Below are 72,089 nucleotides of genomic sequence, written 5' to 3'. Positions count from 1 at the left end.
TTTGCTTAGCATTATAGTCTTCAGTTCAATCAATGTCATTGCAAACGGCAAGATTTCATTCTTTTTATGGCTGAATAATATTCCATTACACACACACACACACACATATATGTGTGTGTGTGCGTATCACTTCTTTATCCTTTCACCTTTATCAGTGGACACTTGGGCTACTTTCATATCTTGGGCATTGTAAATAATGCTGCCATAAACATAAATATGCATTTATCTCTTTGAATTAGTGTTTTTGTATTCGTTGGGTAAATACCCAGTAGTATGATCGTTGGATCATAAGATAGTTCTATTTTTCACTTTTTGAGCAACCTCAGTACAATTTTTCACAGTGGTTGCACCAGTTGGCATTCCCATCTACAGTGCAAGAGTGTTCCTTTTTCTCTGCATCCTCACCAACACCTGTTATTTCTTGTGTGTCGATTTTAAACATTCTAACAGGTGTGAGGGGGATATCTTATTTTAGTTTTGATTTGCATTTCCCTGATAAATGATGATGAGCATCTTTTCACATGTCCCTTAGCCATCTGTTTATCTTTTTTGGAGAAATACCTGCCTTTGTCTTCTGACCATTTTTAAAGTGGATTATTGAGTTTTGGGGTTTGAGTTTTATAAGTACTTTTTATATTTTGAATACTAACCTTTTATCAGATATCTCACAAATATCTTCTCCCATTTGGAAGGTTCCCTTTTAATTGTTTTAATTGTTTGCTGTACAGATACTTTTTATTTTGATGTTGACCACAATGGTTTATTTTTGCCTCTTTCTGCTTGCCTCAGGGAACCTGTTTAGAAAAAGGTTGCTATGGCCGATGTCACAGAGCTTACTGCCTGGCTCTCTTTTAGGATTTTTGTGGTTTCAGGTCTCACATTTAGATCTTTAATTTGTTTTTGTGTATGGTATATTCAAGTAGTCCAGTTTCATCTTTTTGCATGTTTCTGTCTAGTTTTCCCAGTGCCACTTGTTGAAGATATTGTCTTTTTTCCACTGAATATTCTTTCTTGCTTTGTCGAAGATTCATTGACCATAAGTTGTGGATCCATGTCTAGGTTTTCTATTCTGTTCTATTGATCTGTGTCTATTTTTACAACAGTAACATACTCTTTTATTTTTTTTTTATTTTTTTTTAAAGATTATTTATTTATTTATTTGACAGGCAGAGATTACAAGTAGGCAGAGAGGCAGGCAAAGAGAGAGGAGGAAGCAGGCTCTCTGCTGAGCAGAGAGCCCGATGCGGGGCTCGATCCCAGGACCCTGGGATCATAACCTGTGCCGAAGGCAGAGGCTTTAACCCACTGAGCCACCCAGGCGCCCTAACATACTCTTTTAATTACTAAAGCCTTGTAATATAACTTGAAGTCTGTAATTGTGATTTCCTCAGTTTTACTTATCTTTTCTCAGAACATTTTTTTTTTTTTTTTTTTTTTTTGCTATTTAGGGTCTTCTGTGGTATTTGGATAGGAATTGATATATAGGATGATTTGATTGTTATCTGGTTGCATGCATAGGATGACATGACCTAAACTTCTACTTGACCACCATCTTCCCTCTCTCCACAATTTGCAGGCATCCATGAGCTTTTGATTCATGACCATATTTAGATCATTTTTGCAATTAACCTTTTTTTTTGGATTTTATTTATTTATTTGACAGAGAGAGAGACAGAGAGAGAAAGAAAAGAAGCAGGGCGAGTGGGAGAGGGAGGGTTTTGGAAATGTTGACAACTAATACAATTTTCCAAAGATAGAACCTATGCAGCTTTTGACTAATTACAGAGAGAATAAGTCACACAGAAATGCTTTGGAAGCATGATTTCATAGTGTGAAAAAGGTAGAAGCATGACATAGACATCTATTTAAACCAGCTACTGCATATGATCTATAGAAACTGATTTTTCTTGTCACTGCATATGTATTTGAAAGTTTTTATTGGATAATGAAAAATACACTTTGAAACTTCTGGCTAAGAGGAAAAAATATAATTTTAAAAATTATAAAAAAAATTTAAAAAATTATAACTCTTCTTACAGTCACTTTTTTAAAAAAAGATTTTATTTATTTATTGGACAGAGAGACAGTGAGAGAGGGTGCACAAGCAGGGGGAGTGGGAAAGGGAGAAGCAGACTTCTCACTGAGCAGGGAACCCAATGTGGGACTCGATCCCAGGACTCTGGGATCATGACCTGAGCCAAAGGCAGACGCTTAACAACTGAGCTACCCTGGTGCTCCCTTACACTCACTTTTGACTACAGATTTTATATACACCAAAAATCTTCCACTTCTGGATCATTGAGTATATTTTAAAATGAATATAAGTAAATGAAACTTATGATGTGATAAGTAAATGAAAACACAATCACATTAAAGGTAATACTATCTATGATTATATTCATCACGTGTTAATGATGTATTAAGTTATATGCTAAAAGCTGGGTTACAAAAGTGTAGGTCTGAAGAGAAAAAAGAAATGTGTCTAATATTAATGTGTCCTATTAGCTGAAAATTCACAGAATGTTGTGAAGGAGACATTAAAAAATACCATGTAATTTTAAAAATGCATGTTAAGTATAAATATGTGAATCATTTTGTCATCCCCTAGAGTTTCTGTGGATCAGGAATTGAAAAACTCAGTAGGGCCATTCTAGCTCAGAGTCTCCTATGTGATTATAGACGGTGGCTAGAGCTGAAACATTTCAGGGTAGGCCATCACCTTTTTCTTCATGTAGACTTAGGGATCACTATATACTATTTTCTATTTGGGTTAGTTTAGGCTTCTTCACCACCTGGTGACTTCAGGGCAGTAGACTTACATGCCAGCTCAAGGTTCCAAATGAAAGTGTTTTGGTGAACAGGGTGAACCACACTTTCTAATCTAACCTTATATATATGTATGTATCTGTGTGCATATAAACATATACATATGTGTTTGTGTAAACATATATAAACAAACACAGAGAGAAAGAAAAAAATATTGAGCATTCATATGTACAAATTAATTTATTCATTTTGGGGAAAATCTTTGGAGGAAATAAAACCTAGTCAAGTTTTAGAGAATTACTGTACTCATTTTTAAAAATTGTTTTAAAACATTCTAGATAATTATAAATTTATATGCAGTTTTAAGTACATTATCACAACCAGAATATTAGCATCAATAGAGTCAAAGTATAGAGTATTTCTACAATGCATGCCTCTTATGGTCATACCAACATCTTTCCTGTCCTCACCCCATTGTTAACCCATGGAGACAACAAATCTGTTCTCCACTTCTGTAACTGTTACTTCAAAAATGAGAGGGTAAATGGAATCATATGTTTTGTATTTGGTGATGACTTTTTTTTTTCTTTTAAGATTTTTTAAAATTTATTTATTTGACAGACAAGTAGGCAGAGAAGCAGGCTCCTCGATGAGCAGAGAGCCTGATGCGGGGCTCAGTCCCAGGACCCTGGGATCATGACCTGAGCCAAAGGCAGAGGTTTTAAACCCACTGAGCCACCCAGGCACCCCTGGTGATGACTTTTTTAAACAGTATAATTCCCTGGAGATTTATCTAAGTTGTTACATATATCAATAAATTTTTCATTTTAATTGCTGAGTAGTAGTCCTTGAAATAGATGTACTGCAGTTTGTTTAACCATTTATTCATTAAAACTCATCTGAGTGGTTCCCAGCTTTTGGCTATTATGAATAAAACTGCTATAAACATTCAATAGAAGTTTTGTGTGAAAAGAAGTCTTAATCTGTTTAGGATAGGTGCCCAGAACTACATTTACGGTACATGTTTTATTAGACTTACCCCTAACATTTTATCTTTTTTAAAGGATGGCAAATGATATTTTCCAAATATTTATTGATAGTAGATAGGAATAATATGAATTTTGCATGTTATCTTGCAATCTCTCACCTTACTAAACTCACTTAATTACTTAATTTACTTTTTCATTTTAGAGAGAGAACATGAGCATGGAGTGGGGAGGCAGAGGAAGAGGAATAAGAAGATTGACCGTTGAGTATGGAGCCCAACTGGGAGCTTGATCCCAGGACCCCAAAATCATGACCTGAGCTGAAGTCAGAGGCTTATCTGACTGAGCCAACCATATATCACCAAAATCACTTATTTTAGAAGTTGTTCTTGCAGATTCCTTGGTGTTTCCTATATAGATAGACATTTCATCTGTAAGCAGAGTCAGATATTTTCTTCTTTCCTGAGATCTACAGATTTTACTTTCTGACTTGTCTTATTGCACTGGCTAGAACTCTTAGAACTCTGTTAAATAAGAGTGAGATTAGATAACTTGCCTAGTTTCTGATCTTGGCAGGCATATATTCTGGTTTTAGCATTAAATATTCTATGAACTGAAGGTTTTTTTGAAGTTCTCTATCAGTATTTTTTTCTGAGAGTTTGTCTTTTTTAACATGAATTAATATTAAGTTTTGTCTATTGCTTTTCAGCATAGACTGATATGAAATTGTGAATTTTCTTCTTTAGCCTGTTGATATGGTGAATTACTTTGGGCTGATTGACTTTGGGTGATTGACTTTGGGCTACAGAACCTGCTCTGCACACAAAGGTATTTCGATGAAATTCAGAATTCATGAGAGAGAAAGGAGAATAAGCCTGAGAAAGAGACAAAGGACATCCAGAGAAAAAGAAAGAAAACATGAGGAATGAGGTTCACAGAAATCAGTCCGAGAAAGGTATTTTAAGTAGAGTTGGCAATCATTGATAGAAGCTGATGGAAGGTAATATAAAATAGGAAAGCATAAATTCCACTGAATTTAGTCACATGAATGCCGCTAGTGCCATTAAGAAAGCATGCATTTTGGAGGTTGAATTCAAGTTACTTTTTTCCTTTTAATTCACATGTAATTCAGCAAAAATTTTCTTTAGCTCTATTTTCAAAATTCATCTAGAATCTGACTATATCTCATTCCTCCAATGTCATTACCCTGGTTCAAGCCCCATCATTTCTTGCCTGGACAACTCCTTCTTCCCAGTCTTCTCTTAGAATATGTCTCCAACACAGTAGTATTAATAATCCTTAAAATTATAAATCAGATTATACTGCTGCTCTCTTCAAGATACTGAACTGACTTTCTACTGCAACCAAAGTGAAAACAAATTTACAATTTACAAAGATATGCATGAACTGGCTCTTGTTACCTCCCTGATACCCCTTCTCCTCTCACTTAATTCCCTCTACTCTAGACATGCTAACCTGCTATTCTTTGCTCATATAACATGGCTGTGGTAGGTAACTTTGGCTCTTAACTCATGAAACCACTCTGGATAGAAGTTTCTCTCTGGAACTTAGCTGCGGTTAAGGAATAGAGAAACAAATTAGGCCTAATCAAGATGTCATATGACCAATGATAGCATCAAAATAGGAGAAAGGAACATAATGTAAGAGAGGGATATCTAACATATTAAAAATAATAAAATCTATCCAAGTTTTAGTATCTCCCCAATTAACAATCTGCCAGTATTTCCCTAGATATCTGATATCCATTTAGTAATAAAATGCTTAAAGATCATTGTCATTTAAATGTTCAAGTTTTTCCATTGTTTTCCTTTTATTTTTATTTTAACTCTTGTTAGCTATTTTACTAAATATTTTTTTTTCTTCTACATTTCTAGGAAGAGATTTTCACAAAATATTTTGGCTCTCACATTCATTGGTGTTTAAGTTTAGTTCATATTTTCTACATTCTGACTCCAGAGCCAAAATTTAATTTTAAAAATCCCATAAATGTAGTCCTATGTCTGCATTGAATAGCAAAATACCACTGGATAAAATGATGCAAACTCATAAGCTTTGGTTTGCTAATAAAAACTCTAGTTTTACCCAGTCATACTGAGTTTTTCCTTCTTGAATGGCAGACAACTGGAATAAGATTAAGCTCCTCTTTTGTGCCAGTATGCCCATCTTAAGTAGACAGGAGAGAGGAGGGGACATGTTAAGTCTCCAAAAAAGCTTCTTCCTGTAAAAAGCATAAGAAACAGAAAAAAAAAAATGTTACTGAAACCATGATACAAATTAATTTGCCAAGTTAGTACAGTCATTTATGCTTGAAAATTTACTTATTTTTTAACTCCTAGAAATAAAGGATACATTTATGAAATATGAAAAACAAAGACATAGTTGGTACTAAATAAAAAAGGAATGTCTCTGTAAATCAGAAATGGAACAGAAATAACAATGAGCTGGGTTGACGACATGAATTTTCTGTTTTCCATTCCAGAACAACCAATGAGGGTTGGAGTGTGTTTCTTGAGGTATTTAAAAACAAAACAAAACAAAAGATTTGACCTCATCCCTGTTACAATGGCCATCATTAAAAGGCAAGAGAGCAAATACTGGCATGTGTGCAGAGAAAAGGGAACACTCTCGGCGGGACTGTAGATTGGTGTGGTCACTATTGAAAACAGTATGGAGGTGCCTGAATAAATTAAAAACAGAACTACCAAATGATCCAGCAATTCTAGTTCTGGGAGTATATCCAAAGGTAACAAAAACTTTAACTCAAAAAGACATCTGAATCTCCCTGTTCATAGCAGTATTATTTATAATAATCAAGACATGGTAACAACCTAAGTGTCCATTGATGGAGGAAAGAATAAAAAAGTTGTATGTGTGTGTGTGTGTACATACATACATATACTCACAATGGAATATTATTCAGCCATAAAAATTAGGAAATTCTGCCATTTCTGATAACAAAAGTTACTAGGCTAAATAAAATCACTTAGAAAAAGACAAATACTATATGATCTTGTGTATAGCATAAACAAAAAGTGAAACAAAAGAGTCTCACAGAAAGAGATCTGACTTGTGATTACCAGAGGTGGGGGTGTGAGAGAAGGGGGGATTAAAGGAAAGTGGTTAAAATGTGTTAACTTTCAGTTATAAGATAAATAAGCACTAGGGATGTAATGTACAACGTGATGACTCTAGCTAACACTGCTGTATGATATACAAGAAAATTGTTAAGGAGTGAATATTGAGAGTTCTCATCATAAGGTGAAAAAAAATTTCCCCTTCTTTTTCTTTTTTTTTTTTTAAACTGTATTTGTATGAGAAGGTGGATGACAAACCTATTGTAATGATTTTACTAACAATATAAATCAAACCATCATGCTGTATGCCTTAAACTTATACAGTGATATATGTCAACTACTACTCAATAAACCTGGAAAACTGTAAAATAATAAAAATAAAATAGAAATGGTAACTTTTTAAAATACATATATGATAACAGGCAGACTTAGTTGAGATAGACATCTGGAATAGCTCCTGAAAAATTAGGGAGGCAGGAACATATCTATCTGTGCATATGTAAATGGTATATGTCTTTATCCAGAGGATGGGAAAAAGGAGACAGGAATCAGTAATATAATAAATAGAGCTTTCAGGGACAGGTCACAAAACCACTGAATTTATCATGAGATCGGACATATCCTTAGTGTCACACCTGGGAAATAATACTGAAGGGTGCTTTAGTGTGGGCTCACAAACAGAAATCACTAGACAGTGAAGACTGAGCCTATAGGGGGAGAGGAAAAAAAAAAAAAAGGAAACTAACAATCTTTCACTTCTCAAAGAAAATACTTCCCATCAAAATGTACATGCAAACAGAAATATCAAAGCTCATGAAGAAATCCAGTCCTAAAAACAAAGCAATACAATACAGTCAATAATCAGATAGTAATTTTGATCTTGCTAACCAAGAACTTGAAATACATACATTAAGGGTGTTCAAAGATGGAAAGAAGGTATAGTTTTTATTTAAAAAGCTCCATGTATTTATAAAAAATCAGAAGGGAGGAGTTTAACCAAGTCACAAAGTCTTGTAAATAGCAAATAAACACTGAAATTGCTAAGATTTTCTAGTTAAAGAGATTTGGGAGCATGAGGTTTGATCATCCTGGATTACTGCCCTCCCCATTTTAGACCAGAGACTCAATTTCCCTACTTTATGAATGTCTACACCCTAATAATTCCTGTGGGTATTCAATTTCCCTGACCTAGTGCAAGGCCATATAAATAAGATAAATAGCAGAATGGATATGTTGAAAGGTTTGAGAGACTATTCTTTTTTTTTTCATTTTTTTAATGATTCCAGTTTTTTATTTAAATTCTAGGTAATTAACATATTGTATATTAGTTTCAGGAGTAGAATTTAGTGATTCATCCCTTACTTACAATACCCAGTACCCATCACAGCAAGTGCCCTCCTTAATACCCTTCATCCATTTAGCACATCTTCCCACTCACCTCTCTTCTATCAACACTCAGTTTGTTCTCTCTAGTTAGGAGTCTCTCCTATGGTTTGCCTCACTCTCTTTTCCTTTCCCCTGTGTTCACCTGTTTTGTTTCTTAAATTCCACTTATGACTGAAATCATATGGTATTTGTCTTTCTCTGAGTTATTTTGCTTAGCATAATACACTGTAGATCCATCCACCTCATTCTTTTTGCTGGCTGAGTCATATTCTGTTACACATACACACACACATACACACCACCTCTTTATCCATTCATCAGTCCATGGACATTTGGGCTTTTTCCATAATTTAGTTATTGTTGATAATGCTGCAATAAGCATTGGGGTACATGTGCCCCCTTTTAATCAATATTTATATTTGGGTAAATACCTAACAATGTAATTGCTGGGTTGTAGAGTAGTTCTGTTTTTAACTTTTAGAAGAACCCCCATATTGTTCTCTAGAATGGCTGTACCAGTTTTCATTCCCACGAACAGTATAAGAAGGTTCTCCCTTCTTAACATCCTCAAAAACACCTGTTGTTTCCTGTGTTGTTAATTTTAGCCATTCTGACAGGTGTGAGATAATATCTCATTGTAGATTTGTATTTCCCTGATGATGAGTAATATTGAGCACATTTTCATATGTCTGTTAGACATCTGTATGTCTTCTTTGGAAAAATTTCTATTCATGTCTTCTTCTCATTTCTTAACTGGATTTTTTTTTTTTTTAGGTGTTGAGTTAGTAAGTTCTTTATAGATTTTGAATACTAAACCTTTATCAGATATGTCATTTGCAAATATCTTCTCTGATTCCAAAAGCCACCTTTTCATTTTATTGATTGCTTCTTTAACTATGCAGCTAAATAAATAATATATTACAAAGTACTTCTTTTTTTTTTTTTTTTAGATTTTATTTATTTATTTGACAGACAGAGATCACAAGTAGGCAGAGAGGGAGGCAGAGAGAGAGGAAGAAGCAGGCTCCCTGCTGAGCAGAGAGCTCAATGCGGGGCTGGATCCCAGGACTCTGGGATCATGACCTGAGCCGAAGGCAGAGGCTTTAACCCACTGAGCCACCGAGGTGCCCCAAAGTATTTCATTATTGACTTTATCATATGGAATATATAGATAAAGAAACATGGATACATTTGTGTTCCTGAATACCATTTCCTGAGATTAACAATATTCACTAAGTATTTGTGAAATATATCACAAAATGCTTAAAACTCGGTTCTACCACTTAACTTTTAGTGGTTGTGTGAGTTTAGGTAAGTCCTCTACTCTAAGCCTGGGATTCCTCTTTTGGAGTGGGGTTAATAAAAATAACTGCTTCAGCCAATTGTTGCAAGGGTTAAATGGAACAGTAAATAGAAAAGTATTTTTTGTGAAATTCTCAATAAATCTACTGTTTTTCAGTGATTTTATTTATAATATCTATATGTTTATATATTTAATGATAACGATAGAACCTGAAACAATAATTTTTATATGAAGCCACATAATGATGAAAGCACATTTTTGATATGTAACTATAGAATAATTTTATTTTTTGATTCTTGTATGATACTAGAAAAGAAATTCCTTTTTAATTAAATGATAAAGTAACTTAAGCAAAAATAGATAATGAGTTTATTTCTTTTTGATCAGTCAGTGAAAGACTAATGATTCACTGTATGCTCATCAGAAAGTTTTTATTTATAAATTAACTGTGCTTTATAAAACTGCTAATAATGAAATACAATATCACATCCTGAGAATAAGTGTCATTACATTTTGAGATGGTTATGACTAGATAGAGAAACATGGAAATAAAAATAAACTAAGGCTTTTTTTTTTTAGGACTTAGAAAGCTTCTATTAATTGATAAATATCCTGCATTATATTATATCAAACATCATCCTCATTGGTGAATAATTTTTTTAAAAAAGTCCTTTGAATTTTTTTCCAGCACTCCTTTTTAAAATAAAAGACCACAAACTAAAATAAATTTAAAAGGATTATAAAGCAATGAACTATCATGATTCTGAAGTAGAATGTTTATGTAGAAAGTTCAGGTGACTATCACAGTGAATATTATTAGAATTTTCAAGGAGATTTAACAATATTGATATAAGATCATTATAAAAGATTATTATTTTCCTATAAATTAATACACTTTAGAAAATGAAATCAATTTAGAGGTAAAATTTGTATCAGCAACAGATGATAAGATACCTAAGAAAGTATCTTTTAAGCTTTTATAAATTTTAATTTTATTTTTTCAGTGCTCCAATATTCATTGTTTATGCACCACACCCAGTCCTCCAAGCAATAGAATGTATCTTTTTAAATGGTGTGCAAAATTTTAATATAAACTTAAAAGATTTTTGAGTTTTTTAAAGTAACTTAATAAGTAAATGACCCAGCAGCATAAAACTGTCCATGTGCTCCAAATTTAAAGCTTCAAAGCAATTCCAACCAAAATCTCAAAAGACTTTTTTTTTATTTTAATAAGTTTTACAAGAGATTTTTAGAATTTATGTAAAAGTATGAAAGGATAAGCATATTCAAGAGTCCTTTAAATATGATGAGGTTAGGAAGAAGGACCTGCCTACCACATGGTAAGTATTTTTTCAAATGTAAATTCAAACCAAATAAGATACTATTTCACCTTGTACAGATTGGTTAAAATAAAACCAAGCCAAAAACATATCAATCGATCAACAAATAATCCTACAACTGTCCAATGTTGCGATAGGTGGAGCCTATTATACTACTTGATTCCTCTCTCAACACTTTACCTCCCTCTTATTGACACTTATTACCACACTTTTATTGACAATCATCAACCGATAATTTTCTCCATCACTTCAGATTCATATGTTCAGTGTGCTACACAACATGTTCACTTGGATTTCTAATTCATCTTCATTTACCCAAACTGGACCTCATGATCTCACCAGCCTAATCTTTTTACCTGTGAAATCTTTGCATCTCAGTTAAAAGAAACTCCATTTTTCCAGTAACTCAGGCAAAAGCTTGACTTTCCATTTTCTGATATACTCCACCTATGAGTTTCTCAAAAAAAACAAAACAAAACAAAAAAACAAAAAAAACTTTGTGCTTAACCCTTAAAATACACATATAAAATCTGACTATATCTTATCACCTGCATCACTACCTTTTGGTTCTAAACCACTTTTAAATTTGGGTTACTGCAGCAGTCTCCTAACTGGATCTCCTAATTTCTGTTTTGCTGTCCACTAACTTCTATTCTCAGGAAAACAGATGAATCCTTAAAGAGAATTAGGGCACCTGGGTGGCTCAGTCGGTTAAGCAGCTGCCTTCAGCTCAGGTCATGATCCCAGGTTCTGGGTCCCTTTGCTATTTGTGAGGCATGGCATATACATGGAGTTATGGAGTACTCTGAATACCCTTCAAGATAGCCATTTGGCTGACTCCCTCACCATAACAAAATCTGTTAAAATATATTTGCATACTAGGGACTATCTTTTTAAAAATTTATTTATTTATTTTAATTAATTAATTAATTATTTTTTTTTGCTGGGTCTATCTTAACCACTCTACTTAACATCACAGCCCCTTAGCACACACACCTCTCTCCCAGTCCCCATTACCCTGCTGTATTTATTTTTCCATGTCATTTATCATGTTCCAGCATTCTAAAAAGAATAGTTCTAGTTTAGTATGCTCATTATTTCTCTTCACTCTAGAATATAGTAAGTTCCTGAAGATAATTTGCTTTTGTTCAAGTATGGCATTACAAATTTTAGAACTGTGTGTATTCTATAGAAAGAATACATATAAATATTAATAAATACTAATCAAGAACAACAAATTCATAATTATGCTAATAATGAATTATAATGTGTTAATAATATATAGCAAGAAATATTGGTTTATTGAATTGAATTTCACATGTGAAACCCTTGAAATTATGTGATTTATGCAATAATAGGCAGATGGTAGAGTCTGACCTTGAATTAGAACCTCTCCTATAATCAAGGTTAACTCTTCAACTTTAGGGTAAATATACATATCTAGGTATTTTTAATATAGAGATATCCAGACCAAATTCTCAGAGATTCTAATTATTTATGTATCATCTTTTACCCTAGTAACTTGCATTCTAAACAAATACTCCATGTGGCTTTTGGTACAAGTAGCCAAATTCTCCTTTGAAAAATACTACATTGGGGTGCCTGGGTGGCTCACTGGATTAAGCCTCTGCCTTCAGCTCAGGTCATGATCCCAGAATCCTGGGATCAAGTCCCACATAGAGCTCTCTGCTCAGCAGGGAGCCTGCTTTCTCCTCTCTCTCTGCCTGCCTCTCTGCCTACTTGTGATCTCTGTCTGTCAAATAAATGAATAAAATCTTAAAAAAAAGAAAAATACTACATTATTGAATTGTAGCAATGCCTAAGTTAATGTTCTCCCTTATTTATTCCACATTTGGCATAAATTTTGATGCCCTAGAAATATATTTGTCCATCTTGCTTTTGTTGAAGTGCAAAGAATACTGCTGAGTTGGGTTCCATCTAAGATGGTTCCATCTAAGATGGAGTAAGCACATTCTACCTTGGCTCCCCCATTTAATGTAGCAATTAAACATTGACATAGTGAATTTTAATTATTCAAGGTGTCATAAAAATAAACAGTAGTAAGCAGATCAGGAGAGAAGACCAGACTGTGAAAATAAGAGTGAGTTTACCATTTTTTTTTCTGTGCATGTGTTATGTCATTCATAGGACGGTACACATATGAAAGTTATTTTTACTGTATTAACAATTAAAATAACATAAATAAAACAATACTGATGTTCATTCTGTGCTTCAAATGATTAATAAATCTGATGTAGGGGACAGGTAATTTTTGAAAGTATCACATGCAATTTCTTCCAAAGCCAAGGATAGAAACCACTACACTAGACCCTGTTGTAATCAGTAGATGCATCTCCAATTTTTTTCTGTTAATTTTAAGTGGGTTAAATTTTTCTGGAAATCAATTACTTTGTTTAGTCATTATTTAATTTCCTAAAGTGCTACAATGTTCAAAGATTTCCTTATTTAAAAATCACTCAAGACTAAAGTTTTAGGCTTTTCCTGCCTTTCCCAATTTGTTCCCATATTCTTGTCATTCTTTTTGTCATGCTTATTACTAATGTGCAAGCGTTATAGGCATCAGTTCAGTCCTCAGGCTTTGCCATAAAATGCCTCCCTTCCTGCAGTAAGAACAGTGAGATCTTTAAATACTCAGCACACATCTATTTGGTTTTCTCTTCTTTGTTAAGCCTGACTAAGGGTAAACCTAAGTGTAAATGAAGAGCAAGTGTAAACCTTTTCTTAAGGAGAAGTGAAAGAATCCATTCTTTCATTTTCCAGAATAAAGAATGTGAGATCATAGAGAAAACTTAAGAGGAAGTTCAAATGAGGCCATTGTAAGAAAGAAATGTTCAGTGATCCTCCACTTCAAAAAACCCCAAAGATATTTACATGTCAATGTCAACAGGAGAGTTTTTAAAAATTGTAAATTTCAGGATTATGAATTTGGATTTTCTTGATGTGGGACATAACAACACAACCTCTAGTTTTTAAAACCCACAGTGATGCTGACTGATGCCAAACTGAAGAATTAATGGTCCATATACCTCCATTCAAAGCCCTGCTAGAGCTCGTAACTTCATCATTTTAATCCAATCTCCCACAAAATTAGATGTTTTTATAATCTGTTGTGTTTGAGGGTGGTTTGTACCTACCTATTATTAATTTCATTTTATATGACACACACTAAGCAAAAACAGCACATTTAAAAAAACTCTTAAATGATGAAACTGAAGTTGAGAGATTTTGTGTGATTTACTCAAGATCTCAGAGCTAGTAATTAGCCTGTCTTGACTCTAAAGCCTATGGCTTAACCCACAGTAATATACTTTTCTCTTGGGTCAATACCCTACACATCATCACAAAGTGAGTTTATTTAACAAATTGACATTATCTCCTACTGATATTTCATTAAATAGAAGTATCGCCTATGAATATAACAAGCCATTTTATAGTCATTAATAGTGTAAAACTCATTGCATCTTTCTTCACACAAACCCTGAAGTAGAAATATGTGATTTGACTAGAAACTTCTTTAGGAAATTGTTAAGAAGTATACATTTAGGAATAATGTATCACTGATTTTTTTTTAAAGATTTTATTTATTTATTTGACAGACAGATCACAAGTAGGTAGAAAGAGGAGGAAGCAGGCTCCCTGCTGAGCAGAGATCCCACAGGGCTAGATATCCTAGGACCCTTGGATCATGACCTGAGCTGAAGACAGAGGCTTTAACTCACTTGAGCCACCCAAGCCCCACCATATCACTGATATTTTTATCCCCATATGATAAATAACTCTAGTGTATTAATATCATGAACACATTGAATATATTTGAAAAATACAACTTGACAAATATTTAAATCTGATAAATTTATTGTTAATATAACTTATACTAAGTCTACTATTTATTTAAAATTAAGTATACTTAGTTTTATTTTCAGAAGAGAATAGTCAAATACATATTTTCAAATATTTGTCAGCATATTATTACCTTTAAATGATAATGATAGATGATAAATATAATCATACAAGATCAATGAGGCTGACAGCTTTTAAACTTTTGTATGCTGTTTTCAATATTGAGAATTGTATTGAGAAAATTTAACTATAAGAAGTAAATAAAGAAAAAATAAAAATAAAGGCAGGAATCTAACATCATATATGAAGATTGAAGAAATGTTATAAATTCTTTTTCTTGAGACATTTATAGCAAATTATAAGCAAACTGTTATAGATAGCATGAGAATTGTCTCAAATCAACCATAGCATTACACAAAGATTTATCACCTTTAAATGAATTGAACAAGTTATTATCATTTCAACTATGGATGGTCACATTCTTTAATAATGAATATGAAGCTAAAAATCCTAAAGAAAATGCTGACAAATTGTTTTATTTAAAAAAATGATCCATCAAACTAATTTGCCCTTATAATAGAAATATTGAACTCAAACAGCAAGATACTTTAAGTTAAATAATTCCCCAATATTTTAATACTACATTTTCTTATTCAACTTGATATATATAATGGTAAGGGACATAAAAATAGAAATCCTGTTCCAAAAAATCCCCATCTGTGTCAAAGGAATTTAAATCTCAGAACTTTTATCCCAACACAAATATTGCTTTTATTGTAATAATAACTAACACTGTTGCCGGGCCTTGGTGCATAGGCAGATATAGATATTCATAAATATAAACTTAATTAGACCGATATATGTTCAAGAACAGAAGAATTCTCTAAAGATCTTGAAACCATGCTAATCCAACAATAAAACCACCTGTACCTAAGTTTATTTCACTACCTTATCTTTAAATTCAATGGGGTGATAAATCTTTTGTTGCTATTGCAAATGCAAAACAATTTGCTGTCTTGGAATACATTTTTGCTTTCATTTATTTTTGTATTTTGGTTTTGTATTAACTTATAAAAGTGTAATCAGTGGCTTGCTATTATTGGGTTTATTAGCAAACAACACTACTTCCAATATATGTGAATGATTTATTTCTAAATATTTTAGGGTTTAGAAAAATCATTAGCCTTATTCTTTTTTTACTTTGATCATAGTAAGTCTTTAGAAAACAATGGGATGGATAAAAAGAAGTCTTTGATGTTATATGTAACTAATGAGTCATTGAAAACTACATCAAAAACTAATGATGTACTATACGGTGGTTAACTGAACATAATAAAAAAACAAAGAGGTTTGAGGTCAATTCTTCACTAATTTTTTATTCAGTTATAGATGACAAAAATATCCCAGCTGTCTTAGTGCCATTTTTTCATAAACTATACATAGTTAATCTATTGTTTAGGGCTTGAATAGGTGTTTTTATGCTCTCTTTATACATTTTTTAAACTATTCTCCTTCATTTTTGAAAGTATGGGATTTACTTTTTTAAAGGATGTATTTTATAACATGAAGAAAACAAACAATTATCTTTAAGCAATAGCAAGATAAATGGAAAATCATTTTGTCATAGATTTTAAAATGAAGTTAGACCTAACACTAAAGATAGCTTCCTATTCTGAAGATTCAAATCATTCTTCTAGTGTCAGGAAACACAATATTGTCTCTTCTCTAATGATTTCTCATCCATCCAAAATGAATTAAAAATGACCTTTTTTTCTTTTCCTCTGGATATGTACATAAATATGTGATATATATATATATGTGTGTGTGTATATATAATATATCATATATGTGTGTATATATATATCATATATGTATATATATATCACATATTTATGTACATATCCAGAGGAAAAGAAAAAAAATATACATATTATGTATATATCCAGAGGAAAAGAAAAAAAAGTCATTTTTAATATATATATAACACATATTTGTGTATATGTATATTTATGTATTTATATATATATAACACATATATATGTATATATATATCCTTCAAATGTGTTATTTTTATATATCCTTATATGTATATATCCTTATATATATATGTATGTGATATATATATGTGTGTGTGTGTATATATTTATCTCCTGTGTAAATTAAAAAGAACTACCTACCAGGGCACATGGGTGGCTCAGGGCACTGTGCAACTGACTCTTGATTTCAGTTCGGGTTATAATCTCAGAGTTTTGACAGGGAGCCTTATGTGTGGGCTCTGTGTTGGGAGTAGAACCTGCCTACAATTCTCTCTTTCCCTCTCCCTCTGTCCCTCCCCTCCTAATCTCTTTTACACAAAATTAATTAATTAACTAATTAATTAATTATTAGTTAAAAAGAACTAACCTACCATATGATCTGGCAACTCCAGTTCTGAGCATGTATCTTAAAACAAAAATGAAAACAGGATATAGACAATGCTGTGTTTATTGCAACATTATTTACAATAGCCAAGATAATGGATGTTGTCTGAATGAATGAATGGATAAAGAGGTAGTATTTATACCATGGAATATTACTCAGCCATAACAACAGCAACAACAACAAAATCCTGCCATTTGCAACAACTTGTGTAAAAGTTTAGGGCCTTTTACTAAATAGGTAAGTCAGACAGAGAAGGATAAATACTGTTTGATATCATTTAGATGTGAAATCTATAAAGGCAAAACTGGTAAAAACAGAGAATAGACTGGGGACTGAAGGTTGGGTGTGGTAATGGGGATATTTTGGTCAAAGGGTACAACGTTCCAATTATAAAATGAATAAATTCTGGACACCTATAGCATTTATAGCTAATTATATTAATTGTATTGTATACTTATAAGTTGCTAAGAGAGTACACCTTACATATTACTACTACAAAAAAAATAGTAATTATGTTATAAAATGGAGGTATTAGTTGACTAGGGTGGTAATCATTTTACAATATATAAGTGTATAAAATCACATTTTTAGTGGTTTTATTACTGACATGGGCTGGAGGGAGAAGGTGGGAGAGTTTTCCTGTTTGGGGTTTGTACCCCTTCTTAAGACTCTTGCCTTAGGGTACCTAGGTGGCTCAGTGGGTTAAAGCCTCTGCCTTTGGCTCAGTTCATGAGACCAGGATCCTGTGATTGATCCCTGCGTTGGGATCTCTGCTTGGTGGGGGACCTACTTCCCTTCCTCTCTCTCTGCCTGGCTTTCTGCCTATTTGTGATCTCTGTCTGTCAAATAAATGAAATAAATAAATGAAATAAATATCTTTTAAAAAATAATTTTAAAAAGGACTCTTGCATCATGACTTTCATAAAATATGTCAATTGTTAATCTTTATCTCTTCTACTACTTTCTCTAAGCTCTACACTTTTTCTCTTTTCCTCCTAGGACTCTGAAGAAAAAAAAAATCTTACGTATTTTATATTATCTGACAAACTTTTGGGACTTTCTTTTCCTTTCCATTCTTTTTTTTATTCAGATAGCATAATTTTTATTGATGTATTTGAGTACTGATTATTTCCTATGTTGTTTCCAATAAATTTTAAATTTTGCTTATTTTTTTTTTACTTACAAGTTTTACTTGTTTTTTCATAACTTTATTTTTTGCTGATTTTTTCAATGTTTTAATTACTTTCAAGTGTTAATAATTGCATGGCAAAGCATAAATAAAAGGGATTATTTGAGATAACCATTCTGAGTATGAGTTGTTTCAAATCTAAACATTCCACATATCTATTGATTAAAATATATACTTTATAGAAAGTCTATTTGTGAGGGAGTCAAGATGGCGGAGAAGTAGCAGGCTGAGACTACTTCAGCTACCAGGAGATCAGCTAGATAGCTTATCTAAAAATCCCAAACACCTGCAAATCCATCGGCAGATCGAAGAGAAGAAGAACAGCAATTCTAGAAACAGAAAAACAACCACTTTCTGAAAGGTAGGACTGGCAGAGACGTGAATCCAAAGCGTTGGGAAGATAGACCCCAGGGGAGGGGCCGGCTCCCGGCAAGCGGCGGAGCAACGGAGCACAAAATCAGGACTTTTAAAAGTCTGTTCTGCTGAGGGACATCGCTCCAGAGGCTAAATCGGGACGAAGCCCACGCAGGGTCAGCGTGGCCTCAGGTCCCGCAGGGTCACAGAAGGATCGGGGGTGTCTGAGTGTCGCAGACCTTGTGGGTATTGAAACAGGAAAGCCGGCTACAGAGACAGAGCCAACAGTAAGCTCACAGCTCGGTGTTACCTTGAACCAGTCACAGGCTCGGTGAGCTCGGAGCGCGGCCGGAGGTCAGGCAGACGGGAGTAACTGGGCGCTGTTCTCTGGGGGCGCACTGAAGAGTGGGGCCCCGGGCTCTCGACTCCTCCGGGCTGGAGACCAGGAGGCCGCCATTTGTATTCCCGTCCTCCGGAACTCTACGGAAAGCGCTCAGGGAACAAAAGCTCCTGAAAGCAAACCTGAGCGGATTACTCAGCCCGGCCCCTGGTAAGGGTGGTGCAATTCCACCTGGGGCAAAGACACTTGAGAATCACTACAACAGGCCCCTCCTGTAGAAGATCAACAAGAAATCCAGCCGAGACCAAGTTCACCTACCAAGGAGAGCGGTTTCAATACCAAGGAGAGCAGCAGAATTCCAGAGGAGGAGAAAGCAAAACACAGAACTCATGGCTTTCTCCCTGTGATTTTTTTTTGATCTTGCAGCTAATTTAATTCTTTTTCTTTTTCATTTTTTGTTTTTTTTTTCTCACCTTCTGGTAATTTTTTTTTTAACTTTTACCCTTTTCTTTTTTAACATTTTTTAACTAGTTTATCTAATATATATATTTTTTCTTTTTTATATTTTTCGTTATTCGTTTTCTTTTTTTTTAATTCTTTTCTTTTCTTTTTTTTTCTTTTTTTCCTTTTTTTCTTTCTCCCTTTTTCAACCTCTTTTTATTCCCTTTCTCCCCCCTCACAATTAGGGATCTCTTCTGATTTGGTTAAAGCATATTTTCCTGGGGTTGTTGCCACCCTTTTAGTATTTTACTTGCTCCTTCATATACTCTTATCTGGATAAAATGACAAGACGGAAAAATTCACCACAACAAAAAGAACAAGAGGCAGTACCGAAGGCTAGGGACCTAGTCAATACAGACATTGGCAATATGTCAGATCTAGAGTTCAGAATGACAATTCTCAAGGTTCTAGCCGGGCTCGAAAAAGGCATGGAAGATATTAGAGAAACCCTCTCGGGAGATATAAAAGCCCATTCTGGAGAAATAAAAGAACTAAAATCTAACCAAGTTGAAATCAAAAAAGCTATTAATGAGGTGCAATCAAAAATGGAGGCTCTCACTGCTAGGATAAATGAGGCAGAAGAAAGAAATAGTGATATAGAAGACCAAATGATAGAGAATAAAGAAGCTGAGCAAAAGAGGGACAAACAGCTACTGGACCACGAGGGGAGAATTCGAGAGATAAGTGACACCATAAGACGAAACAACATTAGAATAATAGGGATTCCAGAAGAAGAAGAAAGAGAGAGGGGAGCAGAAGGTATACTGGAGAGAATTATTGGGGAGAATTTCTCCAATATGGCAAAGGGAAAGAGCATCAAAATTCAGGAGGTTCAGAGAACGTCCCTCAAAATCAATAAGAATAGGCCCACACCCCGTCACCTAATAGTAAAATTTACAAGTCTCAGTGACAAAGAGAAAATCCTGAAAGCAGCCAGGGAAAAGAAGTCTGTAACATACAATGGTAAAAATATTAGATTGGCAGCTGACTTATCCACAGAGACCTGGCAGGCTAGAAAGAGCTCTAAGCAAAGAGAGAGCCTACAAGTGGTAGATCAGAAAGGAACAGAGACCATATACAGTAACAGTCACCTTACAGGCAATACAATGGCACTAAATTCATATCTCTCAATAGTTACCCTGAATGTTCATGGGCTAAATGCCCCTGTCAAAAGACACAGGGTATCAGAATGGATAAAAAAACAAAACCCATCTATATGTTGCCTCCAAGAAACTCATTTTAAGCCCGAAGACACCTCCAGATTTAAAGTGAGGGGGTGTAAAAGAATTTACCATGCTAATGGACATCAGAAGAAAGCAGGAGTGGCAATCCTTATATCAGATCAATTAGATTTTAAGCCAAAGACTATAATAAGAGATGAGGAAGGACACTATATCATACTCAAAGGGTCTGTCCAACAAGAAGATCTAACAATTTTAAATATCTATGCCCCCAACGTGGGAGCAGCCAACTATATAAACCAATTAATAACAAAATCAAAGAAACACATCAACAATAATACAATAATAGTAGGGGACTTTAACACTCCCCTCACTGAAATGGACAGATCATCCAAGCAAAAGAATAGCAAGGAAATAAAGGCCTTAAACGACACACTGGACCAGATGGTCATCACAGATATATTCAGAACATTTCATCCCAAAGCAACAGAATACACATTCTTCTCTAGTGCACATGGAACATTCTCCAGAATAGATCACATCCTCGGTCCTAAATCAGGACTCAACCGGTATCAAAAGATTGGGATCATTCCCTGCATATTTTCAGGCCACAATGCTCTAAAGCTAGAACTCAACCACAAAAGAAAGTTTGGAAAGAACCCAAATACATGGAGACTAAACAGCATCCTTCTAAAGAATGAATGGGTCAACCGGGAAATTAAAGAAGAATTGAAAAAAATCATGGAAACAAATGATAATGAAAATACAACGGTTCAAAATCTGTGGGACACAACAAAGGCAGTCCTGTGAGGAAAATATATAGCGGTACAAGCCTTTCTCAAGAAACAAGAAAGGTCTCAGGTACACAACCTAACGCTACACCTAAAGGAGCTGGAGAAAGAACAAGAAAGAAACCCTAAGCCCAGCAGGAGAAGAGAAATCATAAAGATCAGAGCAGAAATCAATGAAATAGAAACCAAAAAAACAATAGAACAAATCAACGAAACTAGGAGCTGGTTCTTTGAAAGAATTAATAAAATTGATAATCCCCTGGCCCGACTTATCAAAAAGAAAATAGAAAGGACCCAAATAAATAAAATCATGAATGAAAGAGGAGAGATCACAATTAACACCAAAGAAATACAAACTATTATAAGAACATACTATGAGCAACTCTACGCCAACAAATTTGACAATCTGGAAGAAATGGATGCATTCCTAGAAACATATAAACTACCACAACTGAACCAAGAAGAAATAGAAAGTCTGAACAGACCCATAACCAGTAAGGAGATTGAAACAGTCATTAAAAATCTCCAAACAAACAAAAGCCCAGGGCCAGACGGCTTCCCGGGGGAATTCTACCAAACATTTAAAGAAGAATTAATTCCTATTCTCCTGAAACTGTTCCAAAAAATAGAAATGGAAGGAAAACTTCCAAACTCATTTTATGAGGCCAGCATCACCTTGATCCCAAAACCAGAAAAGGATCCCATCAAAAAAGAGAGCTATAGACCAATATCCTTGATGAACACAGATGCAAAAATACTCAACAAAATACTAGCCAATAGGATTCAACAGTACATTAAAAGGATTATTCATCACGACCAAGTGGGATTTATTCCAGGGCTGTAAGGTTGGTTCAACATCCGCAAATCAGTCAATGTGATACAACACATCAATAAAAGAAAGAACAAGAACCATATGATCCTCTCAATAGATGCTGAAAAAGCATTTGACAAAGTACAGCATCCCTTCCTGATCAAAACTCTTCAAAGTGTAGGGATAGAGGGCACATACCTCAATATCATCAAAGCCATCTATGAAAAACCCACCGCAAATATCATTCTCAATGGAGAAAATCTGAAAGCTTTTCCGCTAAGTTCAGGAACGCGGCAGGGATGTCCATTATCACCACTGCTATTCAACATAGTACTAGAGGTCCTAGCCTCAGCAATCAGACAACAAAAGGAAATTAAAGGCATCCAAATCGGCAAAGAAGAAGTCAAATTATCACTCTTCGCAGATGATATGATACTATATGTGGAAAACCCAAAAGACTCCACTCCAAAACTGCTAGAACTTATACAGGAATTCAGTAAAGTGTCAGGATATAAAATCAATGCACAGAAATCAGTTGCATTTCTCTACAACAACAACAAGACAGAAGAAAGAGAAATTAAGGAGTCAATCCCATTTACAATTGCACCCCAAACCATAAGATACCTAGGAATAAACCTAACCAAAGAGACACAGAATCTATACTCAGAAAACTATAAAGTACTCATGAAAGAAATTGAGGAAGACACAAAGAAATGGAAAACTGTTCCATGCTCCTGGATTGGAAGAATAAATATTGTGAAAATGTCTATGCTACCTAAAGCAATCTACACATTTAATGCAATTCCTATCAAAGTACCATCCATCTTTTTCAAAGAAATGGAACAAATAATGCTAAAATTTATATGGAACCAGAAAAGACCTCAAATAGCCAAAGGGATATTGAAAAAGAAATCCAACGTTGGTGGCATCACAATTCCAGATTTCAAGCTCTATTACAAAGCTGTCATCATCAAGACAGCATGGTACTGGCACAAAAACAGACACATAGATCAATGGAACAGAATAGAGAGCCCAGAAATAGACCCTCAACTCTACAGTCAACTAATCTTCGACAAAGCAGGAAAGAATGTCCAATGGCAAAAAGACAGCCTCTTCAATAAATGGTGCTGGGAAAATTGGACAGCCACATGCAGAAAAGTGAAATTGGACCATTTCCTTACACCACACACGAAAATAGACTCAAAATGGATGAAGGACCTCAATGTGCGAAAGGAATCCATCAAAATCCTTGAGGAGAACACAGGCAGCAACCTCTTCGACCTCAGCCGCAGCAGTATCTTCCTAGGAACAATGCCAAAGGCAAGGGAAGCAAGGGCAAAAATGAACTATTGGGATTTCATCAAGATCAAAAGCTTTTGCACAGCAAAGGAAACAGTTAACAAAATCAAAAGACAACTGACAGAATGGGAGAAGATATTTGCAAACGACATATCAGATATAGGACTAGTGTCCAAAATCTATAAAGAACTTAGCAAACTCAACACCCAAAAAACAAATAATCCAATCAAGAAATGGGCAGAGGACATGAACAGACATTTCTGCAAAGAAGACATCCAGATGGCCAACAGACACATGAAAAAGTGCTCCATATCACTCGGCATCAGGGAAATACAAATCAAAACCACAATGAGATATCACCTCACACCAGTCAGATTGGCTAAAATTAACATGTCAGGAAATGACAGATGCTGGTGAGGATGTGGAAAAAGGGGAACCCTCCTACAGAACCCTCCTACACTGTTGGTGGGAATGCAAGCTGGTGCAACCACTCTGGAAAACAGCATGGAGGTTCCTCAAAATGTTGAAAATAGAACTGTCCTATGACCCAGCAATTGCACTACTGGGTATTTACCCTAAAGATACAAACGTAGTGATCCGAAGGGGCACGTGCACCCGAATGTTTATAGCAGCAATGTCCACAATAGCCAAACTATGGAAAGAACCTAGATGTCCATCAACAGATGAATGGATCAAGAAGATGTGGTATATATACACAATGGAATACTATGCAGCCATCAAAAGAAATGAAATCTTGCCATTTGCGACAACATGGATGGAACTAGAGCATATCATGCTTAGCGAAATAAGTCAAGCAGAGAAAGACAACTATCATATGATCTCCCTGATATGAGGAAGTGGTGATGCAACATGGGGGCTTAAGTGGGTAGAAGAAGAATCAATGAAACAAGATGGAATTGGGAGGGAGACAAACCATAAGTGACTCTTAATCTCACAAAACAAACTGAGGGTTGCTGGGGGGAGGGTGGTTGGGAGAAGGGGGTGGGATTATGGACATTGGGGAGGGTATGTGCTTTGGTGAGTGCTCTGAAGTGTGTAAACCTGGTGATTCACACACCTGTACCCCTGGGGATAAAAATATATGTTTATAAAAATAAAAAATTAAAAAAAAAAAAAGAAAGAAAGTCTATTTGTTTTCATTCCTTAACTTGAGACTTACGAGTCCCATATTGGAATAACAACTATACTTTTCTATAGTTATTTTATATATAATTATGTGTATAGTAAAATTCTAGTGTATAAGCTGTCTTTAAATAGAGCAATTTGTTTGCTTTTGGCTAAATTATATAATAGGATCTTTAATTTTTTCAGAATTCATTAATAATTATAATTAGATATTATAACTATAAAATAATAAAGGAAATACATTGTAAAAGTTTATGCAGTAAGTGAAATGTGTTGTAGGTACAGACCTCACAATGATATAAATAATTATATTAATTTAAAAACTCATGCTTGTAATAATCAATGTTCTTTTTATCAAGCCTTAGTTTGTAAATTCCTCACTTCTTTTTCTCCTACTCCCACTTCTTTGCTTTGTGATATGCAATTGGTGTAGAAGATCGTAATACACTTTGTTTCTTTGGAAATGTGCAGCGGGTTGCTGATTATCTCTAATAATGAAACTATTATCTCTAGCAGATAGGAACCAATATGTTGTTCTTTTTTCAAGTAATACTAATAAACATTCTCTCTGCCCCGGTAGCTGCGGAAATATTTGGTTTTTAAATACTTTTTACTCAGTAATATGCTGCAATATATGAACAACTTCATATAACTTCAACAAATTCATCTCCTAATACATTTTTTATATATTGCTTTCTCTTTAATAAACACTTATGTGGAAGTATTTTGCTTTTAAATTTTACATATATTTTATAGATAATAACTGTAATGAATTTGTGCATATAAAATGTTATCTTTGTTGACTATTTTTTTCCATTTTATTTTACTTTACTTCTTTTCAGTGTTCCAAAATTCATTGTTTATGCACCACACCCAGCAGTCCATGTAACACATGCTCTCCTTAATATCCACCACCAGGCTCACCCAATCCCCCACCCTTCTCCCCTCCAAAACCCTCCGTATGTCTCTCAGAGTCCTCCACAGTCTCTCATGGTTTGTCTACCCCTCCAATTTCCCCCACCTCACTTCTCTCCATCTCCCAAGGTCCTCTGTGGTATTCCTCATGCTCCACAAGCAAGTGAAACCATATGATAATTTCTCTTTGCTGGCTTATTTCATTCAGCATAATTTTTTCCAATCCTGTCCATGTTGATACAAATGTTGGGTATTCATCCTTTCTGATGGAGGCATAATACTCCATTATATAATTGGACAATATTATTTTTTTTCCGAGGAGCACTAACATTTACTAGGTTCTTTCCAAGTCCCAAGTACCGTTTCCACCCGTCAACTACGTAGCCCAACAGCCCTAGGAGCTATGAGGGGGTTCTGAGACATGTCTGCAAATTCTGTGACCCTCTTTCCATCTGGAGCTGGAATCTGTCCCTTCCCCTTGAACCTGGGTGGACTCTGGTGGTGGCTCCCAGAAGAGAAGGTAGCAGAAGCTACCATGTAGCTCTGAGGCTGCGTGAGCAAAGGCGGGGAATCCCAGCAGCTTCCCCGAGTCTGCAATCGCATGCCGCGCCCAGGTTCACGGCGAACTCCGTGCTGGTTGTTGCTTCAAGCAAGGGGTCGGGACGGTCTCTGGGGTACCCACGGCTACCGGTGACATGATGCTGTTTTACGATCTCTGAGGTTCTGAAGCAGGTTCGACCAGGTCTTCATGCTGAGCATGGTGTCGGGGGACTCTAAGAGGGGCTTCCCGACATAGCGGCCGGCGTGGGCGCGGGGAGGGCATCACCGAACTGCGGGGGCGTAGCCCGAGCAAGCCGTGCGCTCCTCCTGCCAGCTGAGCGCCGGGGGATCCAAAATCGGGAGGTGCCAAGGGGATCAGGGAGTCACAGGACAGCTGGGGATGACCCCAGAAGGGAGCAGGGAACTGGAGGGGGATGGGTGGAGCCCGTCTGTTCATCCATTGAAGGACATCTTGGTTCTTTCCACAGTTTGGTGACTGTGGCCATTGCTTCTATGAACATTGGGGTACAGATAGTTCTTCTTTTCACTACATCATTATCTTTGTGGTAAATACCCAGGAGTGCAATTTCAGGGTCATAGGGTAGCTCTATTTTTAATTTCATAAGGAATCTCCACACTGTTTTTCAAAATGGCGGCACCAACTTCCATTCCCACCAACAGTGTAAGAGGGTTCCCCTTTTTCCACATCCTCTCCAACACTTGTTGTTTACTGTCTTGTTAATTTTGGCCATTCTAACTGGTGTAAGGTGGTATCTCAATGTGGTTTTGCTTTCAATCTCCCTGATGGCTAATGATGATGAACTTTTTTTCATGTGTATGTCTTCTTTGGAGAAGTGTCTGCTCATGTCTTCTGCCCATTTTTTGCTGTGATTATCTTTGTGTATGTTGAGTTTGAGGAATTCTTTATAGATCTTGGTATCAGCCCAGTGTCTGTAGTGTCATTTGCGAATATCTTCTCTCTCTAGGGTCATTTGTGAATATCTTCTCCTATTTTGTGTGTTGCCTCTATGTTTTGTGGACTGTTCACTTTGCTGTGCAGAAGGTTTTGATCTTGATGACGTCCCAAAAGTTCATTTTTGCTTTTGTTTCCTTTGCCTTTGGAGACATGTCTTGAAAGAAGTTGCTGTGGCTGATGTCCAAGAGGTTAGTGCTTATGTTCTCCTCTAGGATTCTGATGGATTCCTGCCTCATGTTGAGGTCTTTTATCCATTTTTGAATTTATCTTTGTGTATGGTATAAGAGAATGGTCAAGTTTCATTCTTCTACACATAGTTGATTTGTTGACTACTTTAAATCATTTCTCCTTTTTTCCTGACTGAAATGGTATTTGTGGTGATATTTTATGTAGAAACAAGTTATGATTGTTATTGAAAATGGTGAAACTTCTCAGATGTTTAGAGACTAAATCTTCCTTTTAAGAACTATCTTTGAAAGATTATTATTTGATTCACAGCTACCAGGCAGTTGGTTAGATATGGAAGTAAAAACATAATAATAATAATGCAGGTTAAAAGGCTAGATATTAATTTTGTTGAATTTAATTAGTAGTGGCTTGCTTCCAAGTACAAGTAGCCATTAAACTTAAAGAGGATAAAGCTGCCAAGGATTTTGCCTAAAGCAGGTTAGGTTCAAAAATAAAATGACCATTAGTTCACTGCTATAGCTATTAGGCATGCTAAAGCTTTTACAAATTCTTGAATGCGTATCTTTGCTACTTTGGAAATACGGCAAAGAACTCATAACATCTTTTCTATTATTAATTCCAGCTTAATCAATGTAGAGGGTTTTATAATCAATAATTTTTTTCAAATGTACATGTTTTATCACAGGGCAAAATTTACATAGTTGTTTCGCTATGCAACTGCTTGTCAAAAATGTTCATATATGCAAAGGAACATATGTATAGTAAGAATAACTTCCCGGGGCACCTGGGTGGCTCAATGGGTTAAAGCCTCTGCCTTTGGCTCAGGTCATGATCCCAGGGTCTTGGGATCGAGCCCTGCATCAGGTTCTCTGCTCAGCAGGTAGCCTGCTTCCCCTTCTCTCTTTCTGCCTGCCTCTCTGCCTACTTGTGATCTCTGTCTGTCGAATAAATAAACAAAATCTAAAAAAAAACTTCCCAAATTTTAAAGCAGTAGTAACATGTAACTTTGTAGAGAGCCAGTCCTTTTTCTCTTCCTGAATTATCTTTCAAGGTACATTCTCCATTGGCCATATCAGAAAAACAAAACCATAATCATGTTGGTTATTCTATCTTTGTCTCAGTATATCTGCATCATTCAGTAATTACTTTTCTCTGAGTATCCCTGAGTCTTTTAAGTTCATCTTCAATGCTGTTCATTCTTTGTAGTAAGTCAAAACTTATTTCCAGGCCTTTGGGAGAAGTTTATCCTCATCTTGAAAATAAATAAGTTTACACTGATGCATCAAAACTTTCAGCAAGAACTTCTGTATGACTTTATATTCATAAAGTCGATGACACTTACAACTTAAATAGAATTAATCTGTGACATATTCATCTAAGTTTGAATGATAATTAATACTCAAGGGTACGTTTGTATTTGATGTGCTCTAAGTTTAAATAGACCAATGTTACTCTGAGAGATGTGCAGTTTGTCGAGCCCACAATATGTGGAATAAAACATATCATATTAAAAATGTTTAATTATATTCAGGTAAAACTCTATGGAATGAATGTATTTCAGCAGTTATATGCATTTCAAGATGGACAGGTACATATTCCTCGTCAGGTGAAAAGATAACACAGTAACAGTCAACAAAACAAGTTGTAAAAAATCTTATTTTTCAGGTTTAAAATACCTTTATAAATATGTAGCAGTTTTAAAACAAACTTTTTAACATGACCCTATAGAGTTGTAAATGTCTTTACTTTATAAAGTGCTCCTATTCTTAGGATAATAATTGACAAAATCCTTAAGTAAGTCTTCTGCATATGTCTCACTGGTGGCTATAACATTCCTGGTTATTGTAATAAATTAGTCAGAATCATTCAGTCCTGTTACAAACAGATGGTTTCTGTTTTTCCCTTATACTTTCCAATAGGCACTTATTATAAACTAAAAACCAGTTATGGAATCCTCTAAAAGAAAAATAAAGGCAGTTTGGGATCTCTCACATTCAGGGCTTCATGGAGGACTCTTAACTGTTGGCAGTTCTGAGTACAGGCTTTTGTCATCATAAACTTGCACCTGACGATTCCAAGGGAATTAATCAGTATCTGGAGCACAATTATGATCCAGATGCTGATTTCATGAAAGCAGACTGTTCATCTAAGATCCAGCAGAACAAAATCTCATCATGTCTGAATGAATACAGCCAATGAGGGAAATCTAATTGCTTTTATAATACCAGTTATTGCTTTTAGATTAATACTATTATAGCTTTTAATTTCTATGTTTCATGATTGGCAAATGAGAAAGCAATTGATCTTTTTCTTCTAACCTTCCATTGAGCAGACTATATTCATGTAATACGGAATAAAACAAGTTTTGAATGGTATACTCTTTCAACTCCCATTTCTTATAGATATAGGAAAATATCTTAAGAGGTCCTAATATTATAAGCAGATTCATTTTAAGAGGAATACAGGATGATCATTCTCTAGGTATATGTCACATATTCAATAGCTTGTTTTGAAAACATTCCTCAACATTGGTCAAGGTACCTTTTTCATGTCTCTTAACTCAATCTACATGAACCTATGATAGGAGGAAACTAAGGAACCATTTTTAAGAAGCCATGAATTAATATTATTCAACTAGTCTATTTGACACCAAAAATAAAATATTAATACAAGAGAGACTGAAAAAATACTGACTCATAGTGCTGGATGCCATCTTTTTTGGGAGGAGGACAGGGTGCCATCTTTCTTTCCTTGGTATATATAGTTCCAATTTGACTTTTCAGCTGAAAATATGTACCACACTTGTAGTCTTTAGGGAAATACCTGACAGATTTGACTGAGCAGCACAGTTTATATAAAATTCATAACTTATCCATCCAATGATCAGCCCAGGTCATCAAGTAGCACATACTGTACTACATTACACTGATTTAGTGAGTGACAAGAATATGATGACAAAAGAATTAGAAAACAACATAAAACAAGTAAACAAACCATGTAGCTTTATTTTTCATATAAAAATGTATGCATTCGGGGGGCGCCTGGGTGGCTCAGTGGGTTACGCTGCTGCCTTCAGCTCAGGTCATGATCTCGGGGTCCTGGGATCGAGTGCCGCGTCGGGCTCTCTGCTCAGCGGGGAGCCTGCTTCCCTCTCTCTCTCTCTGCCTGCCTCTCCATCTACTTGTGATTTCTCTCTGTCAAATAAATAAATAAAATCTTAAAAAAAAATGTATGCATTCGGTTGTTACATGTCCTAGCTATGCTTTCATTTGAATAGACATCTTCATAGACACAGTTCTCTCTCATGTACAAATACAAACTGTCTAACCCTATTTGACTGTGATCCTATAAGACCCATTGTATGCCTAATGTGTAAGATGCCATACTAGATATTTGATGAATATTATTTCAAGATGCATACAAGCTTTTCAAGGTAGGAATTATCATTAATTAAAAGAAAAAAAAGAGCTCGGAGAATAAGTAATTTGTCCATGTTTACATTATCTAGCCACTAACAATAGGAAGTATTGGGTTTCTCTTTGCTCACGTTCCTTACATTCATCTTTTCCCTCAGTTTTCCTTTCCCTCAGCATTTATTTCTGTTCTCTTTGGGAAAAGCTCTTTATATGAATGGCCACCAGTGCCATACAACATAAAACATATTGAAAGTGCTTTGTAGGACACATAATTAAAGGTACTATGAAGCCAAACAGGATTGGAATCCCACTTTCACCATCTTCATGGCATTTTTATGAGGATCAGTTGAAAACATGTGAAGCACTGAGGACTATGTCTTACAGGTAGTGAGAGCAGTCTGATTATTGTTCATTATCCTTGTTGTTGCTGTACTTGTTGATATCATTACAATCAATAGTGATACAGGTCTGTAAATTTGCCTAAGAATTCACTTGGATTTCCTTGGAGCATGAAAAGGAAACCCTGCTGGGCAATGTTTTGCTCTGAGATTTTCAATGCCAACATTTGTTCCAGCAACCAAATAATAGCTTGTTTAGCAACGTAGAAAAAAATCTTAAACACACTTTTTTTATAGTCTTTTTTTTTTTTCAATTAAGTAAGGTCTGTGCTCTACATGAGATTTTACCTCATGACCCCAAGATCAAGAGTTTTGTGCTTTACCAACTGAGCTAGCTGGACACCCCTAAGAAAAATTGTCATATAAAGCAGAGCTATTTAATTTATTATATAAATTTAATATATAATTTATTATATAAATTTATTTAATATAAATTAATATAAATATTAAATAAATTTAATTTATTATATAAATTAAATACTACTAATTTATTATCAAACTCACTAAGACACCTAAAAGTTACCTGAAAATACTCCCTTTTGAAGTAAATATATTCTATCATAAGCATGTTCTAGCAATTTTGGAATTTGAAAGAAGATTGGTTAAGGTAAGAATCTCAAAATAGTATTTTTAAAGTATTTTCAGGTACACAGAATATATATAAGCTTCCTTTTCAAGAAGGAACTCTGTGAGCTTCTCATTGTCTTTATGCCAGAATTTTTTTTTTTAAACTAATTCCAAACTCAACCTTCTACATAACTTCTTCATTCAATGCTCTGCCTCCTTGTTTTTGCTGATACTTCTAAACATTGTTTAGGGATGCCTGGGTGGTTCAGTCAGTTAAGCTTCTACCTTCAGTTCAGGTCATGATCTCAGGGTCCTGGGATTGAGTCTGTCATCCAGCTCTTTGCTCTGCGGTGATCCTGCTTCTTCCTCTGCCTCTTGCTCTCCCTTTTTGTGCTTTCTCTCTCTTCCCCCCCCCCTCAAATAAATAAAATCTTTTAAAAATTTATTTTAATTCTGAAAGCAGTATATTTATTTTAATTCCACAAACATAGCTTGTCATCTCTCAATTAAATCTATCTCAAGATGTTCTCTTTACCAGAAGCATGACTCCTCCTGACCCACTTAGCCCTCAGTGCTCCATCAATTTTCAATTTGACTCTCACTTTTGTTTATTTTCTTTTCCCACAGTGTGATATCAGAGTATACGCCTTATTAATCTTTAGATTTGGTTCCATTTTCTTCTGGACTGCATTATGCGTAATGAGAAAGGCTTATTCTCTCTTCCTTTGATTATCATGTAATTGGTCTTTAGAAATTGTTAAATGTCTGTATTATTTAAAAGAGAAGGAATCATTTTACATGGGAAACATAAAATGTTGAAAACTTCTATGTGGAAACAAATTTACAAATTTAGTATCTATATGTCCTATACGTACCTCCCAGTTTAAACCTCTCGACATAGTACTATCCCATGGTAATTCCATTTGACCAATGAGACAATTTGCTAATATAATCAATAGAGTGAAAGAATATGTATAGATAAATTGTTCTATAATAATTTTCTTTAAACCATGTGTTTAGTTACATACAATTGGAACTTTATTTCTATAACCAAATTTGAGTCTTAGATGATTCGATTTTCCATAATTCAGTTTTTTTCTATTCACACTAAGCCTTGAATTAATCCATAAGCATTGCTTTATCACTACCAAGACGGGGTAGTCAGGTCCTTAGCTATTTATTTCATATGTACAGACACCATTGTGGCATTTATATTTCCCAAAATCTTTGATAGGAAACTATTCACATAAATACTTGGTAATAAATGTTCATTTACACCAACTCATGGAGCCATAAGATGTTTTCAAGTATACAAAAGTTAAAAGAATGAATTACCAAAGACTCACACTACAAGATGTGTTAAGCCAAATCTTTTGGGAGAAGAAAGATGACTCTGTATGGAATATAGAGCTACACAAAGAATGGGGAGTGCTGGAAATGGAAACTACATAAATATATATACACTTTGCTTATATACCCCATTAAAAGATAATTGTTATTTAAATGAAAATAATATGCAGTTTGGTTTTTATATCATGCATAGAATTAAAAAGAATGACAGTATTAACAAAAATGTCAAAAAGATAAAAATGCAAATAAAAATTTTAAGTTCTTACAGTAAAAGCTATATGGTATCACATAAGTGTGATAAGTTAAATATATATAATATAAACTCTATCATTAAAATGAAAAAGGTATAACAAATTTATCAGAAAAGAAGGTAAAATAGAACTAAATATTATTATCAATCTAAAAGACAGCAAAAGAGAAAAGGAAACAAAAAGCAGATAATACAAATAGAAAACAGATAGCAATTTTATGGTTTAAACCAAGCCATATTATCAATAATATAAATAAAAGTGTTGTGAAAGCCTAAATTAAAATCAGAGATGGTTTGGTTAGACATTAAAGCAAGATCAATTATGTGCTCTCTGCAACAAATACACTTCAAATACAAAGTCACATATAAAATAAAATAAATGGATGCAAAGAAATATACCGTGTTCATATTAATCTTTTTTCTTTTTATATATTAATCTTTTTAAAAACAAAAACAAATGACATAAATATAAATAGATGATATATTGTAACCAAGTAAAATTTATCCTAGCGATGCATGCATGGTTATATTTTTTTAAACATTTTATTTATATATATGACAAATAAAGATCACAAGAATGGCAGGCGGGGCGGGGGGGGGGGGGGGAAGCAGACTTCCTGCTGAGCAGGGACCCTGATGTGGGGCTTGATCCCAGGAGCCTGAGATCATGACCTGAGCTACAGGCAGAGTCTTTAACCACAGCCAACCAGGTGCCTCCATGCATGCTTACTTTAATGTTTATAACCAATCAAGATCATTACACATTTTAAACTCTAAAAAGAAAAGTCATATTACCTCAATAAATGCAGAAAAAGCTTTTGACAAAATCCAATTTCCATCTAGAAAAGGAAAACCTAAGCAAAGTAGGAACAGAAGGAAACTCATTCAGTTTGATAAAGGGATCTAAGAAAAACCTTTCGTTTACACCATACTTAATAGTGAATGACACTTCCCTTAACATTATGCAAAAACAAGTGACCAATCTCATTACATCTGTTCAACATTATACTGTAGCCAAATGAAGAAAAAGATACATAAAGCATTCAGATGAAAAAGGAAGAAGTAAAATACCCTTTTTTCAAAGACAATATGTTTGTCTATATAAAACTGAGTGGAATCTACAAAATGTTCGTAGAACTAGGAAGCGTTCTAACATGCTTGCAAGATACAATATAAACATACTGAAGTCAGTCTATTTCCTCACACTAACATCAAACAGAAACTGAAATGTTGAAATATAAAATTATAAATGGCAATGTAGAGATAAACCTGGTAAGTGACATGCAGTATCTGTACAATGAAGACTATAAAGTATTTCTGAAAGAATATAAAAAGACCTGAACCAATAGAGATATAGACTATGCTTATGTACTGGAAATTATAAAATGGTTACATTTTTAATTATCTCTAAATTATCTGTAGATGTAATATAATACCTTTCAAAATCAACAGAACTTTTTTGTAGAGATAAATTTATTATAAAATCACTATGAAATTACATAGAAACTGTCATGGCCAAATGACTTTGTAAAAGAGGAACGATTTGGAGGACAGATTTGGTTAAAAGTTTAATCAAAAAACCATGTTAAGACACTGATATTGCACAAGATCGACAAGTCTATCAATGGAACAGAGGAAAGATTATAGACCTGTAAAAAGTTGATTTTGAAAACGATGTAATGGAAGTACAGTAGAGAAAGGAAATTAAGTAGATGGTGCTGGGAAAGTATATGTCTATACAGCAACTTTTAAAAATTCAAAATAGATTTCAGAACAAATATATTAAATCTTACTCTAGTGATCCATGGGAGTGGCTGCCATGACTAGTATGATTGTTGGCTCATAAAAGAAAACTGTCCAGATCAGGGAAATAACAAAGAAGGTGGCTAAGCAGGCAGACAGAGGGTGTTTTGAGGAAGGGAAGTAAGATTTATGTGAGACAGGAGATGTTAAAACTTCATCCAGTAAATGAAAACTAGGGTGTGTTTGAGTGAGGGGGTAATACTTGCAACATTACATAAAAAACCCTAATAGTGCAATGTATTGTGGCATTTCATTACACAAAGATTTCTTAGAAGCAACTCCATAAGGAACATCTATAAAAACAAATAAATGATAATAGAACATCATTAATTTTTTTAAAATTCTGTTCTTCAAAAGGTATAGATAAGTGAATGAAGAGATGATACTTTGAAAGAAAATATTTGCAAGTGATACATCTCATAAAAAACTTGCATCCTGATTAGATAAATAATCTCAAAGTAAGAAGAAAATGGATAAAGTCTTGAACTGACATTTCACCAAAGTTGTTTCATCAGAAAGATATAAAAGATTTGGACAGACATCTTACAATATTTACCTTCAGAAATAAGTACATGAAACTGTATAACATCTTTAGATGTTAGGAATATTCAAATTAAAACCAGAAGGAGATAACACTAATCACCTGTTAGAATACCTGGAATTAGAGTGATTGATCATTCTACACAAATATCCACAGCAAGTTTATAAGACTCCCAAACTGAAATATCTATCAATGAATGAATGGGTAATCAAATGATAATATGTTAACAAAGAAACTTTATTCAGCAATAAAGAAAAAGAAAACTGTCAATACATGAAACAATGTGAAAGATTCAAAATTGTTACTCTGAGAGCAAATGAAAGCCAATTAAAAGGGAGTGCAGATTGTATTACTCTACATTGATTCATAGGAAAAGCCAGTGAACACATTGTGACCAAAAATGTGAGTGTCTGAATGAGGAGATGGGAGGGGGCATAAAGGAAAAATTTAAAGAAGCACCAGGAAATTTTGGGATGATGTATATGTTTTTTATCTTGACTATGAGATAATTTCATGGAATGTATGTATGATGAAGGGAAGCAGAATATGCCACCCCCAAATATGCCAGTTTGGCATATTGATTTGAAGGTAAAGATCTTTAGAAACAATTGGTGAAAGAAAGATGCCCTGATCCTTGTCTGCCTGAAAGCTGGAGATAAATCTCCCACGTGGAAGGCACCAACCTGGACCAGAATGAAAAAAGGCATTCTTATCACCACAGATATGGAATTTAGGGCTTCAAAGGCTGTTGAAACAAACTTTGTTACATCTTCACCAATTTATTACCCCAAGCCCAAACCCCTTTGTTTTGTCAATTCCTCACAAATCTATTGTTTCGTTGTCTAAACAGTAGAAAAGCTTCTGGCTTCAAGTCTCATGTTTTTATGAATCTCTTGTATGTATGAAATCAAATTTGTTTTTCTCCTGTTAATCTGTTTTATGTCAATATAATTATTTAATCAGCTGAAGAACCTAGATGAGAGGAAGGGAAGAATTTTCTACCCCTACTTGTCAAAGCATATCAAAGTATACATTTTATATATGTACAACTTATAGTATATAAATGACATGATGGTAAATCTTTTTAAAAAAAAAAAAAGGTAGAAGGGAGAATTATTAAGAAGACATTAAAACTTTAACAAATCATAAGACCTGAGAGAAAAAAACAGAAATACTAAACATTCCAGGTATGGATTCTTTGGGGGGGGTAGGATCACATAAATATATATCAGGTACTATTAATAAAAGGAAAAGTTCAAAGTGACAAAATAATATAGAAGTGAAATTATAAGAATAAAATATAGAATTTTGCAAACAAATTTGAGAACATAGATGGAAAAAATGTCTTTCTTGAAGTATATACAATTAACAAATCTGAGCATATAAAGATATAAAATAGATTACACACCATAAGCAAAACAGATAAAGTTGATAATTACCTTAATTTCTAAAATTTAACATTATATCTTAATATTGAATAAGAAAAATCAATTTGTAATCCCTTCAGTTTTCATGTTTATGTACCACTATATAGCACATTATTTTTTGTTTTGTTTTATAATAGTAGGTACTAATATATGACTGGGATATTTCTTCAGTAATACACAAAGTCCTGCTAAAACAAGTTTGTCTGGAGTTATAAACCATATGAGTGTGGGGCAAGAAAAAAGAGAAATTTATTATTTTAAATAATTTTGAAATCATGAAGTATTTCAAACTTCTAGAAAAGAATATATATACTTAAAATTATAAAACAATCCCACGCTTATAAAATGATCCCCACTTAAAAAAAAGAACATTAAATAAATCTTTTATGATTATAGCCCCTCCAATCCTCCAGTTAATAACCTGAAATTTCTGTTTATCACAAATATCTTGCTGTATATTCTTATCATATATATAAGCATACCTAAGCATTATACTGTACAATATTACGTGTTTTCAAAATTCAATGAAAATGTACCACATGACTTATTAGCAACTTGGTTTGTACTGTCAATACTATTTTTTTTAACCTTAATTAATGTCACCATGCACAGCTAAATTTTGTCCCAAGATATTTGAGTTTTCTTTTAGGCTTTTTGCAATTGTAGTTTTTGTGATGACTGCTTTGGTTATTGTTGCTTTGGTCATCCTTGCATACAACTTCTAAGAAATATGTTTAGGAAGCATATTCAGAGTAGAATTGTTGGATCTTAATTTACAGGAAGACTGACATATACCAGTAAAGTAAATGCTTCTCCAATATAATTATATCAACTTGTGCTCTGCCTGCAATTTCAGATTGCCATTTGTGGCAATATTACAAAACTTGCAATTGATAAATTTTTAACATCTTGTCAACATAGTGATTCTAATGTACTTATGGAGTGATTTAAATTTCTGTATCGCTAATTATTTAGTGATCAAACAGATTTTTCATAGTATTACAGACACTTATGTTATCTCCTTTGTGAAATATCTGGTGACATATTTTTCCCATTTTATCCATTAAGTTGTTTTCCTACTTATTGATTTTTTTGAGCACTGCTTTGAAGATTAAATATTTTAAAAATGTCTTCCAAATTTTTTTATTTACCTTTTGGAATTATTGTATATTTTTATAAGCAAAAGTTATAAGTTTTAAATGAGTTCAGTTTGCACAATATCTATAACAGTTTGTGTGATATATATCAAAACTCAACTATAAAGAATAACAACACACCCAGAAAACATAGAGCCAAAAAACTTCCATTTTCAGATAAACCCTGAGATTATGTACCAGTGACAGAACTTCCTTAGAGAATTTTTTAAAGATGGACATCAGAAATAAGGAATTAGTTTCTGAAAGTGAAAAAAACAGTGAACAGAGAATAAATGACCTGCATAGATAAATCCAAATAATTCGTGATTTATGAAATTCTGAAAACAAGCTCTATATAGTAAGCTCTGGTAGAAAAGTTGTAGCTCTAGGTGTATAGATGTTTACATGTGATGTAAATTAGACAGAGATGATTTGAGTGAAAGCATTTTCAGTTTATGGTATTAGATAGGAGATTAAAGATTATAATGTAAATTATTTTTTATAAGGTATTTATTTATTTGACAGAGAGAGAGGGAGAGATGGATCACAAACAGGGGGAGTGAGAAACCCCATACCCAGCTCAGTACCAGGCTCAATGGGGGGCTCCATCACTCAATGACTGTGCCACCCAGGTGCCCCAACAATTAAACTGTTTTTAAATTTTAATTTAATTTAATTTTTTTCAGTGATCCATAATTCATTGTTTATGCACCACATCCAGTGCTCCATGCAATATGTGCCCTCCTTAATACCTGCCACAGGGCTCATCCAACCTCTCCCTCTCCAAAACCTCAGTTTGTTTCTCAGAGTCCATATCTCTCATGATTTGTCTCCCCCTCTGATTTCCCCCATCTCACTTCTCTCCATCTCCCAATGTTGTTATTCCTTATGCTCCACAAGTAAGTGAAACCATATGATAGTTGACTCTCTCTGCTGAGTGAAATAAGTCAAACAATTAAAATCTTAAGAAAGAAGTCACTGGAACCAATTCAATGGCAAGCCATCAAATAATTTTAAACATACTAACAATAAATCACCACATCACAGTGTTTAGCAACTACTTCTCATCCTCAGCAGAGCGATCAAGGACTGAATGCGCATTCAAACTGAATAACAGAGTTACTCCTAAAATTGGTCCCTCGGGTTTAGGGTTGAGTGAGCTTTGAATTGCCCGCATTCTATTGACTGTTCAATTCTCTCAGTCAATTGATAAATAAAATACTTCAGTCATCAGAATTAATCCACTTTCGTAACACTTTTCTTTAAACATTAGATTAGGTCTTTTTGTTTATTGAATTTCAGATTCTGGTCAAGTTAAATGAAGTTTATGTCATTACAAATTGTCAGGCATAACTCCTCCTGGGAAATTTGAGGAATTTTTTTGTGGAATTAAATGTTTCTAAAATCAGCAGAGAGCAACATGATTTATGCCAGGATGTTGAAATAGGTTTTTTATTTCTTGTAGAAAATAATTATATCAAAATAAAACACTTGAAAGATGTATTTCATTAGTATCAATAATTAGTTGAATTCAGCCTGGGTGGGCCATTTCTAGTAACTAAAATGTGAGAACCTATGATGCATTTGCATTTAATATAGGGTACTTGATTGTTTTTAAGATGTAGGTATGTGGGACGCCTGGGTGGCTCAGTTGGTTAAGCAGCTGCCTTCGGCTCAGGTCATGATCCCAGCATCCTGGGATCGAGTCCCACATCGGGCTCCTTGCTCTGCAGGGAGCCTGTTTCTCCCTCTGCCTCTGCCTTCCACTCTGTCTGCCTGTGCTTGCTCTCACTCTCTCTCTCTCTCTGACAAATAAGTAAATAAAATATTAAAAAAAAAAGATGTAGGTATGTATTTTTGTTTATATCATTCTCTTTCCCCTCAGTAATTTAATCTTGAAGAATATACAAGTAATTGTTTTGATAAGTTCCTTTAGCCATCATTTTAAAGTAGGTAAGTGATAAACTCTTAGTGTTCCTTCATCTGTGAATGTGTGGATTCCCTCTTCATTTTTGAAGAATATTTTCACTCAATATAGAATTCTGAGTTGGTAGGCTTTTTGTTTCTTTGTTTCTCCCAGCACTTGAAAAGTGTTCTGCCACTTCCTTCTGATCTCAAGAAGGATTTATTGTGAGAAATCAGTTGTCATTTCATTTTTTTCCCCGTACAGGTAAATGTCTTTTTCTCTCTCACTGATTTTCAGGTATTTTCTTTGTCTTTATTTTTCAGAAGCTTGTCTATGATGTGCCTTGGTTTGTATTTCTATAGGTTCATCTGTTTAGGGATTCAGTGAAGTTCTTGGACCATAGATTAATGTTCCCCCCCCTAAATTTGGGAGGTTTATTCTATTATTTTTCAGCGCTTTATTCTCCTTCTTCTTTTCAACTCTAGTGATGAATTTAGTTAGCATATTATAGTTTCACTGTTTCTTAGATGTTATTTATTTTTAACTCTATTTTCTTTTATTATTCAGGATAAATGACTTTTAAGTTTTAATTTTACTAATTCCTCTGTCTTCTTCTTCTGCGCCTATACATTGATAGTTATTTTAATTTTTTGGTCATTATACTTTTTAGTTATTAAGTTTCCATTGGCTTCTTCTTTGTATTTTCTGGTTCTTTGCTTGGAGTCTATATTTTTTTCATTTACTTCAAACATGACCATTGAAGGAAGTTTATGAAGACTACTTGAAAATATGTGTCAGATAATTCCAATATTTCTGTCGTCATTTTTTTGCCATCTCTTGATTGTGTTTTTTAATTCAGTTTGAAATCTTTTTGGTTCTTGGTTCAATAAGTATTATTTATTGAAATCTAGAGATTTTGTATATTATGTGGAAGTATACTGAAGGTTAAATTTTTCTCTTAGCTTCTTTTCTTTTGATTTGGTTTCAGTGGATAGGTTCAGGAGTCTCAGTATAGCCTTGGGAAAGTGGACTATTTAGACTCCCCACTCAGGATTTTCTGGCATAGATAAAGGTGGGGCTACAGTTCTAATCTGTGGGATTTGACTATTGTTTTCTGAAAGTTTTCTGTCTTGCTGAGATGTCTCTGACTTGTTTTTGTTTCTTTTTGGCTATAAAGATCAGGCTTTCTGAGGAGATTTTACTGCACATATTAGCATTTACAGGTTGCTGGATACCCCAGCATCCATTCTAGAGTACAGACATACCTTGTCTTATTGTGTTTCACTTTATTGTACTTCACAATTAGGGCTTTTTCTTTTTTAATAAACTGAAGGTTTGTTGTGACCCTGCCTCAAGCAAGTGTGTTGGCACCATGTTTCCAACAGTATTTGTTCCCCTTGTGTCTCTGGTTGTGCATTTTGGTAATTCTCACAATATTTCAAACTTTATTATTATTATTATATTTTCGTCATGGAGATCAGTGACCTTTGATGTTACTATTGTAATTTGTGAGGACCACAAACTGCTCCCGTATAAAACAATGAACTTTGCTGATAAAATTTGTGTGTGCTCTGGTTGCTCCACTGACTTGCCATTTCCCATCTCCTCCCTCTCCTCAGGCCTCCCTATTCCCTGAGAAACAACAGTGTTGAAATTAAGCCAGTTAACAACCCTACAGTAATTTCTAAGTGTTCAAATGAAAGAAAAATTGCACACCTCTCACTTTAATTCCAAAGCTAGAACTGATTAAGTTTAGTAAGAAACGTGTGGTGAAAGCTAAGATGAGCTGAAAGCTATGCTTCTAATGCTAGTTAGCCAAGCTGTGAATATGAAGTAGAAGTTCTGGAAGGAACTTAAAAGTGCTAGTCCAGTGAATGCACTAATGATAGGAAAGCAGGGGCACCTGGGTGGCACAGTCAGTTAAGCATCTGCCTTTGGCTCAGGTCATGATCCCAGGGTCCTGGGATCGAGCCCTGTGTCAGGCTTCCTGCTCAACAGGAGCCTGATTCTCCCTCTACCATTCCCTCTGCTTGTGTTCCCTCTCTCATTATATCTCTCTCAAATAAATAAGCAATATTATATATACATATATGTGTGTGTGTGTGTATATGTACATATATATATATATATATATATATATATATATATATATGCATGCCAGCCACACCATTCCCTTAAATCAAAGCTTAATCCAAAGCTAGGTCCCAATTGTCTTCAATTCTATGATGGTTGAAGGTAGAGAGAAGTGAGAAAACTGTAGGACAAGCTCTGAAGCTAGCAGTGGTTGGTTCATGGGTTTAAGGAAAGAAACTATCTCCATAACATAAAACTACAAAGTGAAGCAGAAGTGCTGATATAGAATCTGCAGCTAGTTTTTCAGAAGATGAGCTAAGATAAGTAATCAAGGTGGCTGCACTAAATAACAGATTTTCAATGTAGACAAGACAATCTACTAGAAGAAGATGCCACCTGTCACTTTCATAGCTAGAGAGGAAAAGTCAGTGCCTAGTTTCAAAACCTCAGAGGCCAACTGGCTTTCTTATTAGGGGTTAATGCAGCTGTTGACTTTAAGTTGAAGCCAGTGTTAATTTCTATTCCAAAAACCCTAGAGCTCTTAATAATTATGCTAAATCTACTCTGTCTTTGATTTATAAATGGAACAACAGAGCCTAGCTGACAGCATATCTGCATATAGCATGACTTATTAAATATTTAAGCACACTGTTGAGACCTACTACTCAGCAAAAAACGATTGCTTTCAAAATGTTACTGTTCATTGGCAATGTACTCATTACTGAAGAGCTCTGCTGGAGATGGACAACAAGATTAATGTTGTTTTCATGCCTACTAATACAACAGCTCTTCTGTAATACAATCCACTTTGGATCAAGGAGGCATTTTTACTTTCAAGTCTTATTATTGAAGAAATACTTTTTGTAAGGCTATAGCTTCTGTAGATAGTGACCCCTCTGATGGAGCAGGGGAAAGGGCATTGAAAACCTGGAAAAGATTCTCCATTCTAGGTATCATTAAGAACATTCATGATTCATGGGAAGTGGTCAAAAATATCAACATTAACAGGAATTGGAAAAAGTTGCTTCCAACCCTCATAGGTGATTTTGAGGAGGTCAGTACTTCAGAGGAGGCAGTAACTGCAGTTGTGAGAGAAATAGCAAGAGAACTAGCACTAGAAGTGGAGCCTGTCTATGCCATCTGATTGCAGCAAATCTCATGATAAACTTGAATGGATGAGGAGTTGCTTCTTACGGATGAGCAAAGAAAGTGGTTTCTTGAGATAGAATTTACTCCTAGTGAAGATGCCGTGAGGGTTGTTGAAACAACAGCAGAGGATTTACAATATTACATACACTGAGTTGATAAAGCAGTGGCAGGGATGAGAAGATTGGCTTCAGTTTTGAAAGAAATTCTACTGCAGGTTAAATGCTATCAAACAGCACCCTATCTACAGAAAGAAGGGCTGTGAAAGGAAAGAGGGAAGGAAGAGCTAATTTGTGAAGGGTAGAGGTAATCAATGAGGCAAACTTCAGTGTCTTATTTTAAGAAATTACAATGGCCACGCCAACTTTCATCAGCTACCACTGACAGTGATCTGACAGCAGCCATCAACAATAAGCCAAGTCCTTCCATTGGCAAAAAGATTACAAGTTGGTTGAAGCTCAGATGATGGTTGGCATTTTTGAGCAATAAAGCATTTTTTAACTTAAGATATGCACATCATCTTTTTAGACACAATATTATTTCACACTTAATAAAATACAGTATAGTTTAAACATAACTTTTAAATGTGCTGAAAAGCCAAAAAATTGATTTGACTCACTTTATTGTGATATTCACTCCATTGTGCTGGTGGAACCTGCACAATCTCTGAGGTATGCCTGTATATGAGCCAATAAGAAATCTCTGGAACTTAACTACCATGTTGTTTTCAGGGCACATGAACATTATCTGGCCCACACACTTTTCTCCAATTTTCAAAATTCTTTTATGTTGCTTTTACATGGAATGCCCACCATTTGTCATTGTACTTAGAGGAGAAATAGGAAAAAAAAGTACAAATACCCCATTATCCTTTGTTTTTGTTTCTTAACTTATTTTCCTTTGGTGCAATTTTCTCCCTCTTCATTAGGTTAAAGAAAATGTGTACTTAATTGCTGACATATTTTTATGGTGGCTGTTTCTAAAGCCTTATCAAATCCTTATCAAATGATACTCATATTGGGACACCTGGGTGGCTCAACCATTAAGCATCTGCCTTTGGTTCAGGTCATGATCCCAGAGTCCTGAGACTGAATCCCATGTGAGGCTTCCTGCTCAGCAGGAAGCCGCTTCTCCCTATCTCTCTTCTACTCCCCATGCTTGTATTCCCTCTCTTGCTGTCTCTCTCTGCCAAATAAATAAATAAAATATTTTTAAAAATAATACTCATATTATTTTTGGTATTCGTGTCAGTTTATGGGCTTTCTTACTCAAGTTGAGGTTTCCTTTGCTTTTCGTAGAACAGTGATTTTCAGTTGTACCATGGACATCTGGGTTCTTCTATTAGGAGAATCTCGATCCTATCTGAATCATCAGCTTGCCCTGTTTAGTTTCAGCATTTAGGTCTGACCAATTTTAAAGGCTATAGTTCCAGTGAGTGTTCGGGTTCCTCCTATGACAGTGCATTTCTGCTCTGCTCATTGTCTCGTTCTTCTGGGATTCCTGCTCCATCCCTGCTGGTGTCACCTGTAAAGACAGAAGGAACTTTCCTGAGCTTCCCTCTGTCACTGGGCAACATTTGAGAGATGAGAGCAAAGCTTCCGGGCTGGTGTGTCTATGCTACAGTGTAGAGGGCAAAGAGATGCAGAGTTTTGCATCGGGATTCCTGCTGGTACCCCAGTTGATAAGCCGGGTCTTGGGTGACCCAGGAGGACTTTGTTACCACAGCTGCTAATAAATCCCTTTAGGTCCACTCACTGAATTTAAGTTATGAAGCTTGGCCTGGGATAGCCAGGTTTCATTACGACCTCTGCTACAGGCAGGTTAGATGCCCAGTGGAGCCCAAATTTTGAGCAGGGCTGGAGTGGATTACCTTTGCTATTACTACCACCAGTGGATCATATCATCAGCAGCAGCCAGCTGATGAGTTAGTTAGGGCTCTCTGCTAGGTCTCTGTTAGATTTCTGCTTTTCAGGTCCTTTAACCAGCAAGGGCAGGTTATTCTTGTATGTTGCCGATTTTATAGACTTTTCACTATGCCTATTGTGGTTTGCTATTATTTTCTCTGCCACTGCTTAGGTCAAATATATATCAGAGAGAGAAAGAAAACCCAGGGAACTCACTTCATTGTAGTTTCTCATGTCCTGGGTTCCAAGGTATTCTGGGGTAATTAGGATTCCTACATTGTTAGTGTAATAAATCCAAGGTATTTAGTTGTATTAAGAAGGAGAAGAGCAAGGAAAAGTAAAACTATACTATCTTTTTCACCACCTGTAAGTGTGCCAAATCATATTTTAAAATATCTTTGTGGGCAATATAACTTTCACTCTTAAAAGAGCAAACATTTTTGCTTTGACTTTATGATAGTACTCATTTCTCCCAGGCTTGCTATTTCCTCCCAAATAAGGTAAACATACCTTATTTTCTTTTTCTTTTCTTTGTTTCACAGGGATTTTAACCCTTAGTATTTGAAGCTGATTGATCTAGATAATAAAGATTAGTACTTTATCTTGCTTTGATGTTGGTTTTTGCCATTTTTGTAACTGTTTGAAACTTAAGGCTACTTAAGGTACTTAAGGTTAGCTCCCTTGAAATTACATCTTGTGTTGAGATAAGGAACTACAAAGTTTGGGGGATATGGTAGTCATTTTGGTGAAGATACAAGGAAATGTGAAGATCAACTATACAGTTGATCCTTGCACAAAATGGGTTTGAACTGTGCAGGTTGACTTTCATGTGGATTATTAAAAAAGATTTTATTTATTTATTTGACAGAGAGAGATCACAAGTAGGCAGAGAGGCAGGCAGAGAGAGAGGGAGAAGCAGGTTCCCCGCTGAGCAGGGAGCCTGACATGTAGGCCCAATTCCAGGACCCTGAGATCATAACCTGAGCTGAAGACAGAGACCACCCGGATGCCCATATGTGGACTTTTTATGGTAGAACACTTGTACATGTATTTTGTCTTCCTTCTTATTTTCTTAATATTTTATTTTTTCTAACTTACTTTATTGTAAGGACACAGGAGATAATACATAAAGCATATCAAAATATGTATTAATTGACTGTTTACATTATCTGTAAGGCTTTCAGTCATTTGAAAGATCTTACTATGTTGTGCACAAAACACAACAGCTGTGTTTCAGTCTCGAAAAGGAGAGAAAGCTTATTATTTTTGTGGCTGAGTAAAAGGCCACCATCTTCTTTATCCATTCATCAATCAATCGATGGAAATGTGGATGACATCAATCGATAGACATTTGGGATGCTTCCATAATTTGGCTATTATAAATAATGCCACTATAAACATAGGGGTGCATGTATCACTTTGAATTAGTGTTTTTGTGTTCTTTGGGTAAATACCCAATAGTGCAAATGCTGGATCATAGTGTAGTTCTGTTTTTAACTTCTTGAGGAAATTTCATACTCTTTTCCACTATGGTTGTACCAGTAAAAGAATGAAATTTTATCATTTGCAACAATGTATATGGATCCAGAGAGTATAATGCTAAGTGAAATAAGTCAGTCAGAGTAAGACAAATACCATTATTTTGCTCACATATGGAATTTAAGAAGCAAAAGAAAAAAAAGAAGAAAAAAAAACTAGAAATAATTTTTATAGTCCTTGGTATTATCTCTTCTTGTGCTTTGACAAATATAAATTATCTTCTGTTTGTGGGGATATTTATATTTATTTAAAATATTTCCTTATACTGTACATACAGATTTCCATTTCACATATGCTTCTTTGTCCCTCCTGTTTGGTATCAAGAACTTGGTCATTTCATGAGCATAATGCATTGTTACATTCAACATTCCTTGCAACAAGTATTTATTGAGCGCCTTTGTGTTAACCACTAGTGAATGACATTATAGAGATAAAAAATGAAACACTTCTCTTAGAGGACATTTATAACTAAACAATTAAAATGCATAGAATAGTTAGAGTTACTCTTAAATACTGTTTAGACTAGGATGATAAATGATAATGGAGAAAATCCCTACCTTAATGAGAATGATTCAAAATACCTCTCTAGGGAGATGTTGCCCAAATATGGAGTATTTAATGATCCATGTGAAGACTTGAGTGGGAAGAGCCCAGGTTGTGGAGAAAGTATGTGAAAAGTTTCCAAGTTTGGAAAGAATTTATGTGGTACCAGGATCCACATAAAATTAAGGGAGGAAGATAGAACAGTCAAGGGGATACTGTTTCAAAGATGGACAGGGACAGAGCAGATAGCGCCCCATAGACTATGATAAGGCTTGGGATTTATTTTACCAGAATTCCTACTATGCTCATTAAAAAAAAAATAGATTTATTTATTTGAGAGAGAGAGACTGTGCATGAGCAAGCAGAGGGAGTGGAAGAAGGAGATGCAGACTCCCTGCTAAGTAGGGAATCAGATGCAGAGCTCATCCCAAGGCCAGGACACTGGAGTCATGACCTGAACTGAAAGCAGACATCTACTATGATTATTTTTGTGTATTTTATCTTATACTTTATATATTATATAGGTTACAATACAACATTTCCTGAGAGAGGGCAGAAGTTTTAAATAGTTAATGCATTAGCTAAATCATTATCTAAAATAGATACAAACTTCCTCAATAAATTTGAATTAACTCCTTATACAACCTCTTGTTTGCACTCCCCCAACCATCAGTGGACCATTAGAATTCTATCTTTGGCACTTACTATGAAATGAAAAAAATATACCATAAGAAACTGTCAACTCAAACCATCTATGTCATGTTATTATACTAAATTCATATAATTTGTGTGGTTCAAAAGAGCTGTCCAAGTATTTTTTTAAGTATAACTCTACATTGATGACCTTAAGGCCTTCACCTCACATAGTTAGCCTTGTATGTGTGGTAAGTACACTTATGATCTCTTGTCTTAGCAAATATCAAGTATACAATACAGTAAATGTGGATGAACTTGAAGTACATTATGCTAAGTGAATTAATTCAGATTCAGAAAGACCAATAACACATGATATAATATCTGGAATCTATGAAAAATTCAAACTTCAAGAAACATAGGGTAGAATGGTAGTATTCAGGTGCTGGAGGTGGGAAAAATGGGAAGATGTTGGTTAAAAGGTACAAACTTGCAGTGTTAAGATGAGTAAGTTCTGGAGATCTAACCATGATAATTACAGATAACAATGTGTGTTTGAAAAGTAAAATAATCTTTTATTTTATACATAAAGTAATAGACAAATTCACCAAAATGAAAAAGGTCATTGTATATCTTAATAATCAGGCCAATCTAATTACAAAACAACAGACGTATAGAGCAAACTTGAAGATGAAATGAAAATCATTGATCAAATAAATGAAACTGTAAAACCAGCAGTTACAGAAGAACACATGAAACATTTGTGAAAATTATCCGAGCAATGTTTAGGATTTACACATTATAGAACATACACCCTTACCATAATACGATTACTATTATATATTGAAAAATACAATAAGAAATGTGTGTACAGTGTGAATTATCTCCTATCATAACCCAAAGTCAAATAGAAAATCATAATGGAATTTATAAAATGTTTAAAACTAAAAAACCATGAAAACTACACATTGTATCTTCTGCAAAACAGTAAAACAATCCAATATCTGTGGTCTTAAATGCTTGTATTCACACACACACACACACACACACACACACACACACACACACACAAAACAGAAGTCCTGAAAATTTGTCAGCAAAATATCTATCTCAAAAAGTCAGTGGACAGAATAGTAGAATAGATTTTATAGGCACTAAAAGTTGCTGGCATTTGGTCTGGAGGTAGGTATTCCTGGGTGGTAGGAGGTCTCCTGCCAGGTATTGGCTCCACAGTTCTTTTGGACCTGTAGTCGCCTGCACCCAGCCAGTGGAGAGGAAAAGAAGGCACAGGGAAAGAAGAGCCCCTTCTTACTTGCCTTGGCCTGAAGAGGACACAGAAACATTTGTTCACGTGTTTCCCACAAAAAAGTCACATGTTCCTCCCTGGCCAGCTACTTACAGGTGTTAACTCTACTTTGGTATGTTTTCCAGCTCTACCACTGTATAAGAATGCAAGTGGCAGAGCTGGCAAACCAAAATCTATAAAAGAACTTATTAAGCTCAGTATTCAAAAAAACAGATAATCCAGTTAAGAAATGGGAAGACGAGGGCGCCTGGGTGGCTCAGTGGGTTAAGCCGCTGCCTTCAGCTCGGGTCATGATCTCAGGGTCCTGGGATCGAGTTCCGCGTTGGGCTCTCTGCTTGGCGGGGAGCCTGCTTCCTCCTCTCTCTGCCTGCCTCTCTGCCTACTTGTGATCTCTCTCTGTCAAATAAATAAATAAAATCTTGAAAAAAAAAAAAAAAGAAATGGGAAGAGGACACAGATAGACATTTTTCTGAAGAAGACATCCAGATGGCCCACAGACATATGATGAGAAGATGCTCAACATCACTCATCATTAGAGAACTAAAAATCAAAACCATGATGAGATACCACCTCGCAACTGTCAGAATGGCTAAAATTAACAGCACAGGAAGGACAGGTGTTGGCAAGGATGCACAGATAGGGGAACCCTTTTAAACTGCTGGTGGGAATGCAAACTGTGGCAGGCACTCTGGAAAACATTATGGAGGTTCCTCCAAAAGTTAAAAATGGAACTACCTTATGACCCAACAATTGCACTACCAGGTATTTACCCAAAAGATGCAAAAATACTGATTCAAAGATACCCATGCACCATGTTGTCTTTAGCAGCATTATCCACAATAGCCAAATTATGAAAAGAGCCCAGATGACCATTGGCTGATGAATGGATAAACAAGCTGTAGACATACACAGTGGAATATTAGTCAGTCAGTAAAAAGACTGGAATCTTGCCATTAACAACAATGTGGATGGATCCAGCCTGTATTATGCTAAATGAAACAAATCAGTCAGAGAAGGACAAATGTCATATTATTTCACTCATATGTGGAATTTAAGAAATATAACAGATGAGCATAGGGGAAGGGGGGAAAAGAGAGGAAGGCAAACCATAAGAAATTTTTAAATCTAGAGAGCAAACTGAGGGTTGATGGGGGGATGTGGTGAGAGAATGGGCTAAATGGGTGATAGGTATTAAGGAGGGCACTTGTGATCAGCTTTGGGTGTTCTATGTAAGTGATGAATCACTAAACTCTACTCCTGTAAACAATATAACACTGTATGTTAACTGACTAGAATTAAATTAAAACTTGCAACAACTGGACGCCTGGGTGGCTCAGTGGGTTAAGCCACTGCCTTCGGCTCAGGTCATGATCTCAGGGTCCTGGGATCGAGTCCCACATCGGGCTCTCTGCTCAGCAGGGAGCCTGCTTCCTCCTCTCTCTCTCTCTGCCTGCCTCTCTGTCTACTTGTGATCTCTCTCTGTCAAATAAATAAATAAAATATTAAAAAAAAAAAAACTTGCAACAACAATAAAAAAATAAGAGTGCAAGGTTTGTTTCTCCATTCAAAATCAGTTAAGAAAAACAAAATGTTAATGCATTACTGATTTTTTTATTACAAACTTTGGGTACTAGAGCAATAATTTGGAAGCTTAGAGAGAAGAGGTGACTGCCCCAGACATGTGGTAAATGTCAGGTGCCTACCCTGAGATGTCATGGTGCTAAGATTAAGCAGGATTGTCTGCTTTACATAGACAGTAAATTGTAGGTGATTCTGGCACTTGATCAATAAAGTACAAGAATAAGAAGAACTCCAGTAATATTTTGCTGAATTTACAAGTTTATTAATATTCGAGGTACTCAGAGAAGAAGAAAAATTGGGAAGTTTACACTACTAGATGTTGGGATTTATCATAAATTATGGCTGTTAATTTTAATTTAGTGTCAAACTGACTCCAGAAGAGAAGAGGGAGAGATGAGATAGAATCTAAACAGAACTATGTGTATGAAGACATCAGATGTAGAACAAAGGTGGACAGGAAGGAAGGAAGGAAGGAAGGTAGGAAGGAAGGAAGGAAGGAAAGAAAAGAAAAGAAAAGAAAAGAAGGGGAGGGAGGAAGAAGGAAAAGGAAAGAAAAAATAAAGAAAGGAAATTAAAGGAAAGGAAACTTCTCAGTGAATGTTGTTAAAATCAGTGGGACATCCATATGGGTAAAAACAAACAACAGTGACTCCTAAATCCCATTGTATGAAAAAAAAATATATTTTAGCAAGACTGAGCACCAAGTAAGAAAAGTGGGAAAAAAAAAATCTTTTTGGAGGTGATTTTTGGATATTCATGACCTCAGAATAGAAACAGTTTGCTTAAACACAAAGACTAATCACTAAAAAAATAATAAATTGGACTCCTAAAATTTATGAATACTGCGCTTCATGAGAAAACTTCAGAGAATGAAAAAATAGACACACAAAACCATGAGGAGGTAATATATATGTGACATATTTAGTAATAAAATTTATCAACAGATGGACAGAAGAACAAATATATCAGTCTGTCACACACAGAAATGGAATACCCTATGACGGTGAAAATAAATGAATTCTTGCTATATGGAGAACTCTTAAAAGCATAATTTTAAAAGAAGCAAAATACAAATGAATGCAAAGTATATGAATTTAGGCATTTATAATTTAGAAACAGACAAAACCAGTAACTTATGAAAATCCAATATATTGTTTGCTTCTATGCAAAAAGTAAGGGATAGAGATTGACACGGATAACAAAGAGTTTTGAAGGTGTTGATGACATTCTATTTCTTGACCTGGGTGGTGTTTCCATAGTTGAAAATTTATTGTACAGTGTATTAATTTTTAGGTGTATCTTAATTAAAAATGTGGTTGACATGTTTTATACAATTGAGAATTAGAGAGGTTAAAGTCTGACTGCAGGGTACTTTTGATTATTAAATCAATGTTGTTAAGAAGGAACATTTTTTCCTTTTCTAATCTCCACATATTAATTACTGCTATAAATAAGAATTCATGATCCCAGTATTTCTGTTAACAGCTCACAGAAGTACGCACTTCATCCTTCATGCTTGACAGAATGAGAGAATCTTGCTCCTAGCATAGAAAGAACAAATTCTGAGATTCAGAGTAATTGTTTGATTCATATCACATGTCCACCACTGAACCAACAAATGTGGCAAAGGGGGCATATGAAGCAATTGGCTTCACCGTGCTCTAGGTCTGAATGTGTAATCAGCTCTGTACAATCCCTTGATGCCTTGTTAGGAATTGAGGGCTTCTGGATAGGAAAGTTACTAGAATTCAGTTAACAAATATTCAGAAATGACAAGAAAGAAAACAAATTGACTCTATATTACTCCAATTACATTCTCAGATCCAGAGTGAACCAAACAATGATTGTTTCAATATACTGAATGTTATGATCTCACCGACATTTAAAACACGAATTTCTAAGTAAGTACGAAATGGAAAATGGAGTACACTGTTACTTGCTCATCATGATGCCATTATGGTGGTAAATGACTCTGAAAATCTATCACAGTGTTTATCCATTCACAATGCCATTCAGTGGAAACTATTGCTGTGGAAAAACCAAACGTGAGGCTAACAAAGTTAATTCACATATGGAGCATTTAAACTATACAAAGTTAATGTCAGAGTCAACATTTGGGGAAAAAAGCAGCCACGTTAGTGGTATTGTGAACTGTGGGTAACTAAGGTCTCCTTTCACACTAGAAAGTGCCTCTAATTTTTGAGGGCTGCAGGAAGTAACCAGGATTTGCATCTTGAGTCAGTCTGTAAGAAAAAAAAATTAACAGTACCATTAGATTACAGAACCTGAAAAAAGAAGTTAAAACATAAAAATTAAAATTAAGGAATAAAACTTAAAAAAATAAAAAGACTGTAACATCTGATCCTATTAAGTCATTATCATTGGTTTTTATCCTATGAAAAATTATCACATGTAATAAGATCAAAGGGGCTTTTGAGAAAATGTAAGTAATGCATAGTTAAGTACATTTGTGATATTTAAAAGCATTTTTTTTTAGATTTTATTTATTTATTTGACAGGGAGGGAACACAAGCAGGGGGAGTGGAAGAGGGAGAAGCAGGCTCCCCGCTGAGCAGGAGCCCAATGCAGGACTCGATACCAGGACCCTGGGATCATGCCACCAGCCAAAGGCAGATGCCTAATGACTGAGCCACCCAGGCACCCTTAAAAAAAACATTTTTTAAAAACTTTTTTTTTTATTCATTTGAGAGAGAGAGCGAGTGAGAGAGAGAGAATGAGCATGGTGAGGGGCACAGGGAGAAGCAGACTCCACACTGAATAGGGAGCCTGTCCGGGGCGTGGATCCAGGACCCTGAGATCATGACCTGAGGTGAAGGGTGATGCCTAACTGACTGAGCCACCCAGGTACCTCTTAAAAACATACTTAAAATAGGAAAGGAGAACTGAGTCAGTCTTCCAAATAATTGAGGGTCCTTAGAAAAGGCTTCTAAACCAGAAAGTGTTTTCTTCATTCTTATTTTGATCTTAAGTGAAATTAACTTAATATTACATTAGCTATTAATAACCAATTATATAATCAACCAGTTTATTGCAAATAAACTTAACTTTTAAAGGAAGTGGAATTTTATGACAAAGTTTATCATTATCTGGATGACAGCTTTAGTTATGAGAAAGATGAAGAAAGCAAATTCACCATAATTAAATTTGCTGTAAAATGTGATTAGAAGAGGATAAATATGAACTTATTTTTCAAATAATTCAGAGGGATAATATGTTGTCTTAATATTTTATCCTTTTTTTAAGGGTTTTATTTATTTATTTGGCAGACAGAGATCACAAGTAGGCAGAGAGGCAGGTGGGGGGGGTGGGGGAGCAGGCTTCCTGCTGAGCAGAGAGCCTTATGTGGGGTTCGATCCCAGGACCCTGAGATCATGACCTGAGCTGAAGGCAGAGACTTGACCCACTGAGCCACCCAGGAACCCCAACACTTTATACTTCTGTCATATAAGTCTGTGTGATTCATCAGTCTTAATCAATTTGTAGCACTCATCATAGCACATACCCTCCCCATCGTCTGTCACCCAGCCACCCCATGCCTCTCACCCCTCTCCCCTCCAGCAATTCTCAGTTTGTGTACTCTTACCAACCAATATAGCAGTACTACTGTCTTCTTGAATATCATTTGGATGGTAGTATTATTTATATTTATTTATATTTATTTTATTACATATCTGTAAAATGGTTTTATTATTGATGTCAAAGAAAATAAAGAATACTCCTATAAGATTATATTTCTAGTAATGTAAGCAAAATGATTTGGACCAACAGTCCAACTGAAAATAATTAAATAACCACTGAAGAACTCAGAGAACAATAAGAGATTATCAATATAGAATCCGAGAAGGCAAAACTCCAGATAAATAGAGTACCAGAGGCCACTTACAGAAAAACACATAAGCCTGCATACATGTGGGAAAGAGAGAACAATAAAATAATAGGGCAAAGATAAACATTCATTTGTTCTTTATAAAAAATAGAAGAGAGTTACTCAAACTATTTCCACAACTTAAAAATAAATTTAAAAAGGTACGTTTCCAACCAAACCAAACCAGAACAAAAAAAAACTCTTATTTTTAACATGGTCTCCGTGTTGAAAATTGTGTTGACCTTAATATACTCTAAGAAATACTATGTTTTAGGGGCCCCTAGGTGGCTCAGTGGCCCCTCAACAAGCTCAATGTTAAGCATTTGCCTTCAGCCGAGGTCATGATCCCGGGTCCTGGGTTGGTGTCCCACATTGGGTTCCCTGCTCAGTGGGGAACCTGCTTTTCCCTTTCCCTCTCCCCCAGCTTGTGTTCTCTTTCTCTCTCTCTCTGTCAAAAAAAAAAAAAAAAAAAAAGGAATACTATGTTTTAGATAATATTTGAGCTACTTGCTGAAAGCAAACTAAAGTAATGATTATTAGATTATATTAAAAAGTTTAAAAACAATAATAATGCCTAGAAAATACGTAAAATATTATATATATATAATTAATATTTTAAATTTTTAGATGTGACAATAATGTGTAAGTAAAGAGGGAGATAATAGAATTCAAATATTCTAAAGCCCTTTATTATGTGGGAGAGCAGGGTCAAACTCTACATGAAGTCAACATGGAAACCTTCTCTCTCACAATATATTCCAGTAAGTCAAAATTTTAAGATCTGTCTTCCTGCAAAGTAATCTGGAAAGATCTCCTTAATATTTATTTCCCTTTGCAATTTAACTCTACCCAGAGCCCTTTGAAATACCAACCCTAAGCCTTATATTTATTTGTATTTCCCATAATGCTCCTAGAATAGGAAGAAAAGTCTACCTACCATCCTGTCACATCTTAACTATAAACTATTGGAAGACTTCTGATGTGCAGGAGAGCATGAGCCTCCTATAATTCCAAAGGGGACCTATGCCTCCTTTGGAAGAATTTGCCCTCATTAGGATCTAGCCCTCCCCCCACCTCACTCCATACTTCTTGATGTTCCACTCTGGGTCACAGTGTGAGAAATCTGCCTATGCCTCTCTGAGATGGGCAGGCTCAGAACAGCAAGTGGAATCACAGAATCCAGAGGTTACTCCCCCCCCTTTCTAATATGTAAACAGTCTGGGTGTGGCTATGCTGGGCACCTTTGACTAAAAATCAGAGGACTTACACATGCTGGAGAGATAAGGTGCAAGCAGGCTCAACACATCTAGGGGCTGTATTTCTAGCAAAGTCTCTATTTCCCGTGTGGCTGGGGGTGGAAGGGGTGTTTGGGCAGAGAGGATAAAAAGTTCAAATAAGGGGTGAATCATCCATGTTCTGGCCTGAAAGATGCAAGTTCATCAGCAAGCTCATCTTGAAGTTAGAAGTTAGTAAGCTAATATGTAACTAGTGTCTAAGTCCCTTACACTCATGTTTTTGTCTCTACCATTTTCATGAAAGTCAGCAATGAGTTTTTAAAATTTATTTGTTTATTTATTTATTTTTACATTCAGTGACCTTTCTTTTATCCATATATTTCACAATCTGTTTTTTGGCATTTAACCTTGTTGAAAGTTATGAGAAGAATATTAAATTTGAAGTTCTGGTTGAAAAGTAAAGATGATTGATACAAATGTGTGTTCTCATACAGAAATGCCAAAGTTCAAACCCACATGAAATCATGGGCTTTACGGCTTTTGTGACTTAATCTATGACATGTGAATAAAAGGAGTTGACCCACTGGAGAGAAAGAACTTCTTGAGGATTTCTTTAGAGCTAGCTATGCATTAAATCTACATACATCATAGGGAACTTCCTGCAACTATTTCTCAAAACTAAGTTTGGGGTCATTGGTTATAGAAAATGTGTTTGTGTTTTGGAGTTTGAGGTCTGACCCTCTAACCCCAGGAAATCTGGAAAACAGCATTCAATAGCCTGTGAGATCCTTGAGAGATAAGAGTTGAGGGGAGATGCTACTGTGTTTGCCAGTCAGTCAAGGATGCCATGAGTATTTCCTTTGAACAGAAGTGGAGAGAGCTGAGAGTCATGTTAAGTTCTGCTCAAGAAGATGACCTGGAAAGCAAAATAAGTCAAATATTTACTAGTGTTCAGAGTGACCTGTTGGAGATCTGGGAGTAGGGATGAGTGGCAGGCTAAATGGTTCATTGACTGACATCATTTGTTAACCACAAGTTCTCAGCTCAGTAAACAGTGATGTCCCCATACAAATGTCAAAGATGGAGTCAACCAGTGTGGCAACATCATATATTTGTCAGAGTAAGCTCTTTCTTCTGAGTCAGTTCTTCTGTTGGGTCCCATGCTGAAGGGGCCAACTTCAGTAACTAGAAAATGAGGGAGATTTGAGGAAAAATGAGACAATAAGGAATGTGACAATTCTCTTGATACAAATAGTAAGGCTGGGGAAAAAGTTATCAATTCTAGAGTTTTCCTTATTGTTAGGTAACTGGACATTTGAATAGAGATTTTTTTTGAGACCTGAAATGGCAGTAGCACTTTGGGTGGATGAAAAGAAAATTCATTGACTTGTTCCTTTAAAAAAAAGAAAAGAAAAAGAAAAGAATTGGTAATATTAAAATGAAGACAAAGAAATAAAAATAAAGTTGTAATATTTTTATATCATGACAGGACATTGATTCAACATAATGATTAAATCTATTATTCATAGATTCTATTTGATTCATGAATTTTCCTATCTTGTTTCTGTGTGTTATATTACTTTTTAAATAGCTTCTTAGCCTCTAATTTATTATGTAGCATGCTAAATATAAGTACTCAAAATTTCTCTACTCAACTATTTTTTGCCCTTTGATCATTCATATGTGATCTGTCACTATCACTATTTCAGTTATCACCATTATGTAAAGTAGGCACATATTAAAAATGTCTTTATCTGTGCTCCTTAATATGACCTTGGGCATTTTCTATTTCATTGTTAAGTAAATGTGTACTATCTGTGTATGTGTGTGTATGTTTATTATAAACTCTGCAACACTCAATTATTCTTTATGGAAAATTTCAAGTTATTTTTAATTCTTTCACATTTATAACCACAAAATATTGTAAACTATATCTTGGCAGTGGTTTGATAAATGTATCTTTTTCAGTATATCTTCATTGACCTCACTTCCTCTTGTATGAAAGAATTCTTTTGTCCTACAGATCCTTTCAATTTAGTCATATATCATGCAAATTTATGTCTAAATAATCTGCTTTGAAAAACGAGTTGCCACTTGCATGTTAAACACTTATAACAATTTTTATTTCATGCAATTTATTTCCATCCATGCCTCCAATGATATGTTTAACTTTCCGTTTTTCATCATACTTCTATCTAAATGGAGGTATCAGAGCATAGAACAATATTTTGTTGTGGGAAACACAACACACTATAGGGTGATTTTGGGAGCATTTCACTGCCAAGTTTTCTGGATGTTGTACAATATACTGTATGTGACAGAACCACGTAAGTCTTAGGAGAAATTAGGGAGAAAAAATTGAGAGAAATTTCTATTAATTAGAACAAAAATTCCAAAAGATAAATAATAGAGAAATGCTATAAAATAATCAAGAAGAGTTACTAATATCAGGGAAAACAAAAAGATGTATAAGAAATGAAATGTTGGGGCACCTTGGTGGATCAGTCAGTTGAGCATCTGCCTTCAGCTCATGATCTCCAGTTCCTGGGATCGAGTCCTGCAAAAGGCTTCCTACTCATGACAGAGTTTAATTCTCCCTTTCTCTCTGCCCTCCCCTCACATGCTCACTCTCTCACCTTCTCTCTTTCAAGAAATAAAATCTCTAAAAAAAGAAATGTTATAAAAGTACACCATATGACTCTGCTGTTAGTAATAAATACATATAACATAAATATAGTCAGAATTTTAATTCCACTAAAAATTGTGCCAAAAATGTATTGGTAGCATGAATTGAAGGAATTTTTACAATCTCCTTATAGTCATAATCAAAAATTAAAAAAAAATTCTAAAGCTGAAATAAACAATAAGTAGCTGTATAAAACTGTTACTCAGAAAGATGCTAGTAAATATTCAAAGTAGTAAATAAGATGTTTGAAAGAGGATACTTTTGGGAATGACAAATAGTGATAACATACTATAAGTGTAAGAGGAGTATCCCTTTGTATAAAACTTTGTATAAAACTTCTATTAAAAAAACCTAAAATTTAAACAACACATAAATTTTTACAAAATAATTTTCATTTTATATTTCTGTATTTTATTGTAAAAGAAATTTAAAAACATTAATATGTCATATATCTTTGATATCTCTCTCACTCAAATAAATAAATGAATCTTTTAAAAATAAAAATACATACTACAAATAAGCTTTTAGGAAATATTAATATATTGTTTGGAACAATCTATATATCATATCTATATTTATAGTATAGTATAAACCCCAAACAATTTCATAATTTTGATTTAGTCTTGGTAAAAAAAAAATATATTATGTGTTACACTGTACTTAATATTCATGAGAGATTTGGAAAACAAAATGCATCAGGTAAGCAAAAACAGCGTGTTTTTATAGATTAACAGAGAAATTAAGGAATATCTGCATACCTGTTATCCAAACAAATTATATAAATCTAAATTTAAAATTTTATTTTCCTAAAAGCTGCTTCTATTTATTTATTAAAAAGAAAAAAAGCTGAGGACTATTACAATTTTTAAAGGAATGCTGTTTTCTTCTCCTGCTATTTATGGTGGTGGTTAGCACCTTCTAAAAATAACTAGAAATGCTGGAATACATCATATATATCATATATATCTTTATATATATAAAATATGTGATATGGTATTTTTGAAAATAAAACTAAACACAAAACCCCAAAAACTCTATAGCACAAATTTAAAACAATCTTGCCAATTTTTGAAAACAAAACAAAACATAACAAAACCCTGTTGAAATTTTGCTTGGAATCACATTAAATCTACAGGTCATAAGAACTAATATCTATATTTAGTTTCTTTTATAACTAGCACAATATTATCATTACATTTGTTTAGATCTCTTTAGAGGCATTTTCTTGTTTTCATCATACAGTGTTGAATATATTGTGTCAGCTTTATACTGAATCATTTAATATCGGCGAAGAGCTATTCTAGGTGTATTTTATTTAGTGCAAGTTCTAATTGCTGATGTGTAGAAATGCAATCGACTTTTGCATACTGACCTTGCATAGTGTGAAGTTGAAAAAAAGCTATGTATTGGGCTAATAGCTTTCATAGATGCTTTGAAGTTTTCTCCCATAACAAATCATGTTGTCTGTTAATAAAGACAGTTTTATTTTCTTGTTATTCCATCATGGCTTGTAGCAGACACCAAACATATTTTTTTTTTTTAGAATTTTAATGATGAATGTATTTTTAGAGGCAAATTTCCATGTAATGTTTCAACTATAAGAATTTGATCATTTACTGTCTTTGAGGTTTTTTCCCATTAGGAAGAATAACATCTCACAATGTAACTTTTTCCCCTTAATTATTTTTAGCTATAATTAAAAGTTCATAATAAGGTAAATACAACAATGGTCATCTATCATAATTCAAGAAAGGGTTTTTGGCAGGCTATATTTATATCTTTCAGTGAGTCTTTTTAATTTGTAAATCTTATTTAACATTACAGTATTAATTTTGGAACATGTCTAGTAATTATAGTAATTGTGGCAATAAGAATGAGCATGTTTAATACTTTGCTTAGTCATGGCAAGATAATAAAACATTTCATTTTATCTCTATTGCTGTCAAATATGTGTTTTCCTGCCTGGATTCACTTTCCTCAGAAAAGGCCCAGCAAATGATAGGCTGTTGAGAAGGGCTTCAGAATAGCCTGCTTCATATGATAAAATGTAAGTACTTTTTGAGGTACTTCACAGCTTTTTTTGAGAGAGTAGTGGTATGCATTGAGAGCAATTTTTTCTTAAATTTCTGCATCTCTTTAGAATATAACAAAACATTTAACCCACTGAGCCACCCAGGTGCCCCTAAAATATAACAAAACATTTAAATGTAAACATTTCTGGTGACCTGATTAGACCTTCCAGTTCAACAACAGTAAGTTTAACAAAATCCACTATAAATGAATGAATGAATGAATGAATGAATAAATATGAACATTTCTAACAGCTTTTTATAATTCATTTCATTATATATTATAACTATTTAAAGTGGATACCAATTACACACATACATTTTTGAAGTTATATTTTGCCCAATAAAAGCTATATGAAATGTCAAAATATGGATGCCTGGATGGCTCAGATAATTAAGCATCTGCCTTTGCCTCAGGTCATGATGCCAGAGTCCTGAAATCGAGCCCCATGTCAGGGTTCTGCTCAGTAGGGAGTCTGCTTCTCCCTCTCCCCCTGTCCCTCCTACAACTCGTGCTGTTTTTCTCTGCCTCTCAAATAAATAAATAAAATCTTAAAAAAAATCAAAATACTATTGTTTAAAACTCTTAAACAATAGGCATAAAAGTTACCATGTTTTGAATCTGTCCTAGTTGACTTAAAAATAAGCCTGAATTCAGAAGTTTGCAAATTTTGAGTGAATTCAAATTTTAAAAAAATAGGAAATATAATTATCAAGTAAATTGTATTACTTTTGCTAATGTAGCAAAAATTGTAATCATATAGAATAGAATAATGTTTATCTGAGAAAGACTAAAAAAAAAAAAAAGGCAAGTAGATATTTTAACTTGCCAGACATCATTTTGTAATTAAGAGACACTATCCACCTTTGAAACATATATACTGATTTATAATGCTACTGTGAAGTAACTTACAACTAACTTTTTTCCACTCTCTTATTGAGAGCTTATTAAAACTTACTTCTTTCTTTTAGCAAGCATGTACGGGTTTGCGGGTTTTCTTCAGATACAGTATTCCTTAGGTATATTTGGAGAGGGAAGGGGTTATGGAACTCAAAGATAGACTATGAGTCTGGTTTTGTATGCATTATTTCTAGCTGAATTCAAAGCATTCATTAAACTTGATTATGTATATTTTACCCATTGCTTCCTAATTTCTCTTTTCTGCTTTTCTCTCTGCGCTATCCTATTAATCCGTCCTTCTATAGAATAGTCATTTGCCACTTAAATCATTATGAGAGTGTTCCTTGTTCCTCTGTTCAAATAATATTCCTACAATGTATTCCTAAGGTCTTTTGCTGATTATAGACTAAACTGTCTCAGAGTTCTTACTGTTCCCTGTCCACTACCATAATTTTGCACTTCAGTCTGTAGCAGTTTGAAAATAGAAAAAAAACACCCATGACATTGACTGTTGTTTAGGAAAATCCACATGGCTCATACGGTAATACATTAAATTGTCTTAGCTATAGACTGTTGCCCTCAGCTCTCAGTCATGCCAACCACAAAGTCTGCTGGCAGAACCATGTCTTGTTAGAGATTTTTAATAAATCCATTCAGAAAATATATAAATAAATGACCTATAATAGTTATTTACAATAATAAATGGTCAAGTAAATAAGGGAGGATAGGTGTTATTTGCTCATGAGCTCTCCATGAATAACTAACTAAATAAATATAATAAATGAATAAATAAATAAATGAATTAAAAAATATATATACATACACACACACACACACATATATATATCTCAAATAAAAATACCTACCTCATTATTTTACAATAAGTGATACAATGATAGTATGATTGGCATACTGTTACTCTTTAAGCTACATTCAATTGAAATCATTCCTGCCTGACAGATACAACAGCAAAGTAATGGATGCCAACTGGTTAGATCTAACTGAAAATCTAATATCTTCCAAAACAATAGCCAAGCAGACCAGATACTGGTTTTCCTAGAAGGATCAGTTTTTTTTTGACAGTTTTTAAAGAATCCTGCCGTTCTTCTCTTATCTTCCTACTCCATGCTTCCCTTGCTGAGGACCCACATTCTGATATTCGGACTTGACTTCTCTCTCTCTTTCCCCCCTGCCCTATACTCTAATAGGACCATTCATACAAGAAAAAAGCCCAGGGCCTTTTTTCCTTTTTTTTTTTTTTTTTAAAGATTTTATTTATTTATTTGACAGACAGAGATTACAGGTAAGCAGAGAGGCAGGCAGAGAGAGGAGGAAGCAGGCTCCCTGCTGAGGAGAGAGCCCGATGTGGGGCTCGATCCCAAGACCCTGGGATCATGACCTGAGCCAAAGGCAGAGGCTTTAACCCACTGAGCCACCCAGGCGCCCCCTTTTTTCCTTTTTTCACATGACTTAATGGAGCACATTTTTGATGAATTATAAGTGTTTATACTTTAACTCTCAGATGGTGATTTTTTTTTTTTTTTTTTTTTTTTTTTTTTTTACTTTTAAGTCTTGGGATAGTGGTGCTCATTAACTTACCCATATGCCAGAGAAAGCACTTTCCTTTCATTATTGTGTTAAAAGCACATTGCAGTGTCTGAAACAGTTAATGTTAATATTCCACAGCAATTACTATGTGCCAGACACTAAGGGCTTTACACATAATTAACTCATATAGTACTCATAAAAATTCTTTGATGTAGGTTTTGGTTATTATTTTCCTTTTACAAATAAGAATATTGAGGGCTGTTCTTACTTATGTCCAGGGGAATTTAAACTTTAAACAGAATATTCTCAATTACTGGTTAGTTTATCTTGCCTTTATCTTGGCTAAGTGTCAGTAGAAGACTTGTAGGTATCTCCAGAAATTAGCACAGATCAGGACCAGCCCATCTGTAAGACAGTCTTATCTTATAAAATCCCTCTATGGTTCGGGTGCCTGAGTGGCTCAGTTGGTTGAGTGACTGATTTAGGCTAGCGTCGTGATCCTGGAGTCCTGGGATGGAGTCCCACATTGGTTTCCCTGATCAGAGGGGAATCTGCTTCTCCCTCTCCCCTCTCATGCTTTCTCTCACACTCTCTCTCTCTCAAGTAAATAAATAAAATCTTAAAAACAAAAAACAAACAAAACAAAACAAAACAAAAACCCTCAAGTGATTCATGAATATTTCTTAGGACATCTATCTGTCAGTGAAATCTAGCTATCTTTTAAACCGATCCTTTCTCGTGCAGCCCCTGATAGGACAGGCATTTTAAGATGCAGAATTTCTGGGGGTGTGTAGGTGGCTTAGTGGGTTAAGCCTCTGCCTTCAGCTTAGGTCATGGTCTCAGAGTCCTGGGATGGAGCCCTGTAGCGGGCTCGCTGTCCAGCAGGGAGCCTGCTTCCCCTTCTCTCTCTGCCTGCCTCTCTGCCTACTTGTGATTTCTAAATAAATCAAATAAATAAATAAATAAATAAATAAATAAATAAATAAAATAAGATTTCTAAATAAATAAATGAAATTTCTAAATAAATAAATAAAATCTTTAAAAAAAAAAAACAGAATTTCTGAGACTCAGCAATGAGACTCCCTCAATAGCCTTCCACTTATAATTGCAACATTTCTATAAGCCAAGCTCCCAACTATAAATAATAGTCTAAAAATGTGCATCAAATTATTTTGATATTTTCCTGATCAAAGTTATCCAAATCTTGAACAGAGTGAGGTTGTAAAAGTATTTCTTATCAAGGTGTTATACCTATCAGACATGCTTAATTCATACTAAAGAGGAAGAGAAATCACGTAAGTTCAAGCATTTGCTCCGTTAAATAAGAAAAAATAAAATAGATGGAAAAAGACTTCAACTAAAATTATTAAACATAAGATATAATTTCAAAAAAATAAAGGAAATAATCTACACTAATAAAAAATAAAGGTAAAGAGCTAAAAGTGTAAATAACAACAAAAGAAGGAAATACAAAACCTAAAGTTAACTCTAAAAACTCCAATACTACAATGTAAACACAGAAATTTGTAAAAGGCATAATTCGGAAGCAAAAATTGAAAGAGCTGACACATTTGATCATGAGTACCAAGGAAGAATATTAGATAAACTAAAATGCAGGAGCCATATGGACAAATCCTGTGCCTAGAATAACTGATAAAAAATAGGCATGGGGCACCTGGGTCACTCAGTCAGTTGAGCGTCAGACTCTTGGTTTCCTGCTCAGGTCATGATCTCAGCATTGTAAAATCAAGTCTCGAGTAGGGCTCAGATATCTGTGGGGAGTCTGCTTGAGATTCTCTTTCTCCTCTCTTGCTGCCCCTCATACACCTTGTGCTTTCTCTTTTTCTCTCTAAAATAATAATAATAGTAAAATAAAATAAGTTAAGATGAATACTATTTACTAAAAAAAGTAGATAAAAAACGTACTTTGGGTGGATGACTTTGTATATGAGAATTCATTTGTTTTGTTCTTGTCTTCTTCAAATTATTCACAAAACCAAGGCAAGCTATAAAATATCCTATAGGAGAGGGGGACTGGTCATGGGGGACTTGTCATGGCACATATGGAAAACTTCTATGAAATTTAAGTTTTTAAAATACTTTGGTTTGGGACAAAAGGCAGATAGATCTGTGAAAGGTAAACCTTAGTAAGGACATTGTTGTGTATTTACCAATACTTAATGAAAAATGCAAATATACATTAACCTCATAGTTCCATTTTTACATATACTAGAAAAGCTGGTGATCAAACTTAATGGATCCTGTGAAAGTTTCAGACTGGAAGTAGGACAAAGATTTCTCTCAAATGCCCAATGGGCAACTCCTGCCCCAGCTTCAAAGAATGGTTAATGATGCAATGGCTGTTTCTTCTGTCCACTTGGCTTGTATGTTGGGTGGGCATTATATAGATAATATAATATGCATATTTATATAGATAAAATAATATGCATATATATACATACACATGAAAACACACACATATACACACTATATTCACACATATATACCCATGCACACACATATACACACATACATATATATACATCCCCATATGTACATACACATACATATATATGTGCCATACATATGGCCTGAACATATATTTTAATATCTGCATATTGTATTTTGTGCATAAATGTGCATAATTGCAATGCAGTTATATAAACATATGTGTATGTATATATAATATATACATATCAATTACGTATAATACATTGTGTTGTGTATTTCTTGTGCACATGTATGTTTACACATGTACATATGCATGCATGTGTACAAATGCATATTTGACCTTCAAACTTGAAACCTCAAGCTTTATTACTATGTAGAAATATATGTGTATATATATGCAGTAAGCATGCATTTATATGTATTTAGATATAGTATCAAACTTGCTTATTGTACATGTATACATGTTTTTAAGGGGGAGTACCAGTGTTTGGTTCTGGAAAGCTTCACAAGAGTAAGAGATGGGGAATTAGGGCGGGGAGAGCAAACACTGCATAGAATCTCATTCCTAATGAGATAGAAAGTACCAGGCAGAAGGGAGGGCAGCTGTTGACAAACAGACCAACAGCTGTGTGGACAGCTCTCTGCCCTTTCTATTGTATAGGTCTTGTAAAAAAATGTGTCTGATCACTCCCTGTGTTTATATAGAGCAAATGCTGAAAGCCAACCTTCAATCTCCTACTGATTTGGTAGGTGAACAAGTCAGCAGAATTCTGATTCAGAATCCCATCTTCTGGATTCAATCCCAAAAAATGAATGTGAGAGGCATTCCATATTCCTCCATATCGCCTCTCACAGGTTCTTCTTCCACTGCTAAAACAGACTGGGGCACCAGAGAGCATTGCTCAATACATGCTTTGTGTAATGTCTCAGGCCCTGAAGTGGGCTGTGCTGTGTGCCCAAGTCTGGCACTTTCACAAGGTGTGATGGACCCTATGTGGCAGTTCCTTCCTTCCCCCAACAGAAAAGAAAAAAAAAATTACTTTAAAAGAGAATTCATTTTTTTAGAGCTTATTTATTTGAGAGAAAGAGACAGGAGAGTGTGGCAAGGGGAGCAGAGAGAGAGAATCTTCATTTAGACTCCCCACTGAGCTCAGAGTCCAAAGTGGGGCTCAATCTCATGACCCATGAGATCATGACCTGAGCTGAAACCAAGAGTTGGATGCTCAACCAACTGACTGAGTCACCCATGCTTACCTAAAAGAGAATTAAAAAAATTTTTTTAATAAAAATTTTAGGTAGTCAATTATAAGGAAGATAACAATTTCATATACTACGGCTAAGTGCTTTCTTCACAGGTCCCAAGGAATTTATCCAAAATTCCTCTCCAGTACATAAGGCAGAGCTACAAGTATGGTTTGTTGTTGCACTGAATCCTGGGCAGCAGTTTTCCCCCCAAAATCATTATGCTACAAAGCCGCATAGCCTTACTGAGGAATTAAGTGCTGAAGCCATGGAAGCCAAGGCAGGATGGTTCTGAGATTTACCAACATCATCATAAATACAAAAAACATTGTCATGAGGAGTGTTAGTGAGAAAATTAAAGAAAAATTTATAGAATACAAATTTTTATGTAAAATGTACATGGACTTTTAAGATGAGTTGCATTCTGCTGCATGATCCAAGTTAAAGTCAATTTTAAATATGCAGTGATACCAATAAAGTTAATTAAATACTGGATTATTTACTAAACATAATTTGGACAGAGAGTATATGGCTTCGGTATGGTGGTAATCTTTGTCACATTATTTCAACGGTAGAGCTCTGTCACATTTGTTTCATTTAATTAATGATTTTTCGAAATTATCGGGCCAAACCACTGCATGAGCAATACTTGTTAGGGCAGGCAGTAATTGCCATGTCATTGGACTTGAATCAAATGTGAAGTATTAGCCCACTTCTTCCAATAATAAGTTCCACATATGCCCTTCTTTTCTTCCTTTTATAAAAAAAAAAAATGTTGGTATCCACTGAAACTGTGCATTGAAATATCATATCAAAAATACATTGGGGGAAGAAAGTCGTAAACAGAAATGCAGCTGGCATTTTTCCATCCAGTGCTTGAGTTGAATGAAAGGCAATTTGGAAAGCTGCATTCTGTGTTTTAGGACATACAGGTCCCACACTAGTTGAGTAATGTGCCAAATAGCCCTTCAGTGACCTGGATAATTGTTCTGAAGGTCCAAATTGCAATGGATTCCTCACACGCCTAGCCGACGTTGTTTTCCTATTTTAACTTTTTTGAACTACACAAAAATTTTCTGCATACTTTTCTACTTCGTGTAGGGACAGATATAAGGACACAGTCGTAGTAATTAGTAGTACTGGTGGTAGTAGAGACGAGAAGCAGCGTGTAAGCTCTAAATTAGTACATTTTTTTTTTATAAACATATATTTTTATCCCCAGGGGTACAGGTCTGTGAATCACCAGGTTTACACACTTCACAGCACTCACCAAAGCACATACCCTCCCCAATGTCCATAATCCCAGCCCCTTCTCCCAAACCCCCTCCCCCCAGCAACCCTCAGTTTGTTTTATGAGATTAAGAGTCACTTATGGTTTGTCTCCCTCCCAATCCCTTTTTAACGTGGACTACTTCATACTATGTAGATTTCTGTCTAAAAATGTGGGCTATAAAATAACTACAGTAAATCTTGGGCAACCAAAATTGTATAACCCATAAGAAGCCAAATGGAAGAGGGCAAACTCAGTACAGTATACAGCATTTCATCACTGAAAGCTTTCAGGTATTGACTGGCTGGCAACTTTATAGAATGCAAATATTTATGAGGCAACTCTCATGAAACAAAGAAACACTAGGTATTCTGTATGCTGCTACATTCTTCTGTATGTCCCTCATTCTAAAAAAATAAAAAGTACCATAATTTATACTTACATAAACTGGATGGAAAGGGTGGAATAAATGTCAATACCGCTTTTGAGATAAGTAAGCCAAACATTGCAAAATCACTCAATAACAAAGTTGTAGAATTTTATGTGAAAATCTAATTACTTTGTATCGTCTGCTTTCTTAAGGCATGATTATTATTTTGGATTTTAGAGCTTTTATGGTCAATTTACATATGTAAATATTTACTAGGCTTTGATTTACTTAGCGGAAATTCAAATTAATCCAACATATTATTCAAAGTCATCAGAATCTTTCAAATTCTTGTAAATAAATCATGAATGCGAAGGAGTCTTTAAATATTAAGTTATGTATATAAAAGTGTTATCAGAGATATATATAATGGATAGATTTCTAAGATAATTCAAATTCAGTTTCACTCTATAAAATGTCAAAAAGTTTATGACTTTAACGTCATTGTCAAATATAATATGAAACAAAATTATAATGATAGGGAAATAAGTATGAAATGAAATTCTTAAAGCAATAATTATATACATAAATATTAGCCTTGTTTTTAAAATTAGGATAGTCTGTTGAATATATATAGCTAGTTATATGCTGTTTAATGGCACTTAATTTATTTGCAACAGGCATATGAAACATTCACTTAGAGGATCATAAATGAAGGTAAGAGCAGAACAACTGGCAAAAAAGTGCCTTCCATTTTCTAATAAGGTTTTAAAAATTCTAGATAGTAAAAACAACAGACAAGTAAGCTAGTTGATAAATTAGGTTGGCTCAGAGAAGAAATTATAAAAATGGCCAAAAAACTTAAACTTATAAGTGCTTCCACTTAGCAATAATCACTGAAAAATAATGAAAATTTACAAATTAAAAAAGTATTATCTGTTTATTTATATATTTTATCCACAAATAAAATATGAATGAACTAGTCTATGGTACCTTAAAGTACAAATAATAATATATATTTTTAATTATCATACAGCAATCATAGTTCTGGGTCAGCTATTTTGGAAACTTTGTTAGAGTTTTCAATAATAAAATATAAATATTAGATCATTCAAAGAAAATAAAAGATAATACATATTAAATGATAAAACTGCACAAAGACATTTACCTAAATGTAGTGAATATTAAGAGTAATCCAGTAAATCTAATGACCTAATTGCTATTTGTTATACTTTAAATTTTGGGAAATGTCTTTTGTTGTAAGTAAAATTCACTTACAATAAGTGTTCTCTGAATGTGAACAGCTAGTTGTCAGCCTGTTTGTCCAATTACTCACTGGCTTGGAAGAATATATTCCTGTGACTTTTGTATTTACCTTTTATTTTTATAACTTTTGTAGTGTGAAATAACAGGTTTATGAGAATGAAGGCTACTCATTTTTCTGAATTTTAGAGGAATTTCTTTTTGTTGTTGTGCTACATCCCTAAAGCCAAATTTTTTCCTTTAAAATACATTTTCCTTTAAAAGACATTTCCTTGGGGTGCCTGGGTGGCTCAGTGGGTTAAGCCTCTGCCTTCAGCTTAGGTCATGATCTCAGGGTCACAGGATGGAGCGCTGCATTGGTCTTTCTACTCAGCAGTGAGCTTGCTTCCTCCTCTCTCTGCCTACTTGTGATCTCTGTCAAATAAATAAAATAAAACATCAAATAAATAAATAAATAAATAAGACATTTCCTTTAAATAAAGTTGTTATTAAAATGAAGCTTCTGTTCATTTTTCTAGTGAGTATACATATACAAGCACAAATGTTGCCGGGATTCACATTTTTTTTAAACTTCAAATTGAATTCAGGTATTGGTTGAAGGTTTAAGCTAATGGTTACATATGGATTTCTTTCTATAATCAGCTGATGATTTCTAAATCTCTTCTATCAAAAAGAAAGTGAGGGGGTCCACGTCATTTTGCTCATTTTGCCTCTCACATACGAACCTGTTCTGTAGAACCTCCATGCCTCACCTCAGACCATATTTTGAGTCAAATCTATATTAAGAAAGTTAGCTAAATACTCTAAAAAACAGAACATCAGGCATATAAGTACACTCCAAGGTTTTCTACTTTATATGGAATTGCATCAGAGTCGAAACATTTGAAATTGGTCTTAACCAACTTTCTAGATATAAAACAACAAATAATAGGTAACAGATTTTGGTAATGAAGGAAAAGGATGTGATTACTCTCTCTTCAGTAGAGAATTTTACATAGGTAAATTAGATATAAAGCAAAATAATCATAAGCTAAATGTCAGTAAAGATAATAAATAAATAAATAAATAAATAAATAAATAAAATAAATCTATGTAATTACAGCACAGCATCTAACATGTCCCAAATAATGGGTGTGTTTCCTTTTCTGTTGAATTGTTTAAATAATAACTTTAACTCTTCCAATTTAATTTGCCTCCTCAAAAAATCTTGTTGAGCCTACAATACATTTATCTACACAGACTGACATACTTAAAGAAATCTATCCTCCATAGTTAAAAACTGGAATAAGACACACAGGAAAATATGTAAGTATTGCATTTTTAAACTTAAATGATAGTAGAGACATATTCTTATCACTGACCACCTGCAGAATTTCAATTAAAATGTTAATTAATTTAAAATATTTTATCAAAACTAATTGCTGTGGACATATGTCATGCTGAATATTAAACATAGTGGAATCATTTCAGAGAGAATATGGAAATTCATATTAAGACTTTTATACACAGATTTTTAAATCCAATAATTATTTTTGCCATTCTGAGGAGTTATATCAAAAGAATTGAGGTATTATTACTTTAAAGATGTCATAATATTGCTTATAATGGAGAAAATTACAATCAACTTATTGCTTTAAGTGTTACAGCATAATTTGGGGTATAATATGGTAGTTGCAGTAAGAGCAGAAAGTTTAAGAATGAGACACAAGTTACTGAAGTAGTTCTCTATTTCAGTTGTTTGGTTTCATGTTGACAATAAACTATATAGATGTTCATAGCACCCAAAAATGTGAATTATTTAGATGTACAGAACATGTACTTACTTACTATGAAGTGAATATATTAATAATAATTAAAATTTACTTCAGTAGCAATTTATTTTAATTATTATTTTAAATTTCCCATGCTTTAACATTATGTAAATTGCTGACCTTTTGAGAGAAAGGTTTTTTTAAAAATATATTTACATTTTTAAAAATAGACTAATACAAGATTATTTAATTTGGCAACTTATTACTACTACCTATTTGGGAGCAAAAGGACATATTAGAATCAATATCAAATTTTTAAAAACTCAATAGCAAAAAATCTAAATAAACTGATCGAAAGATGGGCTAAAAATCTGGATATACATATCTTCAAAACATGTATTTGGACATTTTTCTAAAGAAGATGTACAGGGGCACCTTGGTGGCTCAGTGGGTTTAAAGCCTCTGCCTTCAGCTCAGGTCATGATCTCGGGGTCCTGGGATCGAGCCCCAC

Source organism: Mustela erminea, chromosome 15, assembly GCF_009829155.1.
Source record: "Mustela erminea isolate mMusErm1 chromosome 15, mMusErm1.Pri, whole genome shotgun sequence".
Classification (NCBI taxonomy): domain Eukaryota; kingdom Metazoa; phylum Chordata; class Mammalia; order Carnivora; family Mustelidae; genus Mustela; species Mustela erminea.
The sequence above is the reverse complement of the archived record's forward strand: the minus strand, read 5'-3'. Positions refer to the sequence as shown.